Genomic DNA, 61,741 nt, shown 5'->3' with positions numbered 1-61,741 from the left:
GCGTCAGCGGGCTCCCGAGTCCAGTCGACGTCAGCAAGCTCCTGAGTCCAGTCGGCGTCAGCTCTTCCCGCCGCCGCAGGTATACCGAACCCCAGTTCAGAATTTGGCCGCTGCGGCCCGTATAGTAGAATCAATTCAGCCCTCCCAGTCGGAGGCGGGCAGAGGCTTGTTGCAGATCAGAGCGCTGCTCCGGGCGGCGGGAAACCAGAATTCTGCTGTCTCTCAGTCGCGGAACAGGATCCACAGTCGATCCGTTGCAATGGATACAGTCGAGTCGGCTCACAGCCCGAGATCGCCCCCGAGGCGTGAGGGACGTGGCGACCGGCATGATCAGTACAGGAGGAATGAGCAGTATGATCACCGATTCGACCGTAATGATCGACGTCGAGTGCCAACCCCTCCCCCGAGGAGTGGGTCATATGCGCCTCGACGGCAAGATGACAGAGGCCCCCATAGTGTTGGGCAGAGGATTCCAGTCGACCCCAGAGACCCAGGCTTTGATGCGAGATCCATCCTCGTTCAAGGTTTGGTTGACAGGAACAGAGCTCATCGAGAGGGCCACAACAGAGATGCGCCTACCAGCAGCAGAGCACGTGCTTCAGGGCCAGAGTGTTTCAGTCGAGCCATCAGAGCCGCAGTGATTCCTCCCAACTTCAGACTGGCGACTGGGGTCAGCAAGTTCACCGGCGAATCTAAGCCTGACACTTGGCTCGAAGATTACCGAGTGGCTGTACAGATCGGCGGTGGCAATGATGAGGTGGCCATGAAGCATCTTCCTCTCATGTTAGAGGGCTCAGCCGGAACGTGGCTGAATCAGTTGGCGCCCAGCAGCATCTACACTTGGGAGGACCTCTCCTGAGTGTTTATCACAACCTTCGAAGGAACATGCAAGCGACCTGCAGGCCTTATGGAGTTGCGGTCTTGCGTGCAGAAGCCGAATGAAACTCTGAGGGAATACATCCAGAGGTGGATCACACTGCATCACTCGGTCGAGAATGTGCCAGACCATCAAGCAGTTTGTACCTTCAAGGAAGGCGTTAAATACAGAGAGTTGAATCTGAAGTTTGGTCGAACTGGAGAGATGTCTCTGAATCGGATGATGGAGATTGCCACCAAGTACGCTAATGGTGAAGACGAGGACCGACTCCGGAGTGGCAAGCACAAGGCAGTCGCCCAAGAAACCGGAGGGAACTCCAGTCGGAAACAGAAGCGGAAGGCCGAGCCAGCCGCTCCTGGGGAGGCCCTGGCCGTAGCCCAGGGAAACTTCAAGGGAAAACCCAAGGGCGCCTGGAAGCCCAAGAAAGTCAAGGATCAGGATGGAAACTATGTTTTGGATCTACCATGTCACATCCACACCAAGAAAGATGAAGAGGGTAATTTTATTTACCCAAAGCATACCACTCGACAGTGCCGGCTCCTGATCCAGCAGTTTCAGGGCAAACAACCCAAAGATAAGGAAAAAGAGTCGGACAGAGTCGAAGACAAGGAAGATAGCGACGATGGATACCCCCAAATAAATTCCACCCTGATGATTTTTGCTGATGTCGAAAGCAAAAGTCGACTGAAAGTCATTAACCGTGAGGTGAACATGGTTGCTCCGGCGACACCCAGTTATCTGAAATGGTCGCAGACTGCCATCACATTCGACCAGTCCGATCACCCTACGCACATTGCCACCCCTGGGAGGCAAGCTTTAGTGGTCGACCCAGTTGTCGAAGGCACTCGACTGACCAAAGTCCTGATGGATGGTGGTAGTGGCTTGAACATACTATATGCTGAAACATTGAAAGGGATGGGCATTCCGATGTCCAGACTCAGTACCAGTAACATGAGCTTCCACGGAGTCATTCCTGGGAAGAAGGCCGTGTCACTCGGACAGATTGCTCTCGATGTGGTTTTCGGTGATTCAAAGAATTACCGCAAGGAAAAGTTGACATTCGAGGTCGTTGACTCCCAAAGTGCCTATCATGCCATTCTGGGCAGGCCAGCTTACGCACGCTTCATGGCTCGACCATGTTACGTGTACCTCAAACTGAAGATGCCTGGCCCCAAAGGCGTAATCACTGTTACAGGCAACCGAAAGAAAGCAGAAGAGTGTTTTCAGAAGGGCTCAAAGATCGCTGATGCTCAGATGGCAGTTGTTGAGCTGCAAGAGTACCAGAAGACTGCTGATCCGAGTGAATTGCTACGAGCCAAGAAGCCTGCTTCAGAATCTGCTTTTCAGTCGTCCGGTGAAACTAAGACAATTCACGTTCACCCGACCGACCCCGACGCTACTCCGACTCACATCTCGATGACGCTCGGCTCCAAATAGGAAGAAGCGCTCATCCAGTTCCTCCGTGAGAACTGGAACGTCTTCGCATGGAAGCCTTCTGACATGCCTGGAGTTCCCAGGGGGCTGGCTGAGCACCGTCTACGAGTCGACCCGAAGTTCAAGCCCGTGAAAGAACATCTTCGACGGTCCGCCATCCAGAAGAGGAAAGCTATTGGCGAGGAGGTGGCTCGGCTCTTAGCAGCGGAGTTCATCCGAGAGATTTACCACTCCGAGTGGCTCGCCAATGTCTAGCCGGTGCTCGTTGCCCCAATCAGCAAAGAGCCTCTGCTGCTTTACATTGCAGCCACAAGACAAGTTGTCAGTACAGTACTTACGGTCGAGCGGGAAGGAGAAGGAAAGGCCTTCAGAGTTCAGTGCCCAGTCTATTATCTGTCTGAAGTTTTGACCCCTTCAAAACAAAGATACCCCTCACTACCAGAAGCTTGTATATGGGATTTACATGACCACGAAGAAGGTTGCACATTACTTCTCTAACAATTCCATTACAGTCGTCAGCGACGCCCCATTGTCAGAGATTCTGCATAACAGAGATGCAACTGGTCGAGTGGCCAAGTGGGCGATTGAACTCCTTCCCTTAGATATCAAGTTTGAAGCAAAGAAGGCTATCAAGTCCCAAGCAATTGCAGATTTCGTCGCCGAGTGGATTGAACAGCAACTTCCGACTCAAGTTCACTCGGAGCACTGGACCATGTTCTTCGATGGATCTAAGATGCTGAATGGTTCCGGTGCTGGGGTAGTTCTAGTCTCCCCCCGAGGAGATAAGCTCAGATATGTTCTCCAGATTCACTTCGATTCCTCCAATAATGAAGCAGAGTATGAACCACTTTTGTATGGGTTGCGCATGGCCATTTCACTCGGCGTCCGTCGCCTCATGGTCTATGGCGACTCAGATTTGGTGGTTAACCAGGTGATGAAGGAGTGGGACGTCAGAAGTACAGCTATGACTGGTTATTGCAATGCAGTGAGAAAGCTAGAAAAGAAATTCGAGGGGTTAGAGCTTCATCGCATCCCCCGACTGAAAAATCAAGCAGCTGATGATCTGGCAAAGATAGGCTCCAAGAGAGAAGCCATTCCCAGCAATGTGTTTTTGGAACACATTCGCTCGCCGCCAGTCCAGGAGGATCCTTTCACAGAAGAAGCCCCACAACTGAAAAGTGCCACAGATCCGACTGAAGTCGAAGTTCCTGCTGTGGTCGACCTAATCATGCAAATCTTGGCAATCACTCCCGACTGGACGATACCGTACATCGCGTATATCCTAAGGAAAGAGCTCCCAGAGGACGAGGAAGAGGCTCGACAGATCGTCCGCCGATCCAAGGTCTTCACAGTCATAAAGGGGCAGTTGTATAGAGAAAGCGTGACTGGAATCGGTCAGAAGTGCATAACACCAGAAGAAGGTTGGATAATCCTTGATGATATCCACTCGGGGACCTGTGGCCACCATGCGTCCTCTCGGACCATTGTGGCTAAAGCATACCGAGCGGGATTTTACTGGCCTAGAGCAAATGAGATGGCAAAAGAGATATTCGACAAGTGTGGAGGGTGCCAGTTCTACTCCAACATGTCACACAAGCCTGCATCAGCCCTGAAGACCATTCCACTCGTCTGGCCCTTTGTTGTTTGGGGACTAGACATGGTTGGACCACTGAGAACAGGCAGAAGTGGTTTCACTCATGTGCTTGTGGTAGTCGACAAGTTTACCAAATGGATTGAAGCTAAGCCTATCAAGAATCTTGATGCTTGCACTGTTATCAGTTTCGTCAGAGGGCTAACATTCAGATATGGAGTCCCGCATAGCATCATCACTGACAATGGGTCAAACTTCGATTCGGACAAGTTCAGAGCTTTTTGCGCCTCTCAAGGCACTCGAGTCGACTACGCATCGGTCGCCCATCCCCAGTCGAATGGACAAGCCAAAAGAGCAAATGGTCTGATTCTCAAAGGACTAAAGCCTCGATTGATGCGTGATCTCAAGCACGCGGCAGGTGCTTGGGTCGACGAGCTTCCGTCAATTCTATGGGGATTGAGGACCACCCCTAACCGGTCGACTGGAAGAACTCCATTCTTTCTGGTTTACGGAGCCGAAGCGGTTCTGCCAAGTGATCTTCTTCACAACGCGCCCCGAGTCGAGCTTTACACCGAAGATGAAGCAGAACAGGCCCGGCAAGACGCAGTCGACCTCCTGGAAGAAGAGAGGGAGATGGCGATGATCACATCGACCATTTATCAGCAAGACTTGCGTCGATTCCACGCTCGGAATGTGAAGAGTCGAGCCTTCCAAGAAGGAGATTTGGTCCTCCGAGTGGATCAACAGAAAACACACAAGCTTGCTCCTACTTGGGAAGGCCCCTTCATCATCACCAGAGTCCTCCACAATGGAGCGTATCACCTCTACAATGTTGATCACCAGATCGACGAGCCACGAGCTTGGAATGCGGAACTACTCCGCCCCTTTTACCCTTGAGCTCTCCCTTGGACGAGATGTAATAAGAAAAATTGCTGCAGTTTATTTTTATCAAAGGCAAGAGTGTTTCAATAATTGCTGTCACTCCTGTTTGCTTACGAAATCCCCCAGTGGGTGACTTAGCTGCGAATCCGTTTCGCCTAAGTTTGAAAAATATCCTACGGAGTGGAGAGCGATCCTCCCACTCGGGGGCTTAGCTGCAGTCCAGCACTCGCCTAAGTTCTCTCACTTAGAAACTTAGCTGCAGTCCGGCACTCGCCTAAGTTTGAAAAAATCCTACCGAGTGGAGAGCGATCCTCCCACTCTGGGGCTTAGCTGCAGTCCAGCACTCGCCTAAGTTCTCTCACTTAGAGACTTAGCTGCAGTCCGGCACTCGCCTAAGTTTGAAAAAATCCTACCGAGTGGAGAGCGATCCTCCCACTCGGGGGCTTAGCTGCAGTCCAGCACTCGCCTAAGTCCTCTCACTTAGAGACTTAGCTGCAGTCCGGCACTCGCCTAAGTTTGAAAAAATCCTACCGAGTGGAGAGCAAACCTCCCACTCGAGGGCTTAGCCGCAGTCCAGCACTCGCCTAAGTCCTCTCACTTAGAGACTTAGCTGCAGTCCGGCACTCGCCTAAGTTTGAAAAAATCCTACTGAGTGGAGAGCAAACCTCCCACTCGGGGGCTTAGCTGCAGCCCAGTGCTCGCCTAAGTGTTTAAAAATCCTACCGAGTGGAGTGCAAACCTCCCACTCAGGGGCTTAGCTGCAGTCCAGGACTCGCCTAAGTTCTCCCACTAAGAGACTTAGCTGCAGTCAGTGCTCGCCTAAGTGTTTAAAAATCCTACCGAGTGGAGAGCAAACCTCCCACTCGGGGGCTTAGCTGCAGTCCAGGACTCGCCTAAGTTCTCCCACTAAGAGATTTAGCTGCAGTCAGTGCTCGCCTAAGTGTTTAAAAATCCTACCGAGTGGAGAGCAAACCTCCCACTCGGGGGCTTAGCTGCAGTCCAGGACTCGCCTAAGTTCTCCCACTAAGAGATTTAGCTGCAGTCAGTGCTCGCCTAAGTGTTTAAAAATCCTACCGAGTGGAGAGCAAACCTCCCACTCGGGGGCTTAGCTGCAGTCCAGGACTCGCCTAAGTTCTCCCACTAAGAGACTTAGCTGCAGTCAGTGCTCGCCTAAGTGTTTAAAAATCCTACCGAGTGGAGAGCAAACCTCCACTCGGGGGCTTAGCTGCAGTCCAGGATTCACCTAAGTTCTCCCACTAAGAGACTTAGCTGCAGTCAGTGCTCGCCTAAGTACAGGACACAGCCCAATTCGTGAGTCGACCGCTACCTTCTCCCTCGGAGCTGCGTCGCGAAAACAAGATTATTCCGAGTGAAGATCCAGTTCCACTCGACGAATCAAACCGTGAAGGTATCCAACGAGAAATCTAGTTCAGAAAAAGCCTAAAAGGTCCCAGACCTCAAAGTACTCGAGCCCTCGGCTCAGCAGAGTTTAAACGGTTACAAATCCACTCAGCATTCCGAGGTAAATTCAAAATTTTTTACTCCTCAGGAGGAGGACTGGAAGGGGCGACGAACTCATCCAAGTCGATCCCGTCGGCAATACGGGTGGCAGCAGCGATGAAAGTCTCCATGAAGTCTTGAAAGCTTGCTTCCTAGTATTGGCAACTTGGATGACCGCCAGCTTTTCTTCTCGCGCCTCCTTGCAATGGACGCGGACCAGAGACAGAGCGACGTCAGCACCACATCTAGCAGAAGATTTCTTCCATTCCGTCACTCAACCTGGGACTTAGTTAAGTCGAGCCATCAGAGACTCGAGGTCGTTCTGAAGCGTCGTCCCAGGCCAGAGTGATGTGTCGATCTGCGACATCGCCACTTTCAGCCGAGCCAGATAGTCAACAACGCTGGCAGTACGAGACTCCAGACGGAGCACGTTCATTGCAGCCTCGTCCTTCACAAGAGAGTTAACAGGGTCCAAGCTTGGCTCCACTCGACTGGTCTCCTCTTCAAAATTCCGGCAAAGTTCTGCATACACGATCCAAGGATAAGTCAATTTTCATAGACTGAGTCGACACAAAAACCAGTCGGAACTGAATGTGCACCTTCAAGCTTAAGGTACAACTTCTTGGCGAGGCTCCCCAAGTAGTTCTCCAGGTCGTCCCTCCTGCGAGCGATGCCTTCCAGCTTCTCGCTCAGGGTGAGGTTCTCCTTCTTCCAACGTGAACACTCCCCGTTGGCTTCATTCAGAGCAGTCTTCAGCTTGGTATTCTCTTCTTCTAAGTGGTCGACCGAAGCCAGCTTCTGTGCGGCCAGAGCGGTCTTGTCATCAGCCTCCTTACGGGCAATAGCCAAGTCCTGGTCCTTCTTCGCCAGAGCTTTGTTAAGTTTTTCTGTGAAGAAATGATGATTGAATCGGAAATAACAAAAGGGTACTCAAGCCCAAAGACTAACCAATTGACAAAGCCGTCTTACCTGCGGCGCCGTCTCTGACCTTCTGCAGCTCTGTTCTGGCCAGCTCCAGATCAAGGTTCAGTTGAATCTTCTGCTTCTCCAACTCAGTATAGCGAGCTACGAGTTCGCAGGATTTCTGTAAAAGCAAAATCAGTCGACAGACGTCCAAGATAAGTTGATTCCGAGTAACTAAGGGACAATGACGACGTTTCTAAGACCACAGCCGAATCAAAAACATTCGACAGTAGTCTCGGGGACTACACCCAGTGGGTGCACTCAGCGTGCCCCCACTGGTTTGACCAAAAAAAAGAGTTCCACTCGACCTGGTCCGACCAAACCGAGTGAAGAAATACAACTACAGCAACACAATGTAAAGACTACAGTCGACTGCCAGCAGTCCACGGTAGTCTCGGGGACTACACCCAGTGGGTGCACTTAGCGTGCCCCCACTTGTCCAAGGATTGGCAGACACACCCAGTGGGTGTACAGATACAAAGATCTTCGGAAAAGAGACTCTCCAAACAGCATATCATAACAGACCAAGTGTTGAGTCGACTGACCTGGACGTTGCTCTGAAGAGCCGGACTCGCGTCATAGGCTGCTTGGCTGGCCTCCCGAGCCATCTTCACTTGCTCCATCATGATCCCCACTTGGCGTATAGCCTCCTTTGCAGCAGCCGCTTGGTCCTCAGGGACGGGGTATGTGGCAAAAAGCGAAGATGGATCCGCAGTCGACGACGAGGACCGCGCACTCGCCAGAGGAACGGCGAAGGTCACTGAAGCCCGAGTGGTGTCACCACCATACCGAGCCTTGGCCTCGGACGCCGGAGCGGATTGGGGGGTCCTGTCAGCCGACGCCCTCTTGTGCCTCCTCACTCTTAACGGACCATTGTCATCGTCATCCGGGAGGTCGATAACATGAGGAGGGGCTACAAAGGAAAGGTTCAATCGACCAGGGTTGCAATAAATGATCAGTCGACTCAAAGCAGAACGTCAGTAACCGTACCAGGGTTGGAGGTAACAGCATCCTCCATCTCTTGGTCACCGTCCTTGGCGGAGACCTCAGAAGTAGCAGCGCTGCAAATCTCGAAAGTCAATCAGTTGGCTCAATGAATCGACCAAGGATCTGTCCATGGTCGACGAAGGAAAGCAAGTTTTATTATTACCCGGAAATGGTAGGGACAGCTATCTTCATCTTGGGCAGAGCCTTGGGCGGCTTGGACAGCATCGTGCGTGGGTGCTTGGGAACCTTCCCAATCGGCGTAGGAGAAGAGGTCCGAGGGCGTTTCGACGACTGCCCAACAGAAGCAGTCGCCTTACCACGTTCCCGCGCTGGGTCGTGTGCGTGCTTGGACCGCCCCTCTGGGCGAGGGGGTTCGACCTCCTCCTCCTCCTCCTCTTCGCTGGAGTCGATGTCGTCGTCTCCCTCTCCTTCACCGTTGGACTCCCACTCGCCTTGGTCGTCCCCACTCTCACCTCCGCTCGCCTCCCCATCCTCAGTTGGCTCCTGAGCCCCGTTGGGCGTCGAGTACATCTTGGTGGTCGCCTAGAAGACAATGGACAAGACGAATGTCAATCGACCAACTCAAAGAAGACCAATGCAGAAAACAAGATTCCAGTCGGGAACATAAAGACATACCTGGTCCACCTCATACGAATTGTCGAGTGGAACCACCCTCCTGGCTCCTCGGGGGTTGTCTTTGTTCCCCGTAATGCTCGACAGCCACCCCTCCAGCATCTCGTCGGTGACCTCCTCCGGATGGACCCGAGTGGTGTCATCAAGGCCCGCGTACAGCCACATCGGGTGGTCACGGGCCTGGAGCGGTTGGATACACCTCCGGAGGAAGACCTCTAGCAGGTCCATGCCAGTCACACCCTCACGGACGAGCTCAACCACTCGACCCGCCAACACTTTGACCTGGGCCCTTTCCTCCGGCGACACTTTCAGAGAAGCAGGCTTTTCAGCTCGGTCGAGAGAGAATGGAGGAAGTCCAGTCGACTGCCCTGGGGTCGCCTGGTCTTGACAGTAGAACCAGGTTGCCTGCCAACCGCGGACCGACTCCGGGAAAGTGATGGAAGGAAAACAACTCTTCCCCCTCGCCTGGATCGCCAGACCCCCGCACAGCTGGATCACCTGCGTCCTCTCGTCACTCGACTTGGCCTTCTTGACCGATTGAGAGCGACAGGTAAAGATGTGCTTGAAGAGTCCCCAGTGGGGTCGGCAACCCAAGAAGGCCTCGCACATAGAAATGTAAGCGGCGAGGTATACGATGGAGTTGGGAGTGAAGTGATGGAGCTGCGCCCCGAAGAAGTTCAGAAAACTCCGGAAAAAGGGATGGGGCGGCAGATAAAACCCTCGGTCGATGTGGGTGGCTAGGAGCACGCACTCACCGTCACGGGGTTGAGGTTCGATCTCTCCCCCGGAAGACGCGCGGCTTGGTGGGGGATGACTCCCCCCTCGACCATGTCGTCGAGATCCTCTTGACGGAGCACCGACGGCGTCCAGTCACCCTGAATCCAACCTTTGGGCAGAGCGGTTCTAGAGGAGGATCCGCCCCGAGCCGATCTTCTTCCCTTCTCCTGCGCCGCCGCCTTCTTCGCGCGCTCCAGAGCGGAGGTCTTGCCCTTCGTCATCGTCGCCGGTGATATCTGGCACGAGCCTGCTGCGCTAGGGCGAGAACGGAAGTGGCGGAAGGACTTGCGAAGGGAGAGAGGAAGAAGGAAGGAGGAGAAGAGAGCGCACTGCCTGGAAGCCCCGAGCCGGCGATTTATAAGGGACCGCTTCCGAGTGGCCGACTGGTAGGCCCAGGCTATCCAGTCAAATCCCGCAGCAGACGCGCGCGCAGTACGTGGCGAAAAAGGTGACGCGGGGATCGAGGGGCTTCCGCTTTATCGCTTCCGATTACTGCGGCCGCTCCCGTCCCGCGCGCTTCCCAAAATCCGAATCCCGCGACATCCGCGGGCCACAAAACAACTTGTCAAAACAGAAGACCCCGATCGCGCCGGCGCTCGGTATGTCAAAAGCAAAGAAATTCACTCGACCGAAGGCCTGGAATGGATCAAGGCGACTGAAAAAGGTTGGCAACGTCACCCGTGACGATTGACCCAAAACGAGGCGCTCACGTAGCCCGAAGAACCAGTCGGAAAGATCTCCAACTCTTTCCCCACTCTAACCTCGATCCATTCGGGGGCTAATGATGAAGACATGTACCTAGGGTGGGGACACGGACCTGACCAAAGAGTCCGACCATAGGACATCCCTAGGAGAAGTCACCTTTTAATCGACTTAAAGGTATCCCACTCGATGGACTCAAGACACTCGACCAGAAAGCTATCACTCGACCATGAAGCCAACCACTCGACTGCCAGGAGACCTACAGTCACTCCGCAGGCAAACAGTCAGCTGTTGAGTAGTCTTTATGGTCATCATAGCACTTTATTAGGGGCGTTACCAGTAACGCCCAGCCTTAAATGTACCTTAAACCCTGCATTACCGAGGGAAGGAGGGGGCCGGCGGACTCTATATAAGCCACCCCCCTCCTCAGTATGAAGGGTTCGCACCCCTGTTATTCACACGCCAGTAATCCAATCGACCGCCTCCGGGCACCGAGACGTAGGGCTGTTACTTCCTCCGCGAAGGGCCTGAACTCGTACATCTTGGTGTGTTTACAACTTCCCAATAGCTGAGATCTAGCCTCTCCATACATACCCCCCTACATCACTGTCAGAGTTAGAACCACGACAGGTACACCTTCTATCACAGATCCGAAGGCAAGACTTTTGTTGCTAAATTCGGAAACTTTCTAGAGAAGGAGTTTCTCTCGAAAGAAGTGAGTGGGAGGAAAGTAGAAAACTTGATAAGGTAATTGTACCTTCTCCCTTATTGGAAAGTAGTTCATCACAGAAATCTGTTCTTGTGACTACTACACCAATTAGTGAGGAAGATAATGATGATGATGATGTAACTTCAGATCAAGTTACTACCGAATCTCGTAGGTAAACCAGAGTAAGATCCGCACCAGAGTGGTACGGTAATCCTGTTCTGGAAGTCATGTTACTAGACCATGACGAACTTGCGAACTATGAGGGAGCAATGATGAGCCCAGATTCTGCGAAGTGGTTTGAGGCCATGAAATCTGAGATATGATCCATGTATGAGAACAAAGTATGGACTTTTATGGATTTGCCCGATGATCGGCAAGCCATAAAAATAAATGGATCTTCAAGAGGAAGACGGACGCTGATAGTAGTGTTATTATCTACAAAGCTAGAATTGTCGCAAAAGGTTTTTCGACAAGTTCAAGGTGTTGACTACGATGAGAGATTCTCACTCGTATCTATGCTTAAGTCTATCCGAATCATGTTAGCAATTGCCGCATTTTATGAAATCTGGCAAATGGATAAACAAAACTGAATTCCTTAATGGATTTATTGAAGAAGAGTTGTATACGATGCAACCAGAAGGTTTTTTCAATCCTAAAGGTGCTAACAAAATATGCAAGCTCCAGCGATCCATCTATGGACTGGTGCAAGCATCTCGGAGTTGGAATATACGCTTTGATAAGTTGATCAAAGCATATAAGTTTTATACAGACTTGTGGTGAAGCCTGTATTTACAAGAAAGTGAGTGGGAGCACTACATCATTTCTGATAAGTATATGTGTATGACATATTGTTGATCGAAAATAATGTAGAATTATTCTGCAAAGCATAAAGGAGTGTTTGAAAGGAGTTTTTCAAAGAAAGACCTCGGTAAAGCTGCTTACATATTGAGTATCAAGATCTATAGAGATAGATCAAGACGCTTGATAAGTTTTTCAATGAGTACATACCTTGACAAGATTTTGAAGTAGTTCAAAATGGAACAGTCAAAGAAAAAGTTTCTTGCCTGTGTTACAAGGTGTGAAGTTGAGTAAGACTCAAACCCCGACCACGGCAGAAGATACAAAGAGAATGAAAGTCATTCCCTATGCCTCAGCCATAGGTTCTATAAAGTATGCCATGCTGTGTACCAGATCTATTGTATACCCTACACTGTGTTAAGCAAGGGAGTACAATAGTGATCTAAGAGTAGATCACTGGACGGCGGTCAAAATTATCCTTAGTGGAATAAGGAAATATTTCTCAATTATGGAGGTGACAAAAAGGTTCATCGTAAAAAGTTACGTCGATGCAAGTTTTGACACAGATCTGGATGACTCTAAGTCTCGATCTAGATACATATTGAAAGTGGGAGCAATAAGCTAGAGTAGCTCCGTGCAGAGCATTGTTGACATAGAAATTCGCAAAATACTTACGGATCTGAATGTGGCAGACCCGTTGACTAAAATTATCTCACAAGCAAAACATGATCACACCTTAGTACTCTTTGGGTGTTAATCACATAGCGATGTGAACTAGATTACTGACTCTAGTAAACCCTTTTGGGTGTTGATCACATATCTATGTGAACTATGGGTGTTAATCACATGGTGATGTGAACTATTGCTGTTAAATCACATGGCGATGTGAACTAGATTATTGACTCTAGTGCAAGTGGGAGACTGAAGGAAATATGCCCTAGAGGCAATAATAAAGTTATTATTTATTTCCTTATATCATGATAAATGTTTATTATTCATGCTAGAATTGTATTAACTGGAAACATAATACATGTGTGAATACATAGACAAACTTAGTGTCACTAGTATGCCTCTACTTGACTAGCTCGTTGATCAAAGATGGTTATGTTTCCTAACCATGAACAAAGTGTTGTTATTTGATTAACGAGGTCACATCATTAGTTGAATGATCTGATTGACATGACCCATTCCATTAGCTTAGCACCCGATCGTTTAGTATGTTGCTATTGCTTTCTTCATGACTTATACCTGTTCCTATGACTATGAGATTATGCAACTCCCGTTTGCCGGAGGAACACTTTGGGTGCTACCAAACGTCACAACGTAACTGGGTGATTATAAAGGAGTACTACAGGTGTCTCCAAAGGTACATGTTGGGTTGGCGTATTTCGAGATTAGGATTTGTCACTCCGATTATCGGAGAGGTATCTCTGGGCCCTCTCGGTAATGCACATCACTTAAGCCTTGCAAGCATTGCGACTAATGAGTTAGTTGCGGGATGATGTATTACAGAACGTGTAAAGAGACTTGCCGGTAACAAGATTGAACTAGGTATTGGATACCGACGATCGAATCTCGGGCAAGTAACATACCGATGACAAAGGGAACAACGTATGTTGTTATGCGGTCTGACCGATAAAGATCTTCGTAGAATATGTAGGAGCCAATATGGGCATCCAGGTCCCACTATTGGTTATTGACCGGAGACATGTCTCGGTCATGTCTACATTGTTCTCGAACCCGTAGGGTCCGCACGCTTAAGGTTACGATGACAGTTATATTATGAGTTTATGCATTTTGATGTACCGAAGGTTGTTCGGAGTCCCGGATGTGATCACAGACATGACGAGAAGTCTCGAAATGGTCGAGACATAAAGATTGATATATTGGAAGCCTATGTTTGGATATCGGAAGTGTTCCGGGTGAAATCGGGATTTTACCGGAGTACCGGGAGGTTACCGGAACCCCCCGGGAGCTATATGGGCCTTAGTGGGCCTTAGTGGAAAAGAGAAGGGGCAGCCCAAGATGGGCCGCGTGCCTCCCCCCTCCCCTAGTCCTATTAGGATAAGGAGAGGTGGCCGGCCCCCCCTCTCTCTTTTCCCCCTCCGCGAATCCTATTCCAACTAGGATTGGGGGGGGGGAATCCTACTCCCAGAGGGAGTAGGACTCCCTTGGCGTGCCCTCCTTGGCCGGCCGCCCCCTCCCCCTTGGCTCCTTTATATATGGAGGCAGGGGGCACCCTAGGACACACAAGTTGATCCTTGAGATCGTTCCTTAGCCATGTGCGGTGCCCCCTGCCACCATATTCCACCTCGATCATATTGTAGCGGTGCTTAGGCGAAGCCCTGCGACGGTAGAACATCAAGATCGTCACCACGCCGTCGTGCTGACGGAACTCCTCCCCGACGCTTTGCTGGATCGGAGCCCCGGGATTGTCATCGAGATGTACGTGTGCTAAGAACTCGGAGGTGCCGGAGTAACGGGGCTTGGATCGGTCGGATCGGGAAGACGTACGACTACTTCCTCTACGTTGCGTCAACGCTTCCGCAGTCGGTCTGTGTGGGTACGTAGACAACAGTCTCCCCTCTCGTTGCTATGTATCACATGATCTTGCGTGTGCGTAGGAATTTTTTTGAAATTACTACGAAACCCAACAGGAAGCTCAGGTGCGGGCTTGTGAATGGCTGTCAGAGGACTTTATGGATCGAGCAGGAAACAAGGAAGAATTTAACGTGTATGTGCGTAATGCCGATCTTGAGAGCTTCGAGGCAGATAAGTGCCACCAATACCACTATCCCACTGATTCCTTTGTGAGAAGGTTTGAATTTTCATCATCACGCAATTCGCAAACTGTCCTATTTGATCTTTATGAAAATTCTTATACTATGGACTTAGAGGATTTTAATACTGCTTGCAAACTTCCACAATGGGGTAGCACTAGTGAGCCTAGCAAATATGAGTTTAGAGATTTTCTTGCTAGTATAACTGTGGGGGAATCTAGAGATATAACACAAGCTACCATAGGGAGCATTCATTTTCCTGCTATACATTATTTTGCTCTCTTCATAGGTAGGTGCATAAATGATAAGGATGAAGCATGTCACATGTGTGTCCCTGACCTCGGTGTTCTCAGGAGTGCTGTATTAGGAGATAAACATTATAATTTGGGAGCCATTGTTGCATGTAGGTTGCATAATAATAGATTTAATGGAGATTTCTTTGGTGGAATTTATGCAACCTGTCTAGCTAATTTTCTTGATATACCCATACGTGGGTATGATATTGAGTTGCCTCCTGCTTATTTAGATTATGAGGCTATGGTTCATCATCAGTTTGTTGAGAGGAATGATTAGTTTCTCCAGTACCGACTAATCTTTGACAGACGACACACCTATCACGTCGCTCTCCCTGCTCCTACTTTCTTTAACTTTCAGGCAAAAGGGAGATATGTCATAACCAGGGAAGAGGCGAACGAGTAAGAGAGGAGGACTGAGACGGCTCGCCTCCACGCTGCAGCCCAAGATGCAATAGCCATTGTATCTCAGTACGACCCCAACTATAACTTTAGATATCTGCCAGGCCAGCCGTGGCCATAGACCAACTTAGGCCAAAAGCCTAAGCTTGGGGGAGTACGTATTTCTCACCGAAATTACATCAATGTTTACACACTCATGCTAGTTGTCGGTGCTCATACTTTTTCATTGTATCATGCATGCTAGTTTATTTTCCTTTTTATGCTTTCTTCTTGTGTGTTCGATAAACCTTAAGAAAAAAAATTGTTGTAGCTTTTTAGCTAGTTTACTTTTCATGCATGTAGTAGTAGTAACTAAAAAGAAAACCCAAAAAGATTTCTCGTTCTTCTTTTGCTTGTTGGGAGCTTTCCCGTGTAAATAGTTTTATTTCTTTTCTTGTTCTTTGGGGGTCGAGGGGAGAAGACCATGATTAAAATGATTGAGTGGCTCTCATATGCATTATTGTTGATCTAACAAAGAGCCCATATTACCTTGTATTCTCTCTTGAATTGAATTCTTGCAGATTCCAGCTTAGTCCAATGCACGTGCACTATTATTATTATCCACACTATTCGGTCGTGCAAATGAAAGGCAATTATGACGATATATGATGGACTGATTGAGATGGGAGAAGCTGGTATGAACTCGACCTCTCTTGTTTTTGTAAATATGATTAGTTCATCGTTCCTGATTCAGCCTATTATGAATAAACATGTTTGCAATGACAATTAGAGATTATAGTTGCTTATGCCATGCTTAATTAGCTAGGACCTTATAATGGTTGTGATGTGGTATGATAGGGTGGTATCCTCTTTTGAACGATTCGAGTGGCTTGACTTGACACATGTTCACGCATGTAGTTGAAACAAAATCAACATAGCCTCTACGATATTTATGTTCATCGTGCATTATATCCTACTCATGCTTGCATTCGGTCTTGATTAATTTTAATGCATGTTCATGACTGTTGTCGCTCTCTAGCTGGTCGCTTCCCAGTCTTTTTCTAGCCTTCAGCTGTATTAAGCGGGAATACTGCTTGTGCATCCAATCCCATAAACCCCAAAGTTATTCCATATGAGTCCACCATACCTACCTATATACGGTATCTACCTACCATTCCAAGTAAATTTGTATGTGCCAAACTCTAAACCTTCAAATGAAATTCTATTTTGTATGCTCGAATAGCTCATGTATCAACTAGGGCTGTCCGTATCTTCCATGTTAGGCGGGTTATTCTCAAGAGGAGTGAACTCCGCTCCTCATTCACGAGAAAATGGCTGGTCACCGGGATGCCTAGTCCCATGCGTTATGCAAGTCAAATCAAAATAGTTGCAAACAAAACTCCCCCTGGTACTGTTGTTAGTTGGAGGCACTCGTTGTTTTGAGCAAGCCATGGATTGATGCTTGTTGGTGGAGGGGGAGTATAAACTTTACCATTCTGTTTGGGAACCGCCTATACTGTGTGTAGCATGGAAGATATCGAGATCTCTCGGTTGTTATGTTGACAATGAAAGTATACCGCTCAAAATATTATTCATATCTATTTCAAAACCGAGCTCTGGCACCTCTACAAATCCATGCTTCCCTCTGCGAATGGCCTATCTATTTACTTTTATGTTGAGTCATCATCCTCTTATTAAAAAGCACCAGTTGGAGAGTACCGCTGTCATTTGCATCCATTACTGTTAGTTTACATTGAGTATGACTTGACTGGATCTCTTTTACCATGAATTACAGTGTCTAGTCAGTCCTTGATCTTTAAAGGTGCTCTGCATTTATGTTTTGCGGTCTTAGAAAGGGCTAGCGAGATACCATCTTGTCATATCATATCATGATTGTTTTGAGAAAGTGTTGTCATCTGAGATTTATTATTGTTGCTCGCTAGTTGATTATGCCATTGATATGAGTAAACATGAGACCTAAATATTATTGTGAATATGGCTAGTTCATAATCCTTGCTGAAAACTTGAATGCTGGCTTTACATATTTACAACAACAAGAGAAAACAGAGTTTGTAAAAGTTTTTCTTTATCACTTTCAGTTTGTCAACTGAATTGCTTGAGGACAAGCAAAGTTTTAAGCTTGAGGGAGTTGATACGTCTCCATTGTATCTAATTTTCCAAACACTTTTGCCCTTATTTTGGACTCTAACTTGCATGATTTGAATGGAACTAACCCGGACTGACGTTGTTTTAAGCAGAATTGCCATGGTGTTATTTATGTGCAGAAACGAAAGTTCTCGGAATGACCTGAAACTCCACGGAGATTATTTTTGGAAATAATAAAAAATACTGGCGAAAGAATCAAGGCCAGGGGGCCCACACCCTAGCCACGAGGGTGGGGGTGCGCCCCCTGCCTCGTGGGCCCCCTGGAGCTCCACCGACCTCAACTCCAACTCCATATATTCGTGTTCGGGGAGAAAAAATAAAGGAGAAATATTCATCGCGTTTTACGATACGGAGCCGCCGCCAAGCCCTAAACTCTCTCGGGAGGGCTGATCTGGAGTCCGTTCGGCGCTCCGGAGAGGGGAATCCGTCGCCGTCATCATCATCAACCATCCTCCATCACCAATATCATGATGCTCACCGCCGTGCGTGAGTAATTCCATCGTAGGCTTGCCGGACGGTAATGGGTTGGATGAGATTTATCATGTAATCGAGTTAGTATTGTTAGGGTTTGATCCCTAGTATCCACTATGTTCTGAGATTGATGTTGCTATGACTTTGTTATGCTTAATGCTTGTCACCAGGGCCCGAGTGTCATGATTTCAGATCTGAACCTATTATGTTTTCATGAATATATGTGAGTTCTTGATCCTATCTTGCAAGTCTATAGTCACCTAATATGTGTTATGATCCGGCAACACCGAAGTGACAATAATCGGGACCACTCCCGGTGATGACCGTAGTTTGAGGAGTTCATGTATTCACTATGTGTTAATGCTTTGGTCAGGTACTCTATTAAAAGGAAGCCATAATATCCCTTAGTTTCCAATAGGACCCCGCTGCCACGGGAGGGTAGGACAAAAGATGTCATGCAAGTTATTTTCCATAAGCACGTATGACTATATTCGGAATACATGCCTACATTACATTGATGAATTGGAGCTAGTTCTGTGTCACTCTATGTTATGACTGTTACATGATGAACCACATCCGGCATAATTCTCTATCACTGATCCATTGCCTATGAGCTTTTCACATATTGTTCTTCGCTTATTTACTTTTCTGTTGCTATTGTTACAATCACTATAAAACACCAAAAATATTACTTTTGCTACCGTTACCTTTTGCCACCGTTACCACTACTATCATATTACTTTGCTACTAAATACTTTGCTGCAGATATTAAGTTATCCAGGTGTGGTTGAATTGACAACTCAGCTGCTACTACTTGAGAATATTCTTTGGCTCCCCTTGTGTCGAATCAATAAATTTGGGTTGAATACCCTGCCCTCGAAAACTGTTGCAATCCCCTATACTTGTTGGTTATCAATGACGCACCACTCCACCAAAGAATCCGTCCTCTGGTCCCTCGATCACGTGCGTACCTCCAAGAAAGATGCCCCCAAGGGGTGAACAACACCAGAGCGTCGCCGTCATTCGATCATCTGATCTAGGGTTCCTCCCAGAGGTAGCAGAGAGTGGCTTTGAACTTTTCCACGGTGATGCCTTCAAGAAGGGAACGATGCATATAGCGCCGCCACCGTCGGCCTTGGCAGTAGCCAAAGGCAAGTTTTCACCCAGATCTGTTCGAAGGAATCCAACTCCTATGCACGGCCGCCACCACCACCAGGCTGTGCACATGATGCTGCCGCCGGCACCTCCACCTATGCGGAGCCTGACCACTAGATGCACCACCACCGCCATCCCGCAGGGCCACCGGCCACTCCCATCTCCAAAGCCTCCATCCCCGATCCAATCTGGGAGTACCCAGATCCGCCGCCAGGAGGTGATACGTCTCCGTCGTATCTATAATTTTTGATTGTTCCATGCCAATATTCTACAACTTTCATATAATTTTGGCAACTTTTTATACTATTTTTGGGACTAACATATTGATCTAGTGCCCAATGCCTGTTCCTGTTTGTTGCATGTTTTTTGTTTCACAAAAACTCCATATCAAACGGAATAAAAACGGATGGAGAATATTTTTGGAATATTTGTGAAATATGGGAAGAAGAATCAACACGAGAAGGTGCCCGAGGGGGCCACAAGGTATGGCGACGCGCCCCTGACCCTCGTGGGGCCCCCGTAAGGCGGTTGCTACTCTTCTTTGGCCGCAAGAAAGCTAATTTTCGGAGAAAAATCTGGGTGAAGGTTTCAATCCAATCAGAGTTACGGATCTTCAGATATATAAGAAATGGTGAAAGTGCAGAATCACAAAACGCAGAAACAGAGGGAGACAGAGAGACAGATCCAATCTCGGAGGGGCTCTCGCCCCTCCCATGCCATGGAGGCCATGGACCAGAGGGGAAACCCTTCTCCCACCTAGGGAGAAGGTCAAGGAAGAAGAAGAAGAAGGGGGGCTCTCTCCCCCTCGCTTTCGGTGGCGCCGGAACGCCGCCGGGGGCCATCATCGTCACCGCAATCTACACCAACACCCACACCATCTTCACCAACATCTCCATCACCTTCCCCCCTCTATCTACAGCGGTCCACTCTCCCGCAACCCGCTGTACCCTCTACTTGAACATGGTGCTTTATGCTTCATATTATTATCCAATGATGTGTTGCCATCCTATGATGTCTGAGTAGATTTTCGTTGTCCTATCGGTGATTGGTGAATTACTATGATTGATTTAATTTTCTTGTGGTTATGTTGTTGTCCTTTGGTGCCCATCATATGAGCGCGCGCGTGGATCACACCATAGGGTTAGTTGTATGTTGATAAGACTATGTCTTGGAGGGCAAGAGTGACAGAAGCTTCAACCTAGCATAGAAATTGATGCATACGGGATTGAAGGGGGACCAATATATCTTAATGCTATGGTTGGGTTTTACCTTAATGAACGTTAGTAGTTGCGGATGCTTGCTAATAGTTCCAATCATAAGTGCATAGAATTCCAAGTCAGGGATGACATGCTAGCAGTGGCCTCTCCCACATAAAACTTGCTATCAGTCTAGTAAAGTAGTCAATTGCTTAGGGACAATTTCGCAACTCCTACCACCACTTTTCCACACTCGCTATACTAACTTTATTGCTTCTTTACCTGAACCATCCCCTAGTTTTTATTTACGTGCTCTTTATATTCTTGCAAACCTATCCCGTTACACCTACAAAGTAATTCTAGTTTCATACTTGTTCTAGGTAAAGCGAACGTTAAGCGTGCGTAGAGTTGTATCGGTGGTCGATAGAACTTGAGCGAATATATGTTCTACCTTTAGCTCCTAGTTGGGTTCGACACTCTTATTTATCGAAAGAGGCTATAATTGATCCCTTATTCTTGTGGGTTATCAGGAGGCAGCGCCCATGCCAGGGACGCCGGACCACCAGAGGGGTGCCACTCCGTCGAGCTAGCAGGGCGTCAGGGGAAGGCACTAGGGACGGAAGTGATCTGCTGCCCTACGACGCTATTGAGGAGAAGGAGCCCCGCATCCCACCTCGCAGAGCAGGTGACGAGCAGCCCCGCCGCCGCCAACACCACAAGGGCTTTGTTCGATGTCGCCCGTCGGCGGCGGCGAGGGGAAGGGCAGCGGGGAAGGGAACCCCTAGGTTGCGGCGGCGCCCCCCCGGGTCGCCCCCCGGGGGGGGGGGGGCGCCACGGGAGTCATGGGGCACGTCCCATCACCTCAATGCTTACCTATTTATTGGCTCATGGGTCCATGTGTTTCCTCAATATCAGCACATGTACTTGTTCCTAGTCAACTCAAAGTGGCCTGCATTGTGCACTGTTAGGTGAGTATTGATTTTTTAAACACATTTAGGACAGTAAAACTAAAACTAATCCCAGCCCGCTTACGTCTCCACTTATGGTTCATCGATTTAACGTCCATATCTTTCCTAGCTCTCAGATGAAACTTAGGGCCAAAGGCATCCAGGCGGGTGGATCGTAACGGGATCCCTGAGGCGGCTGGGGCGCCTCTGGCGGAGCTTCCGTGGGCAGCAGATCGGACGACGCCCCTGATATGTGCGGTGGGCCCGGCGTTCCATGGCTGGAGGGGTGGACTGTCCTGCTGGAGATGGGTGGCGGAGGTGGCCGGCGCTCCTAGGCCGGTGAGGTGGGCTACTCGGCTTGGAGGTGGGTGGTGACGGTGGCTGCAGATCTGGCATCCTAGCTAGATCTGTCACGGACTAGCCTTGACCGTCTGACGCCTTATGGAGGGACTAGTGAGGGGCAGCTGGAGGCTCTCTTCTGGCATGTCTGCGGTAGCGCTCGTCCTCATGCAGAGGCTTCGCATGGATCTAGTCAGCTGCGAGATTGGGGCAATGCGACTTTCGGTGAAAATTGCGCCGTCTACGGTGATGGAAGACGATGGCGGAGGGTCTGACATCGTTTCCTTCTCGAGGCATCGTCGTTGCAGCTTGCCTCACCGCGCTTGGGATGTTCTAAGGGAAACCCAAGATCTAGATCTCCCGGATCGGACGATGATGGCACCTTCAGTGCCGTTCTCCCTCATGTGAGCATCGTTTTGAGTAGGAGCTGACTAGAGGGGACAACATGAGGAGTGGTGTTACATCTACATCAAGGCCGACGACAGGTCTCAACGGCATGGTGCAGCGCAATTTTGGCGAAGGGTGCGTGTGGACGGACAAGCACAAGATGGAGGCGTTGTCTGGCGTCGCGTAACGTCAACAGTAGAATGGCCTGGCAAGGTGAATGCATTGATCACTCCTGAAGGGAGGTTGGTGGAAGATGGCGGCAGCCGATCCTAGGGCGTGTGCATGCATTGGGCCAGGAGTAATCCTCCTTTTCGAAAAGAAAAAAAGATGAAACTTAGGTCACGAACTAGGGTAGCTTTCCTTACTACTCCCGTGGAAACAACTAAATCATCTGGTTTTTTGATTGGGCCTAGAAATGTCACTGGCCCGCTAAGCTCCACGTCCTCCCTCAACCCATCATCTGCACCCGCGACCGCGAGGGCCAAAATCATTGTTTTAGCCTTTCAAAAGAATAGCACGAGTAAAGTCTACTTTGAAAGTCTTGCACGATCTGACCCTCTTTTAGGGGTGCCACCCATAGTGGCATTTGCGATACACGAGAGACGCCGAGGTCAATGGCGTTTGGACCTTGCTCATGCGTTGGTTGCCACTCATGGGCCGTCCGACGTGGCATGGCCGAAACGCTGAGCTTCGCCCCCCGACAGTGGTGTCTCAACCCCGACGAAGACACCATAGACCGCAACATATCATGCCGAAGAGGTAATAACCCATGGGGACGCATGTGGAGCCCACCCGCATCGCAGCCCTCAATTGGCTGCCTCCCCAAGCAACAAAGAACAGAGGAGAGGAACCCCGTCAAATCCCCATCAAATTGAGCTCCTTTTTGTGGATCTTTCCCTCCCCCTATTTCTTGAGGCAATCTCCCCCGGATCCGCTAATTTTTATGCTAAAATCTTGTTAATTCGGTGGCATTTTTTACCCTAAGGTGGAACCCTAGTTGATAGTTTCCCCAAAGCATAGTGAATTGAATTTCTTCCAAGTGATAATCTACGAGGCCAGAAATTATTCATACATTTCTAACTGATGAGGCGACACATCCATTGTTCGTCACCGACAGGGCTAAGCATTCAGCTTGAGACTATATAATGAACTCTGTCAGACGAGGCTTGGTTATGTCACCATATGGCCACTATTACGACATACCCTATTGGCGAACAATTGAAGTTTCAAGGTGATGACCATCAACGCAACTTAGTCCGATGTAATCTGCAGGATTAAAAAGGAATGTAATTAATCGGGTCATTTTATGAAGCCTCGGTAACCTGCAACCTGCAACTACACAATCACCGATTTAAGGAAATTTTGCATGGAAGTTCTTTCGATCAAGAATTGAAGTTGATCACAAAAGTTAGTATGAATACCTTTCCTACTCTTCACCTATTGTGTGGCCAGAACAAATTCACAACAACACTATTCCATGATCACAAAACTGACAATGACCCCGACCTGGTCTAAAAAAACGTATGACTAGTTCCTTTAATTCTTTTAAGTATTTAATTATCCCGGTTACAGTAATCACCACGTCAGGCATCCAGTGCTACCAAGGTGCAAAATCAAACAGAAACTATCTCAAGAACACACTTTCTAGCCAAACAAATCAGATGCTTCACCTCAAGAACACACATGGTCTATGATCATTAGTGTTTATTTCTCACAGCCGCTCGTCGCTGTTTGACATCAACCAAACGTACACCCCTCATGGTGTCTGACGTTGCTGACATTGATCATCGGTTACCGTTTCCTCCCCCCCCTACAAAAAATACAATATTAAAGGTATACGGGGTGTGGTGGGTCAGAGATGAGGTCGCGCCTCGATGGTATACGCATGGATGGAACAGAACATATCATTGTTCTGCTACCGATTGATTGTATATAAGAGGTGTTTGTGCTAGGTGATGCATTCTCGGGGGTACTATTGAATGATTGGTCTTCATTTTTGTGATGTCAATATTCATAAAGGGTATGTTAGGTCACTGGGAGTTATGATCATGTCATTACAATTGGCATTGGTTGTTTAAGAACTTGAACAAGAACTGTAGGAAAGGTATTCATACCAATTTTGTGATCTCCTTTCTATGATCCAAATAATTATGTACTCCACATTTGGTACTCATGAAATCCTTCCATTCAAAGATCTTTTGCAAAGTCTGTGTCTGCGCACTAATTGCTATCTTGTTGGCGATCTTTCATTTAGAAGCATACACATGTTGTATTTGCTATATCGACCTTGAGACCACAAGGTGGCTCAAGGTTTGTTTGGGAGAACCCTAGTCGTAGTTTATTCCACACTAATTTCTTGATGGCTTCTAAAATAAAACTTAGCAGAGTCTTGTTGGTGTTTGTGACACACAGGCTGCAGATCAGAATGCTACGTACCTACTAATAACATGTATTCCTTGACATTGCACGTAGATGGTGTCTGAAATACCCGTCTGCCTATCCTCTACAAGGTTGATTGAACCAAGTAGCTCGTTAAACAATGGCAATATGCGGAATAATAAATCCCAATGTCTTCCAGGCCTAAGAAACAAAACTAGATGCGGTGCAAGATCCACTCACTCCAAATGATGTATTTTCATCATTTCTAGAGGAATCCAAATTTAGAGGCTATAGAAACCAAGACCCGACATGTACATGTATAGTTTGGGCATTGTGAGTAGGAGACATCACCCCTTGGCTTTTTATCGTTTTGTGTGTGTTTCGCTTTCAACACATGTAATTTCTCCTTGTCAACTTTTAGTGGCCCACCTTGTACATAGTTGGGTGAGTATTAATTTGCTGAATACACCTAACTATAAGACATACAAGAAGACTGTTTTTCGGGAAGAAGGATGTGTAAATAATGATTTAGAAAAATAAACAAAGCTTTTTTTATGGAATAATCAAACCTTGTTTACATGAAAATAAACTAGCCATTTTTTCAACCGAAAATAAATTAACATCTACCATGAGAAAAACGGTTTTAAAATGGAGTAAACCATTTTTTTAACATAGTACAGACGCAAGCACACACATATACGCATATACAATCACTCCTATGAACGCACACATGCACATCCTACAGCTATGAGCACCTTCGAGAAACTGAGCCGGCATATATTCTTGAGACTGACGAAGACACCATAGGCGCATCTAGTCGACGGGAACGTCTACTCCTACTAAACACACATCATTGGAAATCGTGAAATAAATCCAGGAAAATGCGAGGACCAGGACTTGAACCCTCATGGGCTGAGAATACCATTGTTCTCCTAACCATCCAATCACAGGTTGGTTCATAGTGGAGTAAATTTTACAACACATGAGTGACTCCCTGCTCACCTTATTCCGGAGAAGTAATGAGATATTAAATCAGAGCCTATATATAAATCAGAGTATATAGGTGCTATAATTTACAGTTTAGGGCCATTTTACGCCCAACTTATGATAATCCTACATCCACTTAAAGCTACAAAACTTTTCACGTGAACTTCCCTAATAATTCTCCACCCCGTGAATTTCAGACGGAGTAGGGGCCCTTCCTCCCCTTCTCTAATCCTGGTCATCCACGTTGGTTGATACGTACGTAAAACATGTAACTTACTCTATGTTGGTGTAGAGTTACTCTCCAACCTATGACTAGTTTGTGTGACTTTTTAAAATTTAAATCCTGCTTCCAGCGATAATCATCAAGTCAGGCAGCGGTGCCCAACAATCCAAAGAAAACAAAAACTCACCTTCGCGTCCGCTCGTCGCCGTTGGCCCCATTCGGCACCCACCAAACTCTGATGCTCCTGTCCAGCCGGCCGCTGTACTGTTAGAACTAATCTTGATGTTTTGTATCTCCATATTTGTTTTAAGTTTTGCATATAGTGTAGATGGTCTAGAGTAGCTAGTCCGGTGTTGCTTCGACAAAGGCGTGGCAAGAAGGAGATATGCCGAACTGCCGTGCGATGCGGCGAGCACGGCGAGATGCCGACGGCAGTGTGAAGCTGCAGTGTTGCGTGAGGCAGCAAAGTCGTGTGATGCGACAAGCGCATGGGCCGCAAAGCGAACCGGCTGGCTGAATGGATTAGTTAGATGCATGCAAGTGGTTAGCCAACTTCGTGGGTAAGTAGTGGCCGCATAGAGGTTGTTAGCTGGTCAAGGGGTGTGCATGTAGTTAGCTGTTGATTACTTTGCATGCATAAGTTAGTTAGCGCACAAGCTGTGAAGCCACCGATCGTGCAGATCCTGGAGCGATTCTAGGTGAGAGAGAGGGGGTCATGTGTGAGTATGTGACTTAGTGGCCTGGCTGTGTTTAGTGCCTGCGTGAGTCACTTGTGTATATATATGTCATATTCAGTAATGAGAAGGGAGGCCGTGAGGGCTGAGCACCAAAGATGTAGCCAATGTATTCATCAAGGAGAGAGCGCCCTGGCAAAGCTAGAGGCTTGTCTTCTCCTTGGGAGGTGTGTGTGTGTGTTGAGTTCTTCTCACCAGTGTGAGTTCTTGTGTGAGACAAAACCATGAGAGGGAGATATTGTGAGGAAGAAGAGGCGGTGCTGCGAGGAGGCTGCGCCAACATGTACTACCATATAGCCATTGCTGGCGCCGACCTTGGCGAGGCCGCCTCACAACTGACGGCGCCACAGGCCGCTGGTCTTGTCGGTGGAGCGAGCCCACACTAGGTCGCTGGCCAGGCACAGGCACAGGCGCACACTAGGTCGCTGGCGAGCGCCTTCACGTCACGCACGAGGCTCCACCTGCCGCCGTGCCGGTCGCACCCGAGGACGTGCCCGTCAGAGCCGGCCGCGTACGTAGTGCTCCAGGACAGGCCGTCACGGGCGACGAGGACGGCCAAGCGGGTGTGCGCGCCGGCTCAGGAGGCCCCGGCCTTGCCCCTATCCCACACCTTGAGGCGGCCGTCGGTTCCAGAAGCCTTAGTACACCTTGAGCCATGCATATCAGTTCGTCAGTTCAGAGCAATGAGAAGCCGAAGACGACGGCAGGAATCGCAGGGTATCCCTACCCCTACGACCTCGTCAAGCAAGATACTGCCTTTTTCTTGTTCTTCATTTTGAGAAGAGAAAAGTATGCTTTTGGTCCCTCAAGTTCCCACAAAGTATAGATTTGGTCCCTCAAGATTTTTTTGGTATACATTTGGTCCCTCAAATCTCAAAACCGGATAAGTTTGGTCCTAAACCAGATTTTGAGCACATTGACTGGTTTTGACCGCCACAAATCCGCCTGATGAACAGTAAATTGAAAAAAGAACATAAAACAAACCTTAAATTTTTTGGGGTCGAATATGCTTACATGCGCAATATGCAAACAAAATTTCGGGCTCTTTCGGCACTCGAGGAGCTCGTGGCAAAAGAAAAAAATCTGGCTGATGAATAGTACATTCAAAAATAATCAAAAAAATTTGGGGTCCAATATGCTTACGTGCGCAAGGTGCGACCAAAATTTTGTCATGAAATGACATTGGATGGGCTCTAGCAAATTTTTTGTCATTTTTTCGAAGTTCTTTTTCATATTTACTGTTTATCGGGCGGTTTTGTGGCGGTCAAACCCGGTCAACGTGCTCAAAATCTGGTTTAGGACCAAACTTATCCGGTTTTGATACATGAGGGACCAAATGCATACCAAAAAATCTTGAGAGACCAAGTCTATACTTTATGGGAATTTGAGGGACCAAAAACATACTTTTCTCTTTTGAGAAAAACTGCTTTTTTTCCCCTTGAGATCGTGCAAGAGGCTGGCTCTGTGTTAATGGGCTAGACGCAACTAGGCCCTTGAAGCGTTCGTCCTAAGCCTACGACCGATGATGTTCGGTTGAGATAGACCATGCCACCAGGCTAATTAAGTTTGGTTTGGTCCCACACGGAAACATTAACAAGATTGACACAGTAAATACGAGTATATTACTAGAGGATAGGGCAACCTTCAAACATACTTACCTGGACAGGGTCTATGGGCAATCAAGAAGGCTCATGGCCTAGATCAATGGTTCACATTGCACATAGTGAATGTGTTGATCTACCATCTCCTTTTGGAGAGTGGACGTCAAAATTTGTGTTAGAGTGGGGAACGCGTTCGCGCGGCCCCTGCCAAGTTATAAAAATAAACTTTGTGTTGATCATCCACTTTAGAAAAAACATGATGAATGTGTTTTTTTTCTTTGAAAAGAGAATACCTATTAATTTATTTATTTTTATTGATGACAGAAGGAGCGCGGCGAGGGGCTCCACACGACGGACACGTGCCGGCACTTGGTGCGTGTTCTTCCAATGTTTTGATCGGATCGGAGACACAAGCATACAAAAGGGTAGCGATCGATCAAGTTGAGCAGCAATAGTTTTTTTTTGAGACAAAAGAATAGTTAAACTACAGGAGCAATTGGGCCCTTGAATCCTTTGCCCTACGTTTGGTTTAGTCCCACACGGAAAGATTAACAAGATTCCCTCGGAAAAGAACAGTATATAACTACAGGAGTTCGATCTTTGAACATACTTACCTGGACGGGGTTTATGGGTGATCAAAAAGGCTCATGACCTAGATTAATGGCTCACATTGCACATAGTGACTGTGTTCATCTACCATTTTCCTTGGGAGAGTGGACGTCAAAATTTATGTAAGAGGGGGTACGCGTTCGCGCGGCCCCTGCCAAGTTATAAAATGAAAAAAATATTGACTTAACTTTACAGAAAAACTTTTATGGATATCTTTTTGCTTTGAAGATGAAGAAGAGAATACCTATTATATTAAAAATTAAACCAGCATAGGGTCAGCATGTTTGATTCAGGTGTCCAGAGCAAGGCACCGTTTCACGAAAGTGGCCAACGCTGGCAGATTAACCATGAGTAAATTCTTGTGACTTGGGCCCTGGAAAAAGTCTTTCAATATTAGCATAGTCGACTGCCTACTTGCAGAACCACGACATCAGTAGTGCTAACTTAGAAAATAACCTTAGCTTAACACGGAAGGATTCAGGCCTGAAACATTTTAGGGCCATAGTACATTTTCACTGAATGCTCTGTACATATTTCACTTAAATAATCCTTACATCCAGCGGGTAGTGCTCCACATTGTAAGGTCAGCACAGATGAAATAATAAAATTAGCCTGCATCTACCAAGAAGAGTTTAGCTCTGAAAATGTAATGAAGGGTAGTAGTCTAGTAGAGACATGTAAAAGGCTCCATTATAAGTTCTACTATATCATTTGAAGAACAGCTCGATGTCCTGCATTATTATGTTTGTTCACATGGCCACGGTGCGCGTCAGAATGATACAAAAAATATATTTGAGCCGAACTTTGGTAACATGACCCCAGTGCTATTGGGAGCTTCCTACAAAGTTTTAACTTATTTTGAGCATCAATACTTGTTGAGTGTTCCCTCAAAAAAATCTTGCTGAGTGAAATTTATGGTTTCTGTGTATGAGTGGTGTGCCTACTCAACATCATGACATATTGATATATCTACTCTATAAATCATGATACATTTTTCCGCGATCATCATCACCATGATTCATTGTTGTGTCATAACTCAACTCTTTTTTCATGACCGATGGTATTTGAATCATTCATTAATCATGACCGAAAATACTAGACTCTTTTCTACCTTCATTGACGAGGGTAGGAGACCATCCCCTTTATTGTGACCGGGGAGGCCAAAAGTTATTCGCTCATTCTGATTGTGAGGCTAGACATCCATTGTTACTTATGAAATCCTTCAGTTCAAAGGATTGTATGTCTTAAGTCTTATGTTAAGTCTGTGTTCATGCACTGGTCTCTATCTTGTATACGATGTTTCTTTTAGAAGCATACACATGTTGTATTTGCTATGCCAACCGTGAGATCTCTAGGTTGCTCAAGGTTTACATGGGAGCCCTAGTCATGGTTTATTCCACGTCGAGTTCTTGGTGGTCTCGAGGACAACAGTTTCACAATGTTGCTGGTGTTTGTGACTCACAGATTTTATTTTTCCAAACCATGTAGGAGGACTGCCTGCCATATATTAAGATAGAAATAAGAAGGAAACAGTACATGTGCTAGTACAAGGCAGGAACAACCAGTCATGACAATGAACAACCATGGTCAACCAGAAACTACATAGGGTGGAGGGTGCCTAGATGCTTAGCACCAGCACGCACCCACAAGACACGATCAGATCTAATTAAATCAATTAGCGTCTGCCGCGGAAGTTGAGTGTTGTTGAATAGTTGTGCGGATTACTGAAAGAGCAACTAGCATTGTGCGGAAGGTCTCTCCTTGCAAGACGGTCGGATGTCCAAACACGCTTGCGGATTAGCAGCCAAAGAAAAATATTGCACCGGAGAGGAGCCCATGCTTCCATATTGTGTCAGCGCACAGAAAACTAATAGCAGGGGTAAATAAAGCCTGATATACCGACATGGAAGATAAGTGCCTGATGATTCCCACGACCATGACCAAGAGTCTGTGTGACTCCGCGTAAGGATGACCTCCTGAATGGCATCCCACGGTTTAAGGAGTTGGATGAATGCGCTGATACTTGTGAGTTCATGTGTTTCTTCAGTTTTGACCGACGTACTTGTTCCACATCAAATAGTAAGGGCCCACATTGGGACGCAGAGTTTCTGCACCCGAGCTCAAATGAGCTCGGGTGAACAGTAAAATCAAAACTAAATCAATTCTTTTTGGGAGAAACATTGACAAAAGTTCTAAGTGCTTGCAAAAATTTGCCATGAAATCACATTTCTAGAAGGCGTGGCAAAAAAAACAAAATCAGTACTCTGAAAAAGCTACTTTCAAAAGCATTTTGGAGCACTGAATTTGTTTTTTTTGCCACGATTTACAGGAATGTGATTTCATGATGAATTTTTGCAAGCAGTTAGAACTTTTGTCAATGTTTCTCCCAAAAAAAATTTAGAATTTTTTGAATTTATTTTGAATTTTTTTCGATTTTACTGTTCACCGAGCTCAAATGAGCTCGGGAGCATAAAGGCACTTTCGCCCACATTGTGCATAGTCTGGTGAGTATTAATTTTTTAAATACACTAAATGCATAAGATATAACTAAAATATTGTTTCTAGAAAAGGATGGGGTATACAATGTTATAAATGACGACTTAAAAAAATAACCTTCGTACAAGAAGAAGAACCGGCTCTTTTAATACACGTGAGAGACTCTTGTCCCCCTTGTTTCAGAATATTGAACTCATAGAGAGGGAACAAAACAACACACCAAAAAGAAATCCAATTCGGCTCTTAGGAGCATATCGGCCGATTTATCGGTATATCAGCCGATATTTTGAACAGTGGTACCTTGTATCCTATCTCAGCTTGATGTGCGGGCAGAGATGATTATGTACCTTGTATGTCATGAAGGCTAATCAATAAATGGGAGAATGCATGCTTTTTTTTTCTTCCAACATATGTTATTGTTCTTCACAATTCGTGGGTGCGGTTAATCTAGATGTGAAGGTTATGGTTTGAAATCATTAGACAAAATCTGAACCATTAAGTTCATCTTCGTTCTAAAGGGCTTAGCCGAAGTTCTCTGTTTTGTAAATAATTATACTATGAACTACATTGTATTGTATGGAGTCATCCATTTTGATATATTTAATTAGTCCTCTCACGTGCTTACAAACTTGATTTTTGTTGTACTTGATGAATATGAAATGATTTGTCCATCAATTGTTTTAAAATGATGTTGACCTAACTATGTTTGGATGATAAATTGTCTCATTTATAGAACAATTTTTTAACTTGTAACTAGCATTCTTTTTTACAGCGTGTGCTGTCCACATTTTCATGGTACCTTAATATAATAGTGGTGTGTCCATATGATGATTTCTTGGAAAATCAACTATGCACTCTTATTACTCTCCAGATTCATTTGGAAGCTGGTTATAACTTATTATAATTTTGTATGTGTTTTGGATTCAATGCAGGTTTGGCAGTTAGTACGTGTTATTGGAGATGGAAGCTTTTTCACATGGATTACTTTGGTCCGATTAGCTGCCTGGAAGCAGTTTTACAGTGTTGGAGATTAAAATAAGCTACTAGTGCATTTTTTTCATGGAAGTCATATTACTCAAAATTAGAAAAATAATCATCTTATAGCACATTCTAGATGTGCTTGTGATGTTTTGATATTAAGTTTTTTTGGAAATCAGATTAAGATTGTTGTATCTCTGTATTGTTATGTGAACCAATGATATTTTTGAATGAATAAAATTTGGTTGTTGTAAATTGTGCTGCATCCAGAAAACGTGAAAAAAGATTGGATGAAAATGGCGTAATGGGTTGGACTAAATAAACAAGCTACTGGACATGAGCAAAATAAATTATCGGCGCAAAATCCTAACTAGGCTGGTTTCTTCATGGGCCATGTTGGCCTCCACGTCAGATCCATGTAGACGCCATGTTAGGTGTGTGTTGCTTCCACGTCAGCTAAATCGATGACGGTTTGTTCAAACATATTGTATTTACTTTTTTTCAAACATATTGTTCATCCGAGAGCATATGCAACCTAGTGCCAAAATAGCCGTCCCCACACCAAGAATTATTAACCTTTTTATTGTATTCAAAATCTATAATAGCCCAATTCGTCTCTTGGTTTTGTCGATGGCATGGAGGAGGGTGGGGCGTGGTGTGGTTAGCTTCCTGCGGGCGCAGTCGATCTAGTGGTTCCAGGTGTCGACGTCGAGGCGGAGATGGCGCTGGTGCAATGGAGTTTTGTCCGATGGCTCCTTCTTTGTTGCAGCGGAGCTTGCCAACTTTGCAGAGTTCCTTGGGGTCTTGCGTAGGTGGTAGTTGACGGTGTCCCAGACTAGGGTGTGCACGCCACGTCGGCCCACTGTTCATGGGCTGGGCCGAGGGCAGTGGCAGAGCCTGAATTTTTGTGGAGCCTGGGCAAGTTGAGCCTAAGTGTATAATCTAGAAATCAATAGCCAGGTATTCGGATACCGCGGCATATAATATACTAGCACCAAACTTCCAAACAACAAATCCATATTAATAACTAAGTGAAAACATAATCATAATAGTGTCACAAAAATGAAGATTCGTTGACCAAATAAACTTGAAACTTAACAAACACAAGACATATAACTAGCCTCGCCTAGAGGAAAACACGCCATGTTGCCAAAAAAGTAAAGCTATCCATACCAGATGTCATTTTTGTGCAATTTCTTTCACCACGGTCAAAAGCATCTCTCACTTGTACATTTTTTGCCAAAAGAAAGACATATAACCAGCCTTGCATAGAGGCAAACTCTCCATGTTACCAAAGTCCTAGTAGACACAGTAGGATAAAAATGGATTTATAATTCAAATAAATTTAGTTGTGAGATGTGAATATATTCTAAATAGAAAGCAAAATAGATATGGTCACATGGAACGTACCAATAGTGCGCTAAAGAAAATCACAAGGCAAATGCCCTTTCCGAGACTTTATTGCAGTAAATGGTTCTCATTTGGATTAAATTCATTGGCTATGTGAAGTTTTGTCTATTCATCATCTTCTATTTCCAGTTACGCACCATTCACATTTTCAGTGCTTGCTCTATTAACCGAAGAACCCCTCGTCTCTAAAATTTAATGATAAGACTTGAAGTTAGTTCACTAGTAGAAAACGGAGCTTTAAAACCAGTTCGTAAGGGCCTTTAGTGCCGGTTCCATAACCGGCACTAATTGGTGGGCACTAAAGCCCCCCCCCTTTAGTACCGGTTCGGCACGAACCGGCGCTAAAGTGCCACCACGTGGCGTGAGCTCGCGCCCTGGTATGCGGGACCTTTAGTACCGGTTGGTGTTACCAACCGGTACTAAATGTTTTTTTTGAAATTTTTTTTTGAAAATTTTGGAAATTGTTTTGATTTTTTTTCGATTTTTAATTTTTCTGAATTATTTGGTGATTTAGTCTCTAATCACCTCTCTTAACTACTCAAGTGTGGATCACTCATTCCAAATCATCTAAGTTCCCGACCGGTCACCCATCCCTCTCACTACTCCAACCCGAGCATGCTTAACTTTCGGGTTCTATTCTCCTTCATTTCCAAGTCTGCACTTGTTGTTTTCCTGACAATAGTAAGATGCCAATCCTATTAACCCTCAGGAGTTTAGCTTGAGCATGAAGTCACACATTTCACTGTTTGAGTTTGAAACTATTATTCTAAAAAACAGTAATTATTTAGTAACACTAATATTTCTTGAATAAGTTTGACCATAGTTTGACCATAATTTGACCACAGTTTGACCATAGTTTGACCAGATTTGACCACAGTTTGACCATAGTTTGACCATAGAAAACGGAGCTTTAAAACCGGTTTGTAAGGGCCTTTAGTGCCGGTTCCATAACCGGCACTAATTGGTGGGCACTAAAGCCCCCCCCCCTTTAGTACCGGTTCGGCACGAACCAGCGCTAAAGTGGCACCACGTGGCGTGAGCTCGCGCCCTGGTATGGGGGACCTTTAGTACCGGTTGGTGCTAAAGGTTTTCTTATTTTTTTTTGAAAATTTTGGAAAAAAAATTTGATTATTTTTTTCGATTTTTAATTTTTCTGAATTATTTGGTGATTTAGTCTCTAATCACCTCTCTTAACTGCTCAAGTGTGGATCACTCATTCCAAATCATCTAAGTTCCCGACCGGTCACCCATCCCTCTCACTACTCCAGCCCGAGCACACTTAACTTTCGGGTTCTATTCTCCTTCATTTCCAAGTTTCTGCACTTGTTGTTTTCCTGACAATAGTAAGATGCCAATCCTATTAACCCTCAGGAGTTTAGCTTGAGCATGAAGTCACACATTTCACTGTTTGAGTTTCAAACTATTATTTAAAAAACAGTAATTATTTAGTAACACTAATATTTCTTAAATAAGTTTGACCATAGTTTGACCACATTTGACCATAGTTTGACCAGATTTGACCAAAATTCAAAAAATTGCAATAATTATTTAGTAACACTAATATTCTTGAATAATTATGTAGTAACATTAATACTTCTTGAATAAGTAGTTTGACCAGATTTAACAAAAAAAATTTTAAAAAAAACTTAAATTTGACCATATCTTTTTTTCCTTTTGGAATTTGAGGATTCTAAAAAATTGCAAACAGGCCGTAGGTTGTGACATTTGGTAGCACACAAGGTGTTCCTCCGGCAAACGGGAGTTGCATAATCTCATAGTCATAGGAACATGTATAAGTCATGAAGAAAGCAATAGCAACATACTAAACGATCGGGTGCTAAGCTAATGGAATGGGTCATGTCAATCACATCATTCTCCTAATGATGTGATCCCGTTAATCAAATGACAACACATGTCTATGGTTAGGAAACATAACCATCTTTGATTAACGAGCTAGTCAAGTAGAGTCACACTAGTGAAGTTTAGTTTCTCTATGTATTCACACAAGTATTATGTTTCCGGATAATACAAATCTAGCATGAATAATAAACATTTATCATGATATAAGGAAATAAATAATAACTTTATTATTGCCTCTAGGGCATATTTCCTTCACCACCTTCCCAAACATGCCTTCCTTCTTTTTAAATTTGGGCAAGTCAATGTTAAGGACTTTGTTTTGCTTCTCATCATCATCGAGATAAAATTGCTCAATAACTTCCATCAAGCTGGACATGACTTCCACATCGGTAAAGATGCTTGTGGTAGCATAACTATAATATGGATTCAAGGCATATGCAGCCATGTGCAATGGGGTATCTAGCCTCCCATTCATCTTGCTCTCCATGGCCGTTGTGATCGCCTTATAGTCCTTGTCCGAATTATCAACCGCAACCAATATTGCCTTCTTGGCCTCTATTATTTCTCCATACATAGAGGCCATGGACTGTCCATCGTCATCAGCCAACCGAAGTATCTTCACCAATGGCTCAAAAACCTTTCCAAGTTTCCAACATACCCAAGCACAAGTGCACAACATTAGTATTTAACATATACACATGCATTCCAACATACACAAGCACAATTCGAAGTTTAGTAAACAATACCTTAATGCAAAGAGACACATTTTTCCAAAATGCCCTACTCACTATTGCGGCATGAGCCACCTTCCCTTTCTTTGTCTCGTGTGCTTGCATCCTTCCCAAGTATCACTACAACACATTTCCTTTAGTTGCTTCCTCTTAGCATCAAGACTTTGGAAGGTAAGAAATGCCCAAGCAAATCTAGTCACCCCCGGTCCAACAATGTCTCTCTTTTTTGTATAGGACCTCATCAAGGCCAATGTAGTATGATGTGCATAAAGGAAAGTAGTCATTTCTTTGGCTTTGGTTATTGTAGAACCAAAATGCTTCAACTTTGCAACCGCTTCTACCATCAAGTTGATGGTGTGAGTTGCACACGAGGTCCAAAATAACTTGGGCCTTTTATCTTTCAACATCACCTTTGCTCCCATGTTTTTTGAAGCATTATCCGTGACTACTTGCACAACATTTTCAGCACCTACAAAACACAATAAGTAATTTTCAGCAAGTAATAAGCAAGTACTAAAATTCAGCAAGTAATAAACTTGAAAAGAAACGAATGAGAGAAAGTTGAAGATGATTCATACCTATTTTGTCAATGCATTCATCCACATAATTGAAAATGTATAGACTTGTATGTGCATCGGCCTACGCCTCCTTTGATCTAAGATAGACGGTCCCCAACTTGCAATGCACGCACAAGTTCATGATGCTCCTCTTTTTCTTGTCCGTCCAAGCATCAGTCATGACAGAGCACCCCGTATCCGCCCTCTCGACCTCATGTGGCTTCAACAAATGCCTAGTCCTTTCCACCTCCTGAACCAACATCTTCTCCCTGATCATATATTGCAAGGGTTGCTTCCAATTAGGACCATAGCGACCAAGAGCCTCACAAAAGTGTTTGAAATCATCATCATTGATAGCATTGAAGGGTACATTTTTCTTGTACATCCATCTAGCCAAATATTGCCCAACTTTGTAGCTTATTTCCTTATCAACACTATCATTTATAGTCTGCTGTTTTTTAGATTTCAACGGGATCGAAGGATCAATTGGTGCAAGATATTGATCCATTGCCCCCTTCTTTGGAGTACCTTCACCAACTTCATTCAATTGTTCTTGATCATCCTCGTTGACCTCTATGGTGACTGCAGCTTTAACTTCTTCTTCACGCTTTTGCTTTGCCAATTTCTTCCTCTTTGGTGCCCCATGTGATGCAAAAGCTCGAGTAATCTGATCTTGTGTAGCTTTCATATAGCTGGCCACAGCGCCTTTGATCTGCCCAATGTGCTCCTTCATCCTAGTGACCCCTCCCGACATAACTTTTCCACAAAGCTTGCACTTGAGTCTTTGCGGATCACTAGGATCAATCAACTCGGCAAACTCCCAAGCCATGTCATCCGACTTCCTCTTAAGTGATGAACTTGCAACTTGAGATGAACCTGAACCAGCCATCTACATAAATAAAAGGAAACAACCATGCATCAGCATCTGCATAAATAAAGGAAACAACCATGTATCAGCCATCTACATAGTTTACTAATGAAGCAATAATTGACTAATATAATTAAAATCTGCCTAATACAATCAGCCATCTACATAACTCAACTCAACCAAAATAAATCAACAAGCATGCATCACTACTTCTCCAGAGAATAGAATCGGGAATGAGAAGAATCCATGTCGTGGCGTGTGGAGCTTCTGCTGCTCTCGATCGTGGACGAAGGGTTGGCGGGGGGTTGAGGCACGCCGCTGCTGGATCCTGGGGAGGGGTGTGGGCGGGGAGCTGCTCCAGACGTCCTGCTCCTAGGCGCCGCCATGTGGAAGCCTCAAGGATGGGGCGCCTCTGTGTGGAATCCTCAAGGACTGGGCGCGGCCGGCCGGTGCTGGAGACGGGGATGAGATGAGGGACGAGGTGCGGGGCGGTGCTGGAGACGAGGACGAGCCGACGAGGTGCGGGGCGGTGCTGGACAGGGGGACGAGGTGAGGGGCGGGCGAGCTAGGTCCGGCCGTCGAAGGAGACCATGGTGGCAGCGGCGTGGTGAATCGCGGGGAGCGGCTGCTGGCGAAGCCCAAACGCCAAACCCTATCGGGACTCGGGAGGGATGTGTCCCGCGCGAGGGTTATGGGGAAGGCGGTGCGCTACAGGAGATTTTTTTGTGATTTCGGACAGGTGGGCCCCCTGGATTTACCGGCCAAAATCGCTCTGACTGCCGATAAATCGCTCTGGCAGCCGATAAATTGGCCAGACCGATAAACTCAGGGGATATGTGTTTATCTTACCGGTCAGACCCTGATAAGCGATAAATCGGCCGATTTATCGGTATATCGGCCGATATTTTGAACAGTGGTACCTTGTATCCCATCTCAGCTTGATGTGCGGGCAGAGATGATTATGTACCTTGTATGTCATGAAGGCTAATCAATAAATGGGAGAATGCATGCTTTTTTTCTTCCAACATATGTTATTGTTCTTCACAATTCGTGGGTGCGGTTAATCTAGATGTGAAGGTTATGGTTTGAAATCATTAGACAAAATCTGAACCATTAAGTTCATCTTCGTTCTAAAGGGCTTAGCCGAAGTTCTCTGTTTTGTAAATAATTATACTATGAACTACATTGTATTGTATGGAGTCATCCATTTTGATATATTTAATTAGTCCTCTCACGTGCTTACAAACTTGATTTTTGTTGTACTTGATGAATATGAAATGATTTGTCCATCAATTGTTTTAAAATGATGTTGACCTAACTATGTTTGGATGATAAATTGTCTCATTTATAGAACAATTTTTTAACTTGTAACTAGCATTCTTTTTTACAGCGTGTGCTGTCCACATTTTCATGGTACCTTAATATAATAGTGGTGTGTCCATATGATGATTTCTTGGAAAATCAACTATGCACTCTTATTACTCTCCAGATTCATTTGGAAGCTGGTTATAACTTATTATAATTTTGTATGTGTTTTGGATTCAATGCAGGTTTGGCAGTTAGTACGTGTTATTGGAGATGGAAGCTTTTTCATATGGATTACTTTGGTCTGATTAGCTGCCTGGAAGCAGTTTTACAGTGTTGGAGATTAATAAGCTACTGGTGCATTTTTTCATGGAAGTCATATTACTCAAAATTAGAAAAATAATCATCTTATAGCACCTTCTAGATGTGCTTGTGATGTTCTGATATTAAGTTTTTTTTGGAAATCAGATTAAGATTGTTGTATCTCTCTATTGTTATGTGAACCAATGATATTTTTGAATGAATAAAATTTGGTTGTTGTAAATTGTGCTGCATCCAGAAAACGTGAAAATATATTAGATGAAAAATGGCGTAATGGGTTGGACTAAATAAACAAGCTACTGGACATGAGCAAAATAAATTATTGGCCCAAAATCCTAACTAGGCTGGTTTCTTCATGGGCCATGTTGGCCTCCACGTCAGATCCATGTAGATGCCATGTTAGGTGTGTGTTGCTTCCACGTCAGCTAAATCGATGACGGTTTGTTCAAACATATTGTATTTACTTTTTTTCAAACATATTGTTCATCCGAGAGCATATGCAACCTAGTGCCAAAATAGCCGTCCCCACACCAAGAATTATTAACCTTTTTTATTGTATTCAAAATCTATAATAGCCCAATTCGTCTCTTGGTTTTGTCGATGGCATGGAGGAGGGTGGGGCGTGGTGTGGTTAGCTTCCTGCGGGCGCAGTCGATCTAGTGGTTCCAGGTGTCGACGTCGAGGCGGGGATGGCGTTGGTGCAATGGAGTTTTGTCCGATGGCTCCTTCTTTGTTGCAGCGGAGCTTTCCATCTTTGCAGAGTTCCTTGGGGTCTTTCGTAGGTGGTAGTTGACAGTGTCCCAGACTAGGGTGTGCACGCCACGTCGGCCCACTGTTCATGGGCGGGGCCGAGGGCAGTGGCAGAGCCTGAATTTTTGTGGAGCCTAGGCAAGTTGAGCCTAAGTGTATAATCTAGAAATCAATAGCCAGGTATTCGGATACCGCGGCATATAATATACTAGCACCAAACTTCCAAACAACAAATCCATATTAATAACTAAGTGAAAACATAATCATAATAGTGTCACAAAAATGAAGATTCGTTGACCAAATAAACTTGAAACTTAACAAACACAAGACATATAACTAGCCTCGCCTAGAGGAAAACACGCCATGTTGCCAAAAAAGTAAAGCTATCCATACCAGATGTCATTTTTGTGCAATTTCTTTCACCACGGTCAAAAGCATCTCTCACTTGTACATTTTTTGCCAAAAGAAAGACATATAACCAGCCTTGCATAGAGGCAAACTCTCCATGTTACCAAAGTCCTAGTAGACACAGTAGGATAAAAATGGATTTATAATTCAAATAAATTTAGTTGTGAGATGTGAATATATTCTAAATAGAAAGCAAATAGATATGGTCACATGGAACGTACCAATAGTGCGCTAAAGAAAATCACAAGGCAAATGCCCTTTCCGAGACTTTATTGCAGTAAATGGTTCTCATTTGGATTAAATTCATTGGCTATGTGAAGTTTTGTCTATTCATCATCTTCTATTTCCAGTTACACACCATTCACATTTTCAGTGCTTGCTCTATTAACCGAAGAACCCCTCGTCTCTTAAATTTAATGATAAGACTTGAAGTTAGTTCATTAGTAGAAAACGGAGCTTTAAAACCGGTTTGTAAGGGCCTTTAGTGCCGGTTCCATAACCGGCACTAATTGGTGGGCACTAAAGCCCCCCCCCTTTAGTACCGGTTCGACACGAACCAGCGCTAAAGTTTTGTCTATTCATCATCTTCTATTTCCAGTTACACACCATTCACATTTTCAGTGCTTGCTCTATTAACCGAAGAACCCCTCGTCTCTTAAATTTAATGATAAGACTTGAAGTTAGTTCATTAGTAGAAAACGGAGCTTTAAAACCGGTTTGTAAGGGCCTTTAGTGCCGGTTCCATAACCGGCACTAATTGGTGGGCACTAAAGCCCCCCCCCCTTTAGTACCGGTTCGACACGAACCAGCGCTAAAGTGGCACCACGTGGCGTGAGCTCGCGCCCTGGTATGGGGGACCTTTAGTACCGGTTGGTGCTAAAGGTTTTTTTATTTTTTTTTGAAAATTTTGGAAAAAAATTTTGATTATTTTTTTCGATTTTTAATTTTTCTAAATTATTTGGTGATTTAGTCTCTAATCACCTCTCTTAACTGCTCAAGTGTGGATCACTCATTCCAAATCATCTAAGTTCCCGACCGGTCACCCATCCCTCTCACTACTCCAGCCCGAGCACACTTAACTTTCGGGTTCTATTCTCCTTCATTTCCAAGTCTGCACTTGTTGTTTTCCTGACAATAGTAAGATGCCAATCCTATTAACCCTCAGGAGTTTAGCTTGAGCATGAAGTCACACATTTCACTGTTTGAGTTTCAAACTATTATTTTAAAAAACAGTAATTATTTAGTAACACTAATATTTCTTAAATAAGTTTGACCATAGTTTGACCACAATTTGACCATAGTTTGACCAGATTTGACCAAAATTCAAAAAATTGCAATAATTATTTAGTAACACTAATATTCTTGAATAATTATGTAGTAACATTAATACTTCTTGAATAAGTAGTTTGACCAGATTTAACAAAAAAAATTAAAAAAACTTAAATTTGACCATATCTTTTTTTCCTTTTGGAATTTGAGGATTCTAAAAAATTGCAAACAGGCCATAGGCCGTCTCCATCGGATGCGAATTTTCATGCTGAATTTTTTGATATATTATACGTTTTTTCCGACATCGTATGCAAAAGTTATAGCTGTTTTACATTTTCCCTACACTTTTTGCAAAACATGTCTAAATTTAAGTTTTCAAATTTTCCTAACTAGTAGATGTAGTAATATAACTACCTCTCGAAGGATTTTATTTTTTGAACTTTTATCATTTTCTTTTGATTTTTTTAGAACTGAAATGGCGACACACGGGGGGGAGGGGGTAGAGTTTGAAAACCGGTACTAAAGGTTAGCCCTTTAGTACCGGTTCGTGCCACGAACCGGTACTAAAGGTGATCGTGGGGCCCCAGCCTGACGCCAGCCTGCCATCACCCCTTTAGTACATGTTCGTGGCACGAACCGGTACTAAAGGTTCAACACGAACCAGCATTAATGCATAGTCGTTTGAACCGTCACTAATGGTACCATTAGTGCCGGCTCAAATTCAAACCGGCACTAATGTGCTTCACGTTTGACCCTTTTTCTACTAGTGGTTGTTACATAAGTAAATAAAAAATGAGCTACAAGTAACAAGTTCATAGTAAGATCAACTACATATATTTTACACACTTTGATTTTGTAGTTTACAGCATCCAACAAATATATTTTTTCTCCAGCCATCAACATACCCAATGAAACATTCTCTAAATTTAAGCCCTAACTCTATTGGTTCATTGCCAAATGACTTTTTCAGATGTAAAAAAATCATCAAACACTTCCATATGAAGATTGTTTCTTCGAAAGGCATGTAGTAGTAATTAACAATTTAATAACATCATAGCATAGAGTAGCGCAGCGCTGTTGCTCTTTTGAGGTTGTACTTGAGGTCTTGGGTGTGCTTCAATCCCTAGCCCTAATTTCCATGGAGGATTCTTACCGAAGGAACTGCTGAAGCCGAATGCGAGGAAGGAGGGGAGGAGGGACGATTAGATTTGCCCAAGCGCCTTGTGTCTAGCCGTCTGGGGCTCAAGGCCAGCCGGCAGCCACCAGCCATTCCGCTCGCCGCCTGAGAGACGAGAACAGAGACAGGAAGTAGGAGACATCGATCTTTTTTTTGAGTGGCTGGAGGGATTGATCTGTTAATTCCCTCGCGTCAATTGTTCGGCCTGGGCTGTGAACTATGCGAAACAAAGGCCCAAATATTTTTTGCCTGGGTAAAGGACGAAACCGAACAGGTTTGGCCCATTACATTTTTGTCGATCGCTGATGTCGTCGTTCCATCGAGCCCGGGCAAGTTCCCACCAGTAATTCTCCATCTTTCCCCCATGGAGATCCCAAGAGAGGCTTGTCCATTCGGTCAAATATACCAAAGAAACCAACCCAAAACATATTTAACATATATTCATGACCATCTATTAAAAACCAGGAAATTTCTATTATTCCACAATCCTGTGGGGATTGTGGATGATGCAATGTACAAATGTAGATTTTTCTCATTAATTACATAAACAAATATAGCTAAAGATTCAAAATCAACAATCTAGCAGGCAAAAATCTTGTTGAAATCATTCCATACTACTTTAGAAACAATACATACAAAAAAAGATGATAAACTATCTCGAAGCACATAATTCATTATAGGGGTTTAAGAAGACCTCTTTCTCTCAAATTGTCACAAGTGCTAATTTTGTTTTGGGAGAGCAACCACAACAAACCCTTGATATTTCGAGGCTCCTTGATTTTCCAAGTTGCGGGTAGATAAACTGGTTGTATCCCTCTAAAATTACTAATCGCATATAAAGATCTAGAGTAAATGTAATTTAATTCAAATTGCCATATCAGATAATTAACCACATCAGCAAAGGAATTTGATACATCACCACTTAAAAGATCATACTACTGTAACATAAGGACTCCAAAGAAATCTTCTAAAGGAAACCTTAAGAAATTGACCATCCTACACCTCAGCAACAATTTTATTCTTTTCATTGAGTATGTAAAATAAATCCCAAAGTGGGCAGCTAAAGCAACATTACCAAACCAACAATATTCCCAAAACATTGCTAACTTACCATTACCAACCCGACATTGGTATCCTAATCTAATTGCCTGGATGGACCACATTCCCTTCCATAATTGGGAAGGATGTGGATCATGATAACACAACATGTTTGGAGATTCGGTGTTATATTTAGCATCTACTAGTTTCCTCCATAAAGACTCCCCATCAAGATATCTTATAACACAAGAAACGATGACACAAATATTCAAATCCTGGAGGTTAGGGATTCCCATACCACCATATTCTTTTTTCATGGAAATAGAAGGCCAATTAGCTAACTAGATCTTATCTTTTCCTTCACTACCATTCCAAAAAAAGGAGATAGCCCACTTAGAGAACTTGAAGAACAAACACAAGGAAATTGGAATACTAGCTTAGCAGGTTCTAATTAAAGTAATGTCCCAGGATAAGATAGCATCTTCCCTCTCCAACCAGTAATCTTGACCAGCATCTTGTCTAACATAGGTTGTAGATCCTCCCTACATAACTTCTCAAAATGAAATGGTAAACCTAGATACTTAATGGGGAAACTACCAGCATACATTGAAAATTTTCTAGAAAGGATTCAAGCTCATCTTCCTAAAAATTAATGGGAACTAGTCCACTTTTATGATAATTAATATTCATCCCAAAAATCAATTCAAAGCAAGATAAGAGCATCATTTTCTACCGGTTGATGATGTATAAAGGGATTTTTTTGTAGGTGATCCATTTCGGAGTGGGTTTTTTTTGAGACATTGCATTCCGGTGTGGTGATATGACATTATGTTGGTGTGAGTTGTTTTGGCCCAAAAAGAAGTGAACGAAAGGTATTGATACAAATTTTTGTGATTTCCTTCCGTTGATCTGAATAATTTCGTCCAAGACATTTGCTGCTTGTGAAATCCTTCAATTCCAAGCATTGTATGTCTTAGGTCTTGTGCTAAGTCTATATCTATGCGACGGTCTCTATCTTGCCGGCGATGTTTCTTTTAGAAGCATTGACATGTTGTGTTTGGTACGTCAACCTTGAGATCTCTAGGTTGCTCAAGGTTTACGTGAGCCCTAGTGAAGGTTTATTGCACGCTGCATTCTTGATTATCGCTAGGACAACTGTTTCACCATGTTGCTGGTAATTGTGATCCACATATTCCAGAGTAGAAGGCTAGGTATCCATTAACATCATGTGTCCCTTGACAGTGGACATAGATGATGTGTGAAACACCCAGCTGGTCATGCTCTACAAGATTGAATGAACCAAGTGTTTTCAACAAGATTGAATGAACCAAGTAGCACCCGCAACATTGTCGTGGCGTGGAAGAGTAAATCCAGATGCCTCCCAAGTCTAAGGAACAGATCTAGGTGTGGTGCACAATATCCACTCCCTCAATGTATGAAAGATGTATTCTCATAATTTCAAAGGGAATCAAAACTTGCAGACTATAAAACGAATGACCTTTTTATTGGCTTGCGAGTGAGGGGCACTTCACCGCTGGCCTTTTTATTGGCTTGCGAGTGAGAGGGCACCTCACTGCTCCTCTTTTCTTGGCTTGCGAGTCCATGTATTCCTTCAGTTTCGACACATTTACTTGTTCCTCGTCAAATAGTAGCGGCCCACATGGTGCGTAATCTGGTGAGTATTACTTTGTTAAGTAAACTAAATGCACAAGATGTAATAAAAAAATCTCAGAAAGGAGCGGGTATACAAGATCAAATCATGATTTTATTTTCTTTGAATAATCTAACTTTTTGTACATAATACGGATCCCCGGGAGAGAAAACATAACAACACACCAAGCACTATTTAGCCTTTTTCATTGTATTCGAAACCTATAATAGTCTTCTTTCTTTGCGGGTAGAAACCTATAATAGTCTTCTTTCTTTGCGGGTAGAAACCTATAATAGTCATGCCTCAAAATAAATAAAATTCAATCAAAACCTATAATAGTTAACGGCGCAGGCAATACCACTGGCAAATTAAATCGACGCCTCCGGCCGGCTAGCCACTCCAGCTCTTGAGTTCAGAAATCGTGCAAGAGGTGTGCCTCTGCACTCTGCAGGACACTGCTTTCTTCTTGTTTTTTTTAGGGGTTAAACCAAACTTTATTGATCAAACTCCACATGATGTGGGATACAAATTGGATCATGGGGTTCGACCAACCATGTGTATCGCCCCGAATCCAGAGAATGCGAAAACTTGGCTAACCTATCTGCATCACCGTTAGATGCTCTACCTTCAAACTTGAAATTACAATTCAAAAAAGAAGCTCTATGTCTAATTTCACTAATGGTAGCTCCATAAACATCACTACAATTTCTCAGAATGTCGTTGATAACTTGTTTGGAGTCTGAAGCAATAATCACATTTTGGATCAATAGATCGTGCTAGCGGTTGGCTCTGTGTTAATGGGCTAGAACAATTGGGCCCTTGAATCCTTTGGCCTTTTTTTAAACCGTGGGGAAGGACATACTGTACTGGCTAGCCAGTGGGTGTTCGGTTGGGGTAGACTGCCACCAGGGTAATTACGTTTGGTTTAGTCCCACACGGAAATATTAACAAGATTCGCTCGGTAAAGATGAGTATATATATTAATGGAGGATAGTTCGGCCTTTGGATATATTGGCGTGCGCGACTACAAGCGCTGCAGCGAGACAAAGACGCGGCATTGTCATTAAGTTATAGTAAAATGATATGTACCCAACAACATCATGTGCTCCTTGACGTTGGATATAGACGGTGTCTCAAACTCCCATCAGGAACAAGGTATCTCGTGCAATAATGGCATCACACAGAAAACTAGATCCTGATGCCTTCCAAGCCTAAGAAGCAAATCTAGATGTGGTGCAACATCCACTCTCTCGATGCAAGAATGATCTATGTTCCGCATCTTTAGCAGAATCATCAAAATATAATCGTCTGAAATGTACGAGTATAGTTTGGGCATAGTGAGCGGGAGGGCACCTCACCGCTTGCCTTTTTATGGGCTTGTGTTGTGTGTCTGTTCACTTTCAACACATGTACTTGTTTCCCTTCAACTAGTAGTGGCCCACATTATGCACAATCTGGTTAGTATTAAACTGTTGAATACACTTGACGTACAAGAAGTTTGTTTCTCGGAAAGAAGTGTGTATAAAACATGGCTCTCAAAAAAGCAAACTAACATTTACCAAGAGAAGAATGGGCTTTAAAGCAAAGTAAACATTTTTATTAACACGAGCGACTCCCTGTCCACCTTCTTTAAGAAGTAATGACATATCGATCGCACAGAGAAAATGGAATAACACACCTAACACTGTTAACCTTTTACATTGTATTCAAAATGCATAATGGTCAAGCCTCAAAGTGAATTAAATAAAACCAAAAGCTATGTAAAAACCAGAGTAGGTGCAACCTATGACTAGTTTGTGTGACCCTATCAAATTTAAATCCTCCTCTCTACGATAATCACCAAGTCAGGCATCCAATGACACATATCAAGCTTCACCTCAAGAACACGTAGGTCATGTCATCCTTGGCGTCTGTTTCTCGTGGCCGCTCGTCGTCGTTGGCCCCATTCGGCACGCACAATATTCTGATGCTCTTGTCGAGGCCGTTGATGCACACCATATAGCCATTGCTGGCCCTAAATAGGGATGTCTGGGTGCATTTCATGGGGCCCTCTTGGCCCCCAATGGCGCCGACCTTGGCGAGGCCGTCGCACGGCTGACGGCACCACAGGCCGATGGTCTTGTTGATGGAGCTGGTGCATACTAGATCGCCGGCCTTGCACATGCACGGTACGCCCATGGCATGCGCCTTCACTTCGTGCGGGAGCCTCCACCACGCGATGTGCCGGTCCCACGCAAGGACGTGCCCGTCTGAGTTGCCCGAATTAAACATTGTTCTTCTACCGGCTTATGATATATAAGGAGAATTTGTGTTAGGTGATGCATTATGCCAGGTAGTATTGAATGATTGATCCTCGTTTTTGTGACTTCTCAATATTCATAAAGGGTATGTTAGGTAATTGGGAGTTATGTTCACGTTGTTACGATTGGTGTGAGTTGTATTAACAAAAAAAACTTATACAAGAAGTGTACGAAAGGTATTCATACGTATTTTGGGGATCTCCTTCCTATGATCCAAATCATTCCGTACCCCAAATTTGCTAGTCATGAGACCCTTCCATTCAAAGGACTATACCTTAGATCTTATGCTAAGTATGTGTCCGCGCACTAATTCCGATATTGTCGGTGATTTTTCTTTTAGAAGCACATAACATGTTGTATTTGCAACAACGGCCTCGAGATCGATGACACAGCTTGATCGGATCGAAGACACAAGCAGACACAAAGGGTGGCGATTGATCAAGTTGAGCAGCAATAGTTAACGAGCAGCCAATTAAATCGACGCCTCCGGCCGGCTAGCTCTTGAGTTCAGAAATCGTGAAATAGGTGTGCCTCCTACCCCTAGGACGTCGTCGTGAAGGAGACTGCTTTTTTCTTCTTGTTTTTGGAGATCGTGCAAGTGGTTGGCTCTTTGTTAATGGGCTAGACGCAACTGGGCCTTGAATGCTTCGGCCTTTTGTGAGACCGATGGGTGACAAAATATTGGCTAGCCAGTGTGTGTGTTGGTAGCCAGACGATGCTACCAGGGTAATTACATTTGATTTAGTCCCACACAGAAAGATTAACAAGAATGGCACAGTAAATACAAGTATATAACTAGAGGGTAGCTCGACCTTTGAACATAATTACCTGGACGGGGTCTATGTGCGATCAAGAAGGCTCATGGCCTATATCAATGGTTCACATTGCACATAGTGAATGTGTTGATCTACCATCTCCCTTGGGAGAGTGGACATCAAAATTTGTGTTAGAGGGGGTACGCGTTCGCGCGGCCGCTGCCAAGTTATAAATCTGAACCTTGTGTTGTTTTAACTTTAGAAATATTAGAAAAACTTGATGGATATCTTTTTGCTTTCAAGACAATACCTACTATATTTAGTTTTACTGATGACAGTAAAGGAGAACAAATGTCGTCTATTAAAATATGCTGCAAGATTCGGCTTGATGCTTGTGCTCCAAAAATCTGACATGTGTGCATGGGTAATAGCCGCTGGATTAGTAGTTTTCATCCATGAAAAGCAGCAATTTTAGTGAGAGAATGAAAACGCACGTGGCCAAATGTATGAAAATGTCAGCCTGTTTGGTTCCCTGAAGTACATGAAACAATTGGATAGATCAGCAATTGTCGCGCCAGAAATTTACACCGAAAGATTCTACGCAGCCACCAGCAAAGATTCAGCATGTTTCATTCATGAGTCCAGAACAAGGCGCCGTTTCATGAACCAAAAGTGGCCAGCGTTGGCTGATTAACCACGAGCGAATTGTTGTAAGTTGGCCCCTGGAAATTTCATCTGAGGACGGTGACACATTAATGGATCTACGGTAAAATGTTCAACTCAACTGATGCATTAATAGTCTGTCAGTATTAGCATAGTTGACTGCCTACTTGCAGAACCACAACATTAGTCATCAGTAGTGCTATAACTTAGGTAATCACCCTGGCTTAACAAGGAAGGCTTCAAGCCTGAATCATTTTGTGGCCATCATAGATTTTCACCGAATGTTCTGTAAAGATTTCAGTTAAACGAGACATCAGAGGCCGCCACTCAAACAATCTAGACATCCAGCAGATAGTGCTACAACCAAGAAGAGTTTAGCTCGGAAATTGTAATGAGGGGTAGTAGAGACATGTAAAAGACTCATTTATAAGTTCCACATCATCTGAAGCACAACTCGATTGCGTGAATTATTATGCTTGTTCACAGGGCTGCAGTGCGTGTCAGAGGTACTGCGCCCAGCTTCGGCAATTTTGGCCGAATCATACAAGGAAAATATTTAAGCCGAACTTTGGTGACATGACCCCAGGAAAATATTTTGGCGCGTCAGAGGTACATGCAACACTTTGACTAATTAATTTTGGCCGAATGATACAAGGAAAATATTTTTCTGTGATCCTCGTCGCCATGATTCGTTGTTGTGTCATAACTCAACCCTTTTCTCATGATCGATGATATTGGAACCATTCATTAATTAGTCATGACCGATGGTACTAGACATTTTCTTACCTTGATTGACGAGGCTAGGACATCATCAACTTTTTCGTGACCGATAAGGCCGAATATTATTCACGCATTCAGAATTTCTGATTGACGAGGCTAAACATCCACTATTTACGATTGACAGGACCCAACATTTACCTTCAGCCTATTCAATGAATTTCGTGACTAACAACACTTGGTTATGTCACAATGGCCACTTTTGCCACCTACCCTTTTGGCGAACATTTCAAGTTTCAAGACGACGAGTATCAACACAGCTAAATCAAGATGTTTTGCAGGATTAACAAGCAGATGTTATTAATTGGGTTGTTTTGCGAGGCCATGGTAACCTGCAACTACATAGTCACCGAGTCAAGTCAGATTTCAATGATGGCACAATATATTGTAATCATGTGGGAAAGTTGTACTTCGTAATACTATAATTATAAAACAAAATTTCCCATATGTGTGGTTGCCCTTTTTATTTCATCTATATAAAAATGTATAATGGCATGTCCATCATTTTATTTATCATTACACCATTAGCAGAACCCCTTCATGTTAGCAAAACAGGAAGCATAAACATTTTATTTTTGCTACGCTGACATTGTAATCCCTAGGTTCCGGTGGTTTTACATGGGAGCGCACCAATCATACCTTGTTCCATGTTGAATTCTTCGTGGTCTCTAGGACAACGGTTGCCACAATGTCACTGGTGTTTGTGCCGCATCCGCATCGTGTCTGGAAGAATGCTACTATGCTATGTACCCGCCAACATCATGTGTTCCTCGGTTTGGACATGAATGGTGTCTCCAACACCCAACTGGTCATTCTGAACAAGGTTGAGGAGAACCACATTGCTCATGGAATATTAACATGATGCGAAAGAGTAAATTCCGATGCCCTCCAAACTTAAGCAACAAATCTAGATGTGGTGCAATCTCCACTGATTCAAAGTACGAATAGTGTGTATTCATAATCTCTAGAGAAATGAGAACATGTAGACTTTGCGGTTTGTAACATACATATGCATGTATAGTTTGGGCTTTGAGAGTGTGTGGTCAGTGGTCATGTCACTGCGTGCCTTTTTATATGCTTGTGTGTCCATGTGTTTCTTTTAATTTTAGCCCATGTACCCATTCATAGTCAACTAGCAGTAGCTTCATATGTTCAAAAAAAGCAGTAGCTTCATTGTGTACTGTTAGGCGAGTATTTCTTTTATAATACATTAACATACAAGGTGCACGAGAATATTGTATTTTCCAAAGGATAAATTGTACTAAGGACAACTCATGATTTTATTTTAGGAAAATAAACAACCTTTGTTTCTAGATGGATGTGCACACAAACTTTAGAAGATGGATTTGTTTCAGAAGAAGCAAAAGGCATATCGATTGGTAAAAGAGATAAATAACATAACAAGGCAGCAACCACCGACACTCACATACATGCACACACACTCACTCCTATGAACACATGTACGCATTCCCTACACTTATGAGCATCTTCGAGAGACTGAGTCGACTGCTCTTGAGATTGGCGAAGTCGCCATTGATGGCTTGAGTTGACGGGCACGCCATACTGCTGAAAGAATAGCAGAAGAACCTGAAATAAATCTGGAAAATATGCAAGCACACATGTCAAGTCTAGAACTTGAACCCGGATGGGCTGATTTCAACACAAGAAACTTAACCACCTAAGTATGTTTTGTTCGCAAAAAAACTATATGGTTATGCCTAAAAATAAATTTAAATAAAATCAAAACCTATATAGAAATAAAGGTATGTGTGACATACTTTACCGTTTACAACCATTTTGTAGCCAAAGTATGGCTAGTTTCAGTGATTCTTTGGATCCGAATTACTATACTCAAAACCAATCACGATGTCTGGTATCCAGTGGCGCCGGATAATCAAAACAAAAAAAAACAATCTCGAAGCCCTTTAATCTGGTAAAAACAAACTCAAGAATCTTCCTGTAGTAAAATGTACACACTTCCTGTTGACCATAAATTAATGGGGTTTTACATGGTAATGTCCATGTTGTGGTTTGTTCCACGACGAATTATTGGTAGTCTCTTGGACAACAATTGCCACAATGTTGTTTGTGCTCCGCAGATCGTATTGGGAAGTGTGCAATGTACCCATCAACTTTATGTGTTCCTTGGGGTTGCACTTGAATGGTGTCTCCAACACCCAACTGGTTATTTTGAACAAGGTTTGAGGAACCAAGTTGCTCGTGGAAGGGAACAATGATGTGGAAGAGAAAATCATGATGCCTTCCAAGACTTAAGGCAGATCTGGATCTGGTGAAATATACACTCCCTCACTGTATGAACAATGCATGTTTAAAATCTCTAGAGGAATCAAAACTCGGAGGCTACGAAATTGAGGACCTACGTGAACAGTTTGGGTACGGTGAGTATGATGGCACCTCACTGCTTGCCTTTTTATGGGCATGTGGGTCTGTGTTTCTTAAATTTTCCTTTCTATCAGCTTGTGGGTCCATGTATTTCTTCAGTTTCAGAACATGTGCTCGTTCTATTCAACTAGGGGTGGCCCGCATTGTCCACAGCCTTGTGACTATTAATTTCTAAAATACATTTAGGTGTAAAAGAAGATTATTTTCTTAAAAGAAGAGGTTAAATGATGATTAATCTTTAGTTTGTATTCACAAAAATATGACATGTCGAAGTACGATGTTTTACTATGTCTAACTAACCAAGATGACATGTAAAAGTACTATGTTTCATTTAACTCACAAATGTGTTCATGTCATGAGTGAGAATTAGGGAATTTGGGTGAGTGACTATAAACATGGTGTTCGTGTATATATATACTTATGTGACATCTCAATAGTCCATAAAGGGTGTGGAACATCACCAGGAGACCATATTTATGACCATGTCGCCATGTTTTTTTTTGGGGGGGGGGGGGGGGGGGGGAGGTTGTGCATATTTTCTGACTAAAAAGAATCGTACACCATACTACGGGAAATGTATTAGTGATCTCCTTCCGTTGATCCAAATATTTCCATACAAAGCATTTTATTTGCATGAAAATATTTCAATTCAAAGTAACTTAAGGCTTAAATCTTATGCCATGCATGTGTTCCTGGCAATGATGTTTTAATTGTTGCTACACCAAACTCCTGATTTGCGATTCCTGTGGTTTTACATAGGAATGCCCTTACTGTGGGTTTTCTCACATCTAGTTCTTGCTAGTTCCTAGAAAAATAATTGGCACAATGTTGTCAATGTTTGTGCTCCATGATGCTAGTGGAAAGAATGTTATATACCCACCAACATCATGTGCTCCTGGACATTGGACATGAATGGTGTCTCAAACACCCAACCAATCCCTAAGTAGAAGGTTGAAGTAACCAAGAGTGAATCCCGATGACTTCCAAGCCTAAGCAATGTATGATTCTTGTATGTTCATAATCTCTAGAAGAATCAAAAATTGGAGACTATGACATTAAGCATATGCGTGTATATGTATAGTTTTGGTATAGTGAGTGTTAGGCACTTCACTACTTGCCCTTTTATCTGTTTTGTGAGTCTACGTGTTTCTTCAATTTCCCTTTTTATCGGCTTGTGAATACATGTGTTTGTTCACTTTAAGCACATGCCCTCGTTCTATTCAAGTATGGGTGGCCCACACAAGAGTAGTAATTTCTAAAGTATGTTACGTGTAAAAGAAGATTCTTTTCTTAAAAGAGGATGTGTACATGATTATAACTCACAAATTTATTTTGAAATAAACCCATGACATAAATATTGTATCAATTTCATAAACATGGGCGAGTCCTCACTAAAAAAAGAACACGAGAATGGCTTTGTTTCAGAAGTAGTACATGAAGGGGTAGGAGGCAGATCACAAAAGAGTGAGAGAATATAAGAAAGAAATAAGCAATATTAAACCTTTTCATTCATAACGAACCTTTCTGGTCATGTCTAAACCACCGGCGGAGCTCCAGCGGCTCAGTCATCTCCCCTTCTTCCCACCGTTGAGATCCACTATCTACTGGTCGGATCCGCAGCACCAACAACCGAAGGCAGGGAGGCCTCGCCCCTCTCTCCCTCGATCTCACACACGCCGTCAGCATCCACCATGTGACCCCCTTCCCGTCGACAGCAAGCTCGACCATAGGATGAGGGCGAAGGCAAGCCACAGTGCCCCTTCTTATGTGTCGTGCTCACCTCCCACCCCGGAATTTGGCTCCTGTGCCACCGCCCATACATTGCTCCCTTCCCATGGTCACCGGCACAGCAGGCCCAGCGAGCTGCCCCCAACGAGCCTCCACTCCCCTCTGCTGCATCAGGAAGCAGCTTCCTCGGACCTAACCATCTGCTCTCCCGTGGACGAGGTCACACCCGTCGCGCATCGTGGTCTGACGAGGTGGTGTTCGGTGGCCCGTCCTGGCCGGTGACACCACATTGCCTCGGATCTCCCTGCAGCAAGCCAGCGGCGACCAAATGGGTATAGGCATGACGACTTCGACCGCGATCTCCGCGCCCGCTGCCTCCCAGCTAGGAGATGCTCACCCGTGAACTGCAGGTTCAAGCGAGAGGTGAGACCAGATACAGCAGAGGAAGGCAGTGGCGGAGCCAGTATTGGAGCATGCCCCGGGCCCAATTTTTTTTTTTTGCCACGAGGGAAAACCTTAACATTCATAAGGCTTGTAGCTACCTCAAAAGAAACCCCATACAAAATATGGCTCAATTGGATGAAAACTTCAGAATTTAAACTCAATGCTTAACAATACAACAAAATAAATTTCAAAAATGACAAAAACTACAAAGAACAATACGTGATAAGAAAGAGTACCGAATCAATAGTTTGCTTTGCTTCATTAGTGCCTCGCATAACATCATGGACGATGAGAGAAGAGTCCACACCTTCAAGACATCAAAAGAAACTTTTTCATAAAAAAGAGGCATAAACATCATGTGAAACAATTATCATTGATAAAAATTAAAAAATATACCACTTCGAGGAGTTAAAAGCCCTTTGCGAGACCTATATGATTGAAAGTGATACACAATATCATCATCATCGGTACTTGCAAATACATCTCGTTCAACATAGCAAATCATTCTTCAATTCAGCCAATCATCACTCATTCTATTCCTCAACTCATTCTTGATTATACTGATAAGCTCTTTCCACTGATGTGGTTGCAACAGGCAAAATCTCTTCATGTTCTTTTTCTACAATGTAAAATGAAATTGGCAATTACATTAATTTGAGTTCAACAATGCCCTAGATATCTGACTAGATACAACATGGTATAAATTTCAGTTCAAAGCATCTTGTACAATGATACAACTCATACAAATAGAACATGGTTTAAGTAGAAAGCATCAAGGAGGAAACTGGGGAAGCATCAAGGAGGAACATGGTTTAATGAATCAGCGTCACACGGGCGAACGACGAACAGGACGGCGGCGGCCTACAGCCTGGGAGCAGGGGGGAAGTGGGTGGGCCGGGACGGAGCCACGACGGACGGTGGCGCGGGCGTTGGAGTCCCTGCTGCCGCTGGAGATCGATCGCGCTGTCCGCATGCGCGCGACTTGCGGCGGCCGCGTGAGCGTTTCATCCAATAGCGTTGCGTTATCCTGCTTGATCGTGGGGGACGTTGCCTCCTGCTTGCGTGGGTTTCTCTCTTTTTTTTTGAGACAAACGTGGGTTTCTCATAAGACAGCCCATCTAGACTTTGGGTCTTCTTCTTTTGACTGGTTGCGCCATGGGCCTGCAAAAAAAGCCTATATACTCATAGCCTATTAATTTTTCCACGCCCCGGGCCAGGGCCCTGGGTGCCCGGGGCCCAGTTCCGCCCCTGAAGGAAGGGACCACCTCGGACCGGCCGCCGGTCAAGTCGACGACGACACAATCAGGATAAAGAGAGAGGAGGCGGAATGTAAGGCATTAGTTTGACCAAAGAGTGTCCTAGGTGGCTTTCAAAAAAAAGAGTGTCCTAGGTGGAAGTGGGCTGTTTTGCACTTAAATCTAGTTTTGAACAAAATTTGCCAGGATTTGAGACTTGAGGGACCAAGTGTCTACTTTCGGTGAATTTGAGGGACCAAAACATACTTTTTCCATTAAGAAAACCTATATAGAAAACAAAGTATACTTTACAGTTTACGACTATTTTACACCCAACAACCTATGACTAGTTTGTGTGTCCCTTTAAAATTTAAATCTATAAAACCAAACCCAAAACAATCTGAACAACACCCTTCCTCTGGTAAATTTTACAGACCCAAGAATCCTCTCGAAAAAAATGTACACTCTTCTAGGCAAGCCGGACAAATCACACGCTTCACCTCAAGAACACGCAGGGACTCTGATGGCACCCTTCGTTTCTCGCGGCCGCTCATCGCCGTTGGCACCATTCGGCACCCACCAGACTCTGATGCTCTTGTCCAACCCGCCGCTGTACACCATGTAGCCATTGCTGGCCCTGCACAGGGAGGCCTGGATGCATTTCACAGGGCCCTCGTGGCCTCCGACGGCGCCCACCTTGGCGAGGCCGCCGCATGGCTGCCGGCGCCATAAGCCGATGGTCTTGTCCGCGGAGCCGGTGCACACCAGGTCGCCGGCCATGCACATGCACAACACGGCCATGGCGTGTGCCTTCACGTCGCACGCGAGGCTCCACCGCGTGCCGTGCCGGTGCCAGGCAAGGACGTGCCCGTCCGAGCCGGCCGCATACACGCGCCGCCCCGCGGCCCCAGCGTCGCCGCTCGCCGCGACGGCGTTCCAGGACACGCCGTCACGGGCGACGAGGACGGCCAGGAGGGTGTGCGCGCCGGCGCCGGCCTTGCCCCTCTCCCACGCCTTGACGCGGCCGTCGGCGGAAGCCGAGTACACGACGCCGCAGTCGGCGGCGACGGCGTTGATGGCGTCGTCGTGGGCGCGCACGGACTCGAGGCACCGGAGGTCGGACATGCGCCACACCTTGAGCGTCCGGTCCCATGATCCGGAGTACACGACGCCGTCCTGCGCGGCGACGGCGAGGCAGGAGATGCTGTCGGCGTGCTCGATCCAGAGCCGACGCCCGCCGCGCCGGCCGCGGCGGGGCCCGGCCTGCACGTAGCTGGCCTGGCGGAACACCCGGCCCAGGTAGTCCCTGGTGGTGGGCAGCGCGGCGACGAGCTTGAACGCGTTCTCGGAGCGGCGCGACACGCGCCAGACGCGCACGCGGCCGTCCTGGTGCGCGGAGAACACCCGCCCGCCGGCCGCCGCCAGCGCCTTGACGGCGCCCTCGCCACCATGCCCGAAGCGCGCGAAGAGGCGGAGGTCCGGCTGCTGCCAGGCCACGATGTCGGCGCCCGTGGAGGCGCTGAGCAGGAACTCGCCGCAGAGCGAGAGGCAGGACACGGAGCCGGCGCCCGGGCTGTGCGCGTCCCGCAGCACGGCCAGCACCTTCCACGCCGCCGACGGCTCTCCGCGCGCCGGCGCCGCGTCGGCCGGGGAGGAGGACGCCGAGAAGGAGTGGGAGGACGCCGACGCCGAGAAGGAGGAGGAGGCGGAGGAGGGGAGGGAGGCCGGCCAGGGGAGCAGGGGCTCGGACATGGCGGCGCGTTGTTGGTCCGGCGGCATTGTCGCCATGGCTGGTTCTCTGGACGCACGCCGGGCACGCGGGGTAGGGAGAGAGAGAGAGACGTTGGGCTGGGGAAGGAGGAGTGGCCTGGCTATAATTGCAGAGGAGGAGTGGAGGCGCGGTGGGCGACAGAGTGGCGGGGCTCGGGTTTAAGACGACGACCACCGTCCACCGGCTGCCGTTTCTTTCCAGAAAAAAAAAAGTTTAAAGGCGAGCGGAGCGTGGGTGGGTCGGGGACGAAGGCGCGGTTCAACGGCTACTTGGCGCGGGCGGAGCTGGATCTAGCACATCAGAGAACCGTCAGCTAGCTGCTTCGTGGCCAAGGCTCCCGTTTTCTAGCAACCATTTACTTGCTTCTATTTAATTTCTTTGGAACCAGACAAGTATTAAAAATCTTTCTTCAGCCTTCTGATCTAAAAAACAACGCCATAAACACTTTCTAAATGCATCCTGCACATAAGTCTTCTAGGAATCATTTACCCTCTTCTTCTTTTTTTGCGAGGGCTAGCAACCATTTACTTGTTTTCTTTTTTTGAACCAGCACATTGCCGTCTTAACCGACTACTATTTAATACTCCCTCCGTATCAAATATATAAGACGTTTTTTAACATTGTGATAGTGTAAAAACTTCTTGTATTTTGACACAGAGGGGGTATTTAATACTTCATATTTACACATAAGTATTTTTCAGTCTTCTGATCTAAAATATACCACTTTACATATTCCTAGAAACATTTGCTTATATCCCTAAAAAAACATTTGACTCATGTTTGTTTCTTATTTAACCTCTTACTCATTTTATAAATATAAATGATTGTGTGTATGACTCTAGATTTTTAATATTGAGGGTAAAGAAGCTTGTCAAGTCAAGAAAAAACATGATGAAATTAATATGACTATGATCGTGCAATGTCCTTTGCTTCACAAAAATTAATAGCAGCTGTAGCTCACCTTTGTTGCTGTCGTGGTCTTCTCAGATTCGTGCTCCAATGGCCTGGAATTGCTCAGACTCGGCCCGGGGCAAATCCATGCATGCTATGCTGGCACCAGCGACACCCACGGGTGACGTGCCCTTCTTGGAGGCGTTGCCACGGCTATTATTTGTGCCTCCCCCCTCCCCTTCGAGTATCAGGGGAAACCCTAGGTCTGGTTATCCGGACCGGACGGCGACTCAACGGCATTCTCCTTCGTGAAGGCGATGTCTTGTTTGCTCGCGGTGTCATCGGTTCTAGATCTGAAGATGTTCGCCGTCTTGTTATTAGTCTGGGCTACTTCTCAGGATGGCAATTTAGCTATAGTTTTCTCTGTTTATGCCGGGCGTCCCATGTCTCTCTGCTCTGCACACCATGTTCACGTTTGTTGCGTCGGTGTCATGTGTTATATCATATCTTGTACTCGTTCTATCTTCTTAAATCAATAAAATGATATACAAGCTTTACTTATTCGCGAAAAATAAGTCTTCTAGGAATCACTTACTTGCTAGGGTTAACAACCATTTACTTGTTTTTCTTTTTTGAACCAGCACGGCGTCGTTTTAATACTATTTAATTTTTTAAAATTCATATTTATACACAAGTCCCTTTTAGTCTTCTGATCTAAAATATACCGCTTTACGCATTTCTAAAAACATCCAACTTATTTCCCTAAAAAGACATTCCGCTCATGTTTGTTTCTTATTTAACCTCTTACTCATTTAAAAAATATAAATGATTGTGTATAACTCTCTTTTTTACCTGCAAAATAAACTCTAGTTTTTTATATGCCAAGTCAAAATAAAACATAATAAAAATAAATAAATTATGATCGTAAAATGTCCTTTGGTTCAGAGAAGTTAATAGGATACGTTGATAAACCTATAAATGACGGTAAAGTTTATGCATGGCACCTAACAAAAAGAGAAACGTGAGAGAAGTAACCATGTGATTGCCGGCTGCGTGATTAGTTTATTCATCGCATCATATCCAAGATCATGATCTTAAGGGGATATATGCGTGCAACGGGAGTCGTGTAGTAGAGTACAGCCACAATATCGAACCTAGAGGTCACATGCACGCACTACCCATTCCGAGTACTCAATACATTAACACACGTTTCGTTGCCGTTCGGACATTTGGCCGGCTTCTTTCGACCCGGCCGGGAATATATGAAGCACCCGTAACCAAGCAATCTCGCGGTGACTTTGCGTCGCATGCATGAGCTGCATGCACGCATGTCGTCGTTCACGGCCGGACGACCCGCCCGATGTCACCTTTACACACAGCTGCATGACGTGCATCCGTAGCTGGGGCTCCCTTGAAGAATAGTACTGCTGCTTCTCACATACCGGTAGACCGTCGTGTGTGCTGTCTACCGAACTTAACAAAGTCTGCAGGCCGGCCGGCCGGTAATCCTACACCTACCATGCTACAAATACTATTTGTCCACCGAACCAAAACCCACAAGACGGCACCGTACACGTCCACGTACCACAAACAAAAATGTCCACATTTATGCATGCATTTCATGGTAGCTTGGCTTGAAGAGAACGTGCACATGCAAATGTGCTTACCACTCATAGTCATACTCGTACCAGGAGGAAGGAGAAATAGTTTTTTTTTTTGCGGCAAGAAGGAGAAATAGTTATGTGTATTGGCCACCTATGTTCCGGAAATCCGCGTCTTAGCCCAGGCTCAGCTGCACCCGATGAACAATAAATTTAAAAAAATAGCAAACAAATTCAAAAATATCTGAAATTATTACGCAATGCCACTAGCTTCTCAAATGTCCAATGGCCATTAAATTTTGCACACAACTGAATATTTTTTCAACTTTCATGCGTAAAAAAACCAGATTTGTTTGAAAAAAAAATCTATTTTTTCTGATTTACTATTGATCAGCGGGTGTAGCTGAGCCTGGGTGCAGAACGCTGCACTCCCTATGTTCTTCTTTCTTGCGGATACCTTGTCACTTATAATGTTTTTCACGTCTATAAGTTGCTTCCAATTAACCAGGGAAACTTCTAATTTAACAGAACCAATTTAGTCGTGTAGATCACGTGTTCAATGGCTGCGAATGTTTGAACAAAACATAAGCGACATCATAGCTTTTCCTTGGTGCGTTGGCAGTACGGACCATAAATATAATCCAACGAGTTCGTCAAAAGGCTTCCCATAATAATATCGTTACGGTGCTTAGTTGGGTTTGACGCACACGCACGCGTTTTACGCTAATACGGGGGGTTTCAAAAGTTTTGGAGCATTTATATATATATCTTCCAAGCATAAGTCACAGTGAGTACGGTGTCTGGTTCTAAATTTGAGCTCCAATGATGGGTCGACTTGGAAAGGTAGCTCACGCATAAAGGAACTGCCGGCCTATGGTTGTAAAGGACCTTTTCATGGACGGTTGAGAAAAGGAAGAGCTCTTGTTTCGTAGGAATGCACTATAGTTTAATCAACTATACCCATCAAGTTCGATCCATGCATGAGCGACTGATCCGCCGCACCTCAATTATATAATTATATGCGGTATTCTAAAAACTCAGGAACATGAAAAACATTGGAACGCAATAGGAATACATGCGTGAAACATCGGACTAAAAGCACATGAAATTTGTAGACTTTTGTTTAATTTACATACGTTTGGTTCAGAGAAATGGAGCAAACATTTACTTGGACCTCCTTTTCAATTTCCTAGGAAGAAGAACGAGACTAGGATCCTTTGGGGCATAATAGCATTCTCATTATATTTGCTGAGGTCCAAGTCAATATTTGCTCTGTTTCTTTGAATCAAATGTTGTGTAACCATAGAAACGATTCATATTTCTTTGTTTTTCCTTCGTCTTTCAAGCCATGGGAATTGGGTAGTTGGCCATTACTTTGACCACATCATTATATGGGTGTGAATTATTTTGATCGGAAAGAACCATATAAGGGAGGTGAACGAAAAAGTATTGATTATCTACTTCATTTAATCTAAATTACTTCCATACAAAACATTTCCTTCTGATGAAAACTATTCAATTCATAGGACCGCAGTATGGATGAATATGTTGTGCTAAGGGCATCTCCAACACCAACCCTCAAACCTCTCGCATCCGTCCGAATAGCATTGTCCGGACCGCGGAAGCCATCCAACACGGGCGTGTATCGGTCCGCGAGAAGGTCCGGACACATTTTCTTCCGCAAACCGGAGATAAACGTGGGGAGCTTTGTGGAAGTCCGGACAGCAAACACGCCCGCTTCTGACAGCCTTGGCCCACCAAAAACCCCTTCCCCCTCCCGCGCGTGTTTCCCGCCCGTTGCCAGCCGCTCGCATTATGCCGCTGTAGAGCGCGTAGCACCACATTGAAGGCGG

At 44.9% G+C, this 61,741-nt stretch overlaps 1 protein-coding gene and 3 non-coding genes across 4 annotated transcripts; 3 read left to right on the top strand and 1 right to left on the bottom strand.

The window, feature by feature from the left end:
• Positions 1-27,941: 27,941 nt before the first annotated feature.
• Positions 27,942-28,100, top strand: LOC125549731. Its single transcript, XR_007301457.1, has one exon. It is a non-coding gene; the product is annotated as a U1 spliceosomal RNA (small nuclear RNA).
• A 398-nt stretch (positions 28,101-28,498) lies between these two features.
• LOC125549719 lies at positions 28,499-28,656 on the top strand. The gene has a single exon (XR_007301446.1). It is a non-coding gene; the product is annotated as a U1 spliceosomal RNA (small nuclear RNA).
• A 19,784-nt stretch (positions 28,657-48,440) lies between these two features.
• LOC125549775 lies at positions 48,441-48,598 on the top strand. The gene has a single exon (XR_007301496.1). It is a non-coding gene; the product is annotated as a U1 spliceosomal RNA (small nuclear RNA).
• Positions 48,599-55,857: 7,259 nt separating this feature from the next.
• Positions 55,858-57,646, bottom strand: LOC125549290 (protein JINGUBANG). Its single transcript, XM_048712738.1, has one exon. It carries the CDS (start codon positions 57,411-57,413, stop codon positions 56,127-56,129), a length of 1,287 nt encoding a protein of 428 aa, XP_048568695.1. The 5' UTR covers positions 57,414-57,646; the 3' UTR covers positions 55,858-56,126.
• Positions 57,647-61,741: the final 4,095 nt, after the last annotated feature.

The sequence above is a fragment of the Triticum urartu genome, chromosome 3 (assembly GCF_003073215.2).
Source record: "Triticum urartu cultivar G1812 chromosome 3, Tu2.1, whole genome shotgun sequence".
Classification (NCBI taxonomy): domain Eukaryota; kingdom Viridiplantae; phylum Streptophyta; class Magnoliopsida; order Poales; family Poaceae; genus Triticum; species Triticum urartu.
This window is presented reverse-complemented; position numbering and strand designations above follow the sequence as displayed.

Coding starts and splice junctions, on each gene's coding strand:
- LOC125549290 (XM_048712738.1), bottom strand. CDS start 57,413: ATGGCGACAATGCCGCCGGACCAACAACGCGCCGCCATGTCCGAGCCC.